General features: G+C 36.2%; 1 protein-coding gene and 1 long non-coding RNA gene across 6 annotated transcripts; one reads left to right on the forward strand and one right to left on the reverse strand.

The window, feature by feature from the left end:
- Positions 1-31,794: 31,794 nt before the first annotated feature.
- On the forward strand, positions 31,795-44,409 carry LOC136226260 (cellulose synthase A catalytic subunit 3 [UDP-forming]). 5 transcript variants are annotated; one of them, XM_066014635.1, is made up of 15 exons: positions 31,795-31,906; positions 32,902-33,071; positions 33,366-33,561; positions 39,088-39,308; positions 39,398-39,512; positions 39,607-39,802; positions 40,069-40,335; positions 40,437-40,782; positions 40,866-41,003; positions 41,160-41,285; positions 41,372-41,584; positions 41,734-41,998; positions 42,341-42,543; positions 42,746-43,096; positions 43,544-44,409. In XM_066014635.1, exons 2-15 carry the CDS (start codon positions 33,048-33,050, stop codon positions 44,126-44,128), a joined length of 3,246 nt encoding a protein of 1,081 aa, XP_065870707.1. In that variant the 5' UTR covers positions 31,795-31,906; positions 32,902-33,047; the 3' UTR covers positions 44,129-44,409. The 5 variants fall into 5 exon arrangements, with proteins under 5 accessions (XP_065870707.1, XP_065870705.1, XP_065870703.1 ...); XM_066014633.1 differs by having other exon boundaries at positions 31,869-31,995; XM_066014631.1 differs by lacking the exon at positions 31,795-31,906 and adding an exon at positions 32,042-32,198.
- A 4,316-nt stretch (positions 44,410-48,725) lies between these two features.
- Positions 48,726-50,310, reverse strand: LOC136226980 (uncharacterized). The gene is made up of 2 exons (XR_010687938.1): positions 50,127-50,310; positions 48,726-49,519 (listed from the first exon to the last, which is right to left on the reverse strand). It is a non-coding gene; the product is annotated as an uncharacterized lncRNA (long non-coding RNA).
- Between the last annotated feature and the right edge of the window lie 21,779 nt (positions 50,311-72,089).

Raw genomic sequence — 72,089 nt, forward strand, 5'->3', positions numbered from 1 at the left:
AGACCTGCCCCTGAAACTAGTTTTTTTGGGCGAATTTTGGGAGGTCTCGCCGAGACCTACCCCTGAACTTTGGTTCCAGCTTGCTCTTTAGCCAATTGCAACGCTGTTTGCGAATCTATTGCAATGACTCAAATTGTCCCAGAACTGCCGTTTTGTTTTCTTTTCACGGAATGTGTCCCTATTCTTGCCCTGTAACTCACTAGGATAAATTGGCAATCTCGTGAGGGTGTGTGAGGGTGTAAAAATAAACTAAAAACTCGTTAATTAAATTAAAACTACGTGATAGTGTGTGGAATTGTGAATTGAACTGAATTTTAACAAAATTAATATTAAAGTAATAAAAGGACACACAAATGGACGAAATTATGACTCAATTTTACTATGAAAATGGACGGCAATAGGATCTTAGTTTGCAAACTTTTCGACATATGGGGGATAGACTTTATAGGACCATTCCCTAAGTCGCATAACAACTCCTTCATTTTAGTAGCCGTTGACTATGTCTCCAAATGGGTAGAAGCCGTCGCTCTACCCTCAAATGACTTGAAGGTGGTATGGAAGTTCATTAAAAAGAACATTTTCACTCGGTTTGGGACCTCTAGAACTATAATTAGCGATGGAGGTTCCCATTTTTGCAACCGACAATTTGATCAATTATTGCATAAATACAGGGTTGCACATCGAGTCTCTACACCCTACCACCCGTAAACTAGTGGGCAGGTGGAAGTGTCAAATCGTGAGCTAAAACGGATTCTTGAGAAAACGGTTAACATTTCTAGGAAAGATTGGAGCCTTAAGTTTGACGATGCTCTTTGGGCCTACCAAACGACGTTCAAAACGCCTATCGGAATGTCGCCTTACCGTTTGGTTTTTGGTAAATCATGTCATCTACCGGTTGAACTTGAGCATAAGGCATATTGGGCTTTTAAATTTTTAAACTTTGATATACAGGCCACAGACGAACATCACCTCCTCCAACTCAATACCCTCGACGAGCTTCGTTTGGGGTTATACGAAAATGAAAAATTATACAAGGAGCGCACGAAGAAATGGCACGACAAGCACGTGCAAATTCGGGAGTTTCACGAAGGGGATCAAGTCCTTTTGTATAATTCCCGACTGCAGTTGTTCCCCGGGGAACTTAAAAGTCGATGGTCCAGGCCGTATATGGTAATTAACATCTTTCCATCTGGGCGGTGGAAATCCAAGGGCCCGACAATTCCATCCAAAAATTAAATGGTCACCGGTTGAAGATTTATCTAAGAGGACCTCTTCCCACACATATCGAGTCCGTCCACCTACGGGCTCCATGACACCACCTCGTCACGCGAAAGTCGAGCTACTCCGACTATAAACATAGCACCGGTCTGCATTTCTCAAACCATTGTCTATATGTATCATATACGTTTTTGGTTTTATTTATCTTTATTTTCTGTTTTTTAGTTCTGATTTTTATTCTCCTTCGCTTTTCATTTTTATTTTTTTTAGCCTTTACCTTCGTCGCCAAATAACGAGCAAAAATTGCACAAAACAAAGAAAAATAAAATCCCAAGGAAATCCAAATGTCATATATGCAATCTTGGGCCTTTGTTTTGATGGTTCACACAGAGCTTGACATAAGCCACGCTCCGCGTGAACCAGTCTCTGGTTCTGGAGCCTCTAGTTAATTCGTTTCATGTGGAGCTTGACTTAAGCCACGTTACGCGTAAACGACTCCCAAAATAAAAAAAAAACGAAAAATTTAAAGAATTATTGGCTGCCGCGGAGCGTGGCCTTCCCCAAGCTCCACGTGACCCCTGGGAGTTGCGAATTGCAACTCCCCATGACAGCCTTCACCCTTCCCAACTTTCTCTCTCCTTTCCCATCAACCACTACCTTTCCACTTGTCCAACCACTCACCTCTCCATCTTTCCCATACCACCTTTCCCACTTCGCCACTTCTCTCACTTCCCCAAACTATTAACTACCAATTAATCACTCATTAACCCCCATTAATTTACCTTTCAATAAATAATAATCAATAAATTGCCATTTAATTAATTCCCCCACATTTAATACAAAATAAATCACAAAAATACAAAAATAAAAAAATCCCAAAAGACATAAACATTCAAAAATTTAGAAAAAAACTTTAGATCTAATCTGTAACTGTCTCAGGGCACACGGAGCGTGACTTAAGTCAAGCTCTGTGTGCCAACGCCCCAAATCCGTAAATTGGGGCAGAGACACAGTCAGCAGAGCATGACGTTGGTCAAGCTCCACGCGACAACACCCTAATTCGTAAATTGGGGCAAAGATAGTGTCACGCGGAGCGTGGCCCACGCCAAGCTCCGCGTGACCTCACTGATCAGCGGACTTCTAGTCCTTCTCCAACACTCGCCCCTATATATTTCCCACTATTCACCTTCTTCCTCACCTCTATTCTCTCACTGCTTCCATACTCTTCTTCAGTTTTTTTCTTGATTGTTTGAACTCCCGTTAGCATGAGTGACAATCGAAAGCGCACTAAAAGAACCACCAGCGACACGACAATAGGCCAACTCCAATCCCAATGCCGTCAAAGTGGCTACAATCCACCACCACCACCACAATCACAAAACCCAAATCCCGACGACACCCGACCTCTATCTATCCATTACAAAGCTCCCTTCCACATTTATAATAAGGAAGAGGGCAAACGCTTCCAATTCATCACCGCCACCAACATCCTACCACTCCAACACTTTGACCTCTCCACGCTCGATCAGCTCGATCTTGGTGATGCATTCGAAGCGTGCTGAGATTGGGTTGGGCCACTTGGTCACTATCTACGCCACCTCCGTCATATCAACCTTTGTTCTTGACACCCTCCCCCAAATCGTCTCGCGGCCCAATGACAAATCATCCTTCAAATGTCTTAACCAATATGGCGGGTGCTTTGCAACCCACTTCGGGTCCGGGACAAAGTTCGGGTGGAGGCACCCAAGCTGCGGGAGAATGGGATGATGATTTCGACATTGACGACGTTGGGATATCCCTCGAGAGCCATCTTTCAACACCAACCCCGACTTTATGCAACTCAATGCACGGTTGGACATTCTTGAAGGAAACCAACGACGGGATAGGGCGGCGATGGATGCTCAATTTGACAGACTTGAGGAGCACCGGCTTCAGGATCGGGCCAATTTTGACTCCTTTACCAATGCATTTTGCTCCCATTTTCATATTAATTGGCCCCCACATCCACCTCCACAATAACGGGGATTGTTTTATGTTGTTTCAGTGTTTTCGTGTTTTTGTGTTTTCTTTTTTTGTGTGTTTCAGTTTTCAGACGTTTTTGGAACTAACGTCTATTTTTGTCGTGTAGAGGGGACGTGCAACCCTCGCACTTTTAGTTCGGTGTCGCACTTTATTTTCATGTTATTGTTACTCATTTCGTATTCTCGCCTCTTTTTCTTATTTTTTTCGTTTTGCTCATTATCAATAAGGTCTGGTCCATACGGAACGTGACTTAATACAAGCTCCGCGTGAACCAGGTGATGATCATATTATTTGATTTCAGTCAGAATCAGGCGGAGCGCCCCGAGTTCCAAGCTCCGCGTGATATAACTCAAAAAGAAAAAATATATATTATAATATATATATTAACAAATAAAACAAAAATGAAAATAAATTAAACTAAACAATTAGCTCAAAAAGGAATAAAAAACATCACCCCCCGGTTAAATTTGAAGTTCCGTTATTTGTCTTTAAAGTAAAAACGCTCAAATACAAAGGATCGACCCAATTGAAAAATTTTGAATTTTGATTCTGAAACTAGGAAATTTATGAGTAGGCCAAGTTTGCACCTAACAAAAGTAATGATTCCGAACTCATGAGTTATTCCTATAATAAACTTTAAAAAGGCAATAGAGACAGAATTTTAGGAGAATTTAAAAAGCGCATAATGAACCCAAAATCATCGTGAGGTATTTTGAGCCTAAAAGAGTTCACACAAGAACTCTATTTTCTTCACAATTTTGAGGGACTTTTGCTTTACTCAATTTATAGAATTTGCACTAAATACCGAGTTAAGTACACTCGTTATGGTAAAAGAATAGTAGATGATAAAATGGACTCACTTAGGCTAATTCTTTCTTGTTAATTTTTCTCGTTTTCACAACCCTTAGGAAGCCACTCGAGCCTACTAACCAATTTCTTTGTTAAACCCCGTTAATGTTTAACCCCATTTTCCCTCTCGTTTGGACACCAAGTAAAATCAATGGGTGCATCAATTATCGAGAAAAACAAAAAGTCCTGCAAGAAAGTACGAGCAACGTATTGAAATCATTTTTCTGCCACTCTCAAAAAGAAAATAGAAAAAATAAATAAAGAATAAAAATAGAGTTTTTGGCATTCTCAAGCTCCACCGAGCAATTTCAAGACCATTTCCATCCTAGCTTGCTAAACGAACCAACAAAAGCATGATGCAAACACAAAACTCGGTGCTCAAACTTGAGTTCCCAAAAATTAACTTTTTAACCACTAAAAAGCCTCAACCTCATTACAACCCCAATCCGAGGTCATTTTTAATGTTGTTTAACCATGACAATGATAGAATAACTCGGATGAACGTGAAAATTCAAGTATGATATTGAGTAAGTATAAAGAAGAGAGTTCAAACACCTAATCACCCGAAATTTGTGTGATTGAGTGAAATACTTTGGTGAGGTGCAATTAAGTTCTCCGGGAATAAATCAAACAAAGTTGTGGTAATTCGTCTGTCCATGTAAGTGCTCACCAAAAACTCCTCATAAAAGCTTTGTTTCGGAATCATATACTCAGTTAAACCAAGCAACGGTTTGTTTCTCAATTGTCTCAATCCCTCGTCTTTCGACTTCCTTTACATGAGGACAAGTAAAACTTTAAAGTCCGAGGAGGTTGATATGGACGTTTGGTCCCTATCTTTTTAGGGTGATTTACGGTTTATTTTGAGCTAATAATTAAGTTTAATTCCAAAAATAAGTGTGTTTTGATTAAATAATAAAATGATGATAAAATATGTTCTTTTGATAATTTTTCGTTCCATTTAATAATATTTCAGTAAAATAAAGAATCAAGTAATCTCGGTTTCCATAGTTGTGTTTTGCAGGTTCGGGAAGCACACACGAGATGCAAAAGATGATGAAAAATGGACTTATTTCACAGGCACGCGGAGCTTGCCACCATCCACACGGAGCATGACAGATGCCCACTGAATTACAGCAGTCAACGAAGTCAACCTTATCTTTGTCCCCCAGTCAACAACATTCCACACGAAGCTTGATATGTTCCACGCTTCACGTGGAACCTTGATAAACAATGATGAAAACCCAGAAGCTCACGCGGAGCTTGGCCAGAATCAACACGCGGAGCGTGGACCAAGTCAACAATTTGAGGATTTGATCTTTCAGTGTGTGAAATCTGCAACGCATGAGGAAATACATTCCACGCGGAGCGTGACAAGCCCCATGCGGAGCGTAGCCTATGATTTCAATATCAAATGTGAACTATCCCAAAGACCTCTGTAATTACGATTATGCCTCGAGCTTGATTTGTGTATAAATAGGAGTGCTTGGCACTCATTTAGGCATCTAGTTTTTGTGTAATAAAACTATATCACCTTGAGAGCTTGTTTAATCCTTCCGTTACTCTGTCGAAGTTTCGTTCCATCCATATTCCCCAAGCTCGAGAGTTCCACCTCCAAGTCCTAAGCGACAGCCTTGAGTCCGGTTAGCTAGTTTAAGGGCCAATTCTTCTTCCTTTTTTACTTGTTAATTAGCTTGTACTCTTCCTATGTGCTAGACTTGGTTGTATTCTGCCTTTACATTTCCACAGTAATCATATATGATTCACCGTTTTCAGTTTCTCTATACGTGTTGATGTTTATTACTTGCTTTGATACTTATAATTGATTATTGTGTAGGTCACTTACGAACTCCGAAATCCATTAGGATTTACATAGGTGTTGCCTTACCGGAAGTGACAAAACAGAAACCGTAGGAATTGACAAGCCACAGAACTTATGGACCATATTTTCTGAACCTAAGAATTAGAGTTGCCTTAAGAGGGAATGACGATCTAAGAACCTCACGGAGTTGTTCGGCTTATCAATAATCATCTTTGTAAGAGTAAATTGTTACTCGTATATGTTCTGAAATATTGTTTATTGTATGTTGTAACTTACCGCCACTCATATCACTTCATCGGAGTTTGAACTATACAAAACTGTTTCACCCATAGTTTAGGAGTAGTTTATAGTGTCACCAACTCAAATCTAAAGTATTCACCGCCTAGATAACGTATAAAACCAAGTAGTTTAATACTTGTGGGTATAAATCCGGTGGATTCGATACCTGGACTTAACCAGATTTATTACTTGATACGACGGGGTACACTTATCCCTTAGTTGCCGAGATCCACTAGTTGGGTCCCACATCACATTCCCTTTTGGCTTCTTGCTTTTATTGACTTGGGTTTAATGCATTTGTTCTTCTTGGAATCTTTAGAATTGGAAAACTTCCCTTTTTTCTTGTGAGATCCCTCAATAATAAGTGCTAACATGACTTTCTTAAGATTAGGCTCAACTGACTTGAGCATATTTAAGAGCTCTTCTATAGAGGTGTCTGAGTTATTCATCTAACAATTCATGATAAACTTATGAATAAATCTCCAGCTGGGATTGTAGAACTAAGTCGACACTTAATTCATTATCTATCACAAATCCAATATTAGAAAGCTTTGGTGATGTAGCCAATCGTCTTGACACAAAGTGCTACAACAGAAGAACTTTCTTGTATCTTGGAGCGAAACAAAAACTTTGCTATCTCATAACATTCGCATCGAGTCTGTTTCTCAAACAGCTCCTTCAAGTGAAGAACCATGGAATACACATCCATGTTCTTATGTTTCCTTTGTAGCTCAAAAGTCATTACTGCAAGTATGATGCATCCTGCATGTTTGTCATCTTATTAATGCTTCCGGTAAACATCAATCTCTTTGACATGAGCATCATCAATAAGAACATTGGGTATCGGTGTATCTTAATACATGCCCAATCTTTTCGAACTTCAAAACAATTTTGACGGTGGGTATCAGTGTATCTAATACATACCCAATCTTTTCGAAACTTCAAAACAATTTTAAGGTTGCAAAACCAGTCGGTGAAATTTGAACTATTCAATTTGTTATCGGTTAAAAATATTTGCGTAGATCCATTTTAGACATGATGATTTAGAGTATTTACTTTAACTTGAGAGTGAGATAGAGTGACGGATGTTATTCATTTGTTTTAAGTATACAATTTAGACATATGACTTTAGTTGTGAAATTGCTCCCAGTATTTTACCAAATTGATCACCCTCTATATTAATTTAAAGAATATTTATAAAATCTTTAGTGAGCTAGGATCATATCTCGTGAAGCTTACCTTGAATGACTCAAACAAGTTCACTCCCTTGAATAGGTAGATTCATGTAATCAATCACATCATCTATGTGATTCCTAGGTTATTGGGTTACTAACAACATTAGTAACTAATACATTTTAACATTAATCCCAACCATATTGCCCAATAGCTTTAAATAATCCAGACGACTCGCCCAATTACTCTCAGTTATTTTAAGCCATTAACCTTATATATTCGTGAACACATTTTTCACTAATTCAGGTGTTATCCATAAGGCCCCGAGCCCTGAGACTCTCAGTCACCCAAAGCCCCCAGATACTGTCGGCTGAATTATAATATTAGAGGGGCAACCGATTTTATAACTTGCTTATTGACTTAACTTTTGTTTAGTGATGGATTTTTTTAAGTATCATAATCTAACCTAGTCTTGATTTGCTTTAGCATACATCAGATCATACATTCAACATTGGCGGTTATGGACATATTATCTAAATTTATTCGTTGAGCCAGAAACGGAATAAAAAGTCAGCCCTAGGATAAATACTAACTATTACATATTTATCCTTCAGGTCCTCCGTCTTTCTCTTGGCACCTTGGAATTACAACAATATTAATTTCTATACTACTTAGAATAACTTCAACTAATTTGAAGGGATTTAGGTAAGAAGAGAAATACAATAGAGAGTAGATAAGGAATGACTATACAACCATTAAATTAATTTCCCAAAATTACATTTAATCTTTGTATAACGGAATGAGTGCGAGGACTGTGATAGGCAGAACCATAAACATTCCCACAGAGTTATAAGAATACAGATTGATACCGTCGTTGACCTTTCCATATTAGTTACAGTATAATTCGATCCTTTATCAACTACATCCTTGAATAGAATCTTACGACTATGGATTATGTCATGTCACATATAGCGAGACGTTCGTTTTACTTGTATAGGTCGAGTTAACTCCGAATAGATAGGTTAAGTGAAATCTCTATTTCAAGTCTTAAGATATCACCTTACAAGGATTTAGAGTCAAGTCTTCCACAAGCGATCCTTGGACGTATCTCCCATTTATCAGGAGTGACAAATGCTCAATCCAATGTTAACTATCCTGCAATTACTTCATGTGATACCCAACGCCTGCCCGCACACACCCCAGAGTCATCTCTATTGTGGATCGTGTTTGAATAGAGTCAAAGCATCACATTCCATAATCCAGAATCACTAATTAACATTCATTTGAGTCTGAGGATTACTTATACCTATTAATACCAATGTGATGAATAGGTGACAAGGATAAATCCATCCATCTTGTTATCTCAAGTCGGGTCCCCAATCCTAATGAACTCCTTCACTGGATTCATGTAACTGTCCAGATATCTGCATATCTGAAGCTTGTGAGATCATCTCTCTGTCTCGACAGAAAACATTGTTACATGCAAGTCTCTACAGTATTATGTCATATTACTTGACTTGGGGTGGTTTTAAGTTTATTAGTTTATTATAATGTTTTGTCTCACTTCATGCTCGTATGAACACTTTATAATCACTTTAAATAAATTTGGGGATTTCCTTTTATTAGACTTATTTAGTTCTTAAAAGTAATTGCCTTTATACAGTTTGAAAACCATATCTTATTAAAACAAATGATATAAAGAACAATTCATTTACCTCTGGTTTATATCCTAGAACAATTGACTATAGGACACTAAACCCCAACATACTCCCACTTGGACTAAAGCCAATTGTTTCTACAACTTATCCCAGTAGAACTGAGATGAAGATCATGTACTTTCTAGGTTAAGTGTTTTGTCAACGGATCTGCTACGTTGTCCTCTGTAGGTACTCTTTCTATCCTCACATCTCCTCTTGCAACAATCTCTCTTACAAGGGGGTATCGCTTAAGGTAATGCTTGGATGCATTATGAGACCGTGGTTCCTTTGTCGCCTTTATTGCTAAAGGGTGTCTTTGTCATTTTTCCTTCTAAACACGCTTCGCACATTTCTATTGATTCACAATCAATTGAATCTATAAGCCAATCTTGATGTAGTTTAAGCATGCGTCTTTTGTTTATATGGCCTAAACGACAATACCACAAGTAAGTTGAATTATCTAGCTTATGTCTTTTGGTATCAATTGTGAATACAGAAATCTTATCATCTAAAACATAAATCCTATTTAATGATATTCTTGAAAAATAGAAAATCCCATTTCTATACAACTCACAAACTTTATTCTTTATTGAAATGTTAAAGCCATCATCAACAAGACAGCTAATAGAAATAATGTTTCTAGACATCTCTGGAACATACAAACAGTTCCTTAATTCTATTACAAGCACAGAGGGAAAATTTAAAACATAATCTCCAATTGCGAGCGTTGCAACTCTTGCTCCATTCTCAACTCGCAAGTTTATGTCTCCTTTCTTCAATTCCCTAGTCTGCCTTAGTTCCTGCATATTTGTACAAATATAAGATCCACATCCGGTATCCAATACCCCAGATTCAGACTGTGAAATTGTATTTATTTCAATATAGAACATACCAGATGTAGAAGCACTGTCTTTTCCCTTCTTGAAGGAGGCTAGGTACTCCTTGCAGTTCCTTCTCCAATGCCCGTCTTTACCACAGAAGTGGCATTCTCCTTTGGGCTTCTTCACTTGCTTCCCCTTAGCTTTAGTTGGCATGGCCCTCTTGCCCTTCTTGGGATGTCTAGGATTGGGAGGGTTTCCTTTCCTCTTCTTTGATCCTTCAATGACAAGAGCCGGTATTGCCTTGTCTTTCTTCATATTGGGCTCAACCGTCTTGAGCATGTTTGCAAGCTCTTCAAGAGAGGTTTACAAGTCATTCATTTGGTAGTTCATGATGAATTGTGAATAACTCTCTGGGAGGGATTGAAGAAGTAAGTCCACACTTCGTTCATGATCCATCGTAAATCCAATATTAAAAAGCTTGGTAATATAGCCAATCATCTTGACACAATGTGTCATCACAGATGTGCCCTCTTGCATCCTACAGCGATACAACAGCTTCGATTTCTCGTAGCGTTCGCACCGAGTTTGTTTCCCAAACAACTCTTTCAGGTGTGCGACAATGGACATATTATCTAAATTATTCCGTTGAGCCAGAAACGGAATAACAGATCAAACCTAAGGAAATACTAACTATTACATATTTCTCTTTAGGTCCTCCATCTTCTCCATGGCGCCTTAAAATTACATCAACATAAATTTCTATACTACTAAAGAAAACTTCGACTAATTTGAAGGGAATTAGATGAGATGAGAAATTACAATAGATAATAGATAGGCAGGACACGCATGCCCTATTTTCCAAAAATATCAAAAGACTAAATAGAAGGTCCAAATATGTCCATAACTCCAAACATGCATAGACTCAATTAAATAAATTTAATTGGTTGATTACATAAATTATTTATGTAATATTTAGGTTAATCACATTAACTTGTCAAATTAACTTTCATCCAATTTTAATTCCATTAATTTTGTATCTCTTATATCTAATCTAATCAAACTGTAACAATTACATATTAGATTAATATACTATACAAAAAATCATATTATGCATATCCCAATTAATTTGTATAATTCATTTAACAATTTGATTTACATATATCAAATATTAAGTAAAACAAACCTTTAAATAAATTCATTTTGTTTGATAATCAAAAACATAAAACTATTTATTTCTGAAACGTATATATATAAATAATTTTAAATTCTTTTATTTTAAAAATGGTTTTTAAAATATACACCGTCGGGTCGGGCCCATAAAGGGCCCGACCCTAATTAGCTGCTGTCGTTCGGCAGCAGCATTGCGGCTGGCCCGCCACTGCCTTGCGGCAGCGTCGGCCAGTCCCCCTGGTTGCTGCCGCGAGGCAGCAACCGTCAAACAGCAGTTCGGGTTGCTGCCTCGCGGTGCAACCCGAGCTGCTGTTCCCTTTTTTTATTATTATTTATATATATATATATATATATATATATATATATATATATATGATTTAAAACGATTTCAAAACAATTTTCAGGACATCAGAAAACTTTAAAAGATTTTCTGTTTTATCTTTTAGATTCAATAAAACAAACTTTTATTAATCTAACCATAAAACTATTAGTTTTTGTTATAATGATTATCAACCAAATTAATCAGGAACTTATCCATAATCGGTTTTAATTATCAGGTAATCAAAACTCTTTTATCTTTAGATTAATTAATCAAAACAATTTTATTAATTAACCTAACAATAAATATTTATTCAATCTGATTGAAAAACCTTTTATTTTCATATATGAAATAACGGATTTAACACAGGTTCTGATACCAATAAAGGGAAATAGGCAAACGTTTGGCAGCGAAAATATAAAAATTTTAACCTATTTCCTTAAACCAAGATCCGTTAATCGTTATTTCATACAAGGAAGGATAGACGGAAATACCTTTTAGAAGAACTATCTACTGTTGCTAGCGAAGTGCCCTCAACTCTAGTTCCGAGTTCACGAGCACAAACCAAAACATAAGATCAAACAAGTTAGAATCTCACCAATGAATAGAATCAAAATAGATTGCCTCTAACAAATCAACACAAGATCAAGGATAACGAGAAAGAGATAAAATCAATTGAATGGAAGCAAACGGTGGAAATATCGTCCTCTACGATAGGGGTCGAATTTCTCTCTCCTCGGGATGGACTAGGGTTGATCGAAATATGTAGGGGGGGTATTTATAACCTCTTGTATCTAAAACCTATTTAGATAGAATTAGGTTACTAATTAAGAGTTGTATCCAGAATAAAACTCTTATTTATTATTATCTATAATTATATCCAAATATTAATTATAAGATAATATTAACTTATTTAATAGGATAATAATTAGAAGTAATTTTATCACAATAAACCTTCTAACTAAATTATCCTATAATTAATTTAATCCACAATTATAATCTAATTAAAATTGTCAAAATTAAATTAATTCCCACATGTGTCTAATGACACTAAATTTGCCCCCCCCTCCCCCTTTCCATTATTTGGGCCTTAGTGAATTTAGTTGGGCTTCCATCAATTAATTAATATTAATTCCTCATTTTGGTTCCAAGTCTTATGTGTGACCCATTAGGTTCTTATCACTACTAGTCGTATACAACCATTAAATTAATTTCCCAAAATTACATTTAATCTTTGTATAACGGAATGAGTGTGAGGACTGTGATAGGCAGAACTGTAAACATTCCCCTAGAGTTATAAGAAGACAGGTTAATTCCGTCATTGACCTTTCTGTATTAGTTATAGTATAATTCGATCCTTCATCAACTACATCCTTGAACAGAATCTTATGACTATGGATTATGTCAAGTCACATATAGTGAGACGTTCGTTTTACTTGTATAGGCTGAGTTAACTCCGAATAGATAGGTTAAGTGAAATCTCTATTTCAAGTCCTAAGTTATCACCTTGCAAGGATTTAGAGTCAAGTCTTCCACAAGTGATCCTTGGACGTATCTCCCATTTATCAGGAGTGACAAATGCTCAATCCAATGTTAACTATCCTGTAATTACTTCCTGTGATACCCAACGCCTGCTTGCACACACCCTAGAGTCATATCTTTTATGGATCGTGTTTGAACAGAGTCAAAGCATTGCATTCCATAATCCAGAATCACTAATTAACATTCCTTTGAGTCTGAGGATTAATTATACCTATTAATACCAATGTGATGAACAGGTGACAAGGATAAATCCATCCATCCTGTTATCTCAAGTTGGGTCCCCAATCCTAATGAACTCCTTCAACTGGATTCATGTAACTGTCCAGATATCTGCATATCTGAAGCTTGTGAGATCATCTCTCTGTCTCGACAGAAAACATTGTTACATGCAAGTCTCTACAGTATTATGTCATATTACTTGACTTGGGGTGGTTTTAAGTTTATTAGTTTATTATAATGTTTTGTCTCACTTCATGCTTGTATGAACACTTTATAATCACTTTAAATAAACTTGAGGATTTCCTTTTATTAGACTTATTTAGTTCTTAAAAGTAATTGCCTTTATACAGTTTGAAAACCATATCTTATTAAAACAAATGATATAAAGAACAATTCATTTACAGCTGGTTTATATCCTAGAACAATTGACTATAGGACACTAAACCCCAACATTTATCAACGTACGTAGACTGGAATGGGTCAAGTAGTCTTCTCAATCAATCTCCATAGATCTTAATACTTAAGATGTAAGCTTCTTCTCCTAAGTCTATTATGGAGAATTTTATCTGATAACCGAAATTTTCACTGATTGTAGCATAGCTACGTCATTTCCATTAGTAGAATATCATCAACATATAATATTAAGTAAACGATTGAGCTCCCGCTAGTTTACATGTAAATGCTTACATGAGCTCACACTAGTTTACATGTACAAGGTTACAAGAGCCTCCTCATAAGTCGTAGGTTCATTGTCTAACACGGGAACCTCTTTGTCGTCTCCCACTAGAAATTCAAATCTCTTTGGGATTTCATCGTCTCCCACTAGAAATCCAAATTTCCTTGGGATTTGATGAAATCGAATAGACCTATGAGTCAAAAATGTCACCAATGTCTCATCATGTGAGACAGATTCGGGTTCTACCATCGCTTCCGCTATTTCAGCCAATCCCTCTTCTTGAACTTCATCAAGTTTAATCACGCTTTCTACTTGTGTTTCTTGATGAAACTCTTTCTCTAGAAGTACAGTGTCTTTGGATACTATTACTTTTGATCATCCGGATGATAGAAGTAATATCCTACTTTTCTTTCGGATATCCAATGAAGAAGTATTTATCAGATTTAGGATTTAACTATCAGATGTTATGTGTTTAACATATGTTGAACATCGCTAAATTCTCATGAAAGAGAAACATGGTTTCTTTCTTTTTTTTGGTAAAGGAAATTAAACAACACAAAACGAACGAGCGAAAGCACAACAAAAACGAAACTAAAACCACACGGCCACACTAGGTGGCGATCAAACGGGGAAAAGTTACTCCCAAATAATCTTCTCTCAGAAGTTGGTCGATATCCCTCGGGCTTGGTGAATAATTTTGAGGCCGATGGGGTAATCAAAAGCCTTGTTCGCCATGAAGTCCGCGCATCGGTTCCTCTCTCTATAGATGTGAGAGACTGAAAATTGCTCGAATCATACCAGCAATGCTTGGATGTTACGAATTAACGCTCTAGCAGGATGGTGAGGGGGGCAATGGCTCTGGATCAACGAAACAATCTCAGCACAGTCAGATTCCATTTCCAACCGTTTCAGATTCGGCCTCAAGGCTACTTCCAACCCCGAAAAGACCCCCCAGAGCTCCGCCTCAAAGGAATTACCTCTACCAATGTTATGCACGAAACCCAGAATCCAGTCCCCATCCTCATTGCGAATAACTCCCCCGGCTGCTATCCGACCTGTATCTCTCTTGTGCGACCCATCAGAATTTAGCTTCCACATTCCCGCATGCGGCTTAATCCAACCAATCTGCTTCTCCATTTTCTCAGTTTGTCTCTGCATTTCGATGATGGATTTCCAACAGTTTTCATTTTCATGCAACCGTTGACGAATAACTTCGCCTTTCCTCTTTGGGAGCACTAAGTCTGGTTGGAATATCATTTTATTCCTCCATTCCCACACCTGAGCTCCCAATAAACGTACGCTACCAATCAGATATCCCAAATGAGGCCACTGGTTTTCGCAGGCAATTTTGAAACCATCTTGCCCCATATTAAAGAACTGGTCCCAATACCTCATTGGAATGACCTCTCTCCAGACCTCCGAGCTCAGCTGACAATCTCTAAGGGCGTGCACCAGTGACTCTGGGTTGAGGTGACACCGGGCACAAGTTCCATCCTCCACCAAATGTCTCCTTCTTCTCTCTTCGTTAGTAAGGATCTGCCCATGCAAACATAACCAAGGGAAGGCTTTGTTCCTTTGGGGAATTTTTAAGCTCCACACCTTTTTGAAGTCTGGGTTAGCATCTCCATTTCTGTCTTGAGAGGAAATCCAATCGTAGGCTGCCTTACAGGAGAAAACCCCATTAGACGCATTCCCCCACATAGGAATATCCCCAAACTCTACATCTTTCTTAATCATAGTGCTATGTAGCCTCAACAACACACTCTCATCAAAGTAGCTTTGCAGAATATCCAACTTCCAGCCATTATTCTCATCAATCATATCAGCAACCTTCCAATTTTGAGTCAGTTTCTTTCTAATGAACAATTCAAATGGAGTAGAACTGGTGGATTTTATGGATACTCAGTTCAAGGTAAATAAGGCAGTTTCTAGGGCTTAGCCTTAGAACATCTTTAGAAGAGAGGTTGTACTCATCATAGGTCGTACCATATCTAATAGAGTATGATTTCTCCTTTTAGATACACCATTGTGAGCGAATCCCATATTCATTTAGATAATTCAGGAAATCATCTAAAAGATATTCTCCGCCTCCATCCGGTCGAAGTACTTTAATAGTCTTTCCTGTTTGATTTTCTACTTCATTCTTGAAGCATTTGAACTTTCTTAAAAGCTTCTAACTTATGATTCATCAAGCAAATGAATCAATATCTTGTATGATCATCTTATGAAGCTAATGAAGTAATTGAACCTTTCTCTTACTTGCATTGGCATATGACTATATACATCTGAAGGTATTAGTCCTAGAGTGTCCAATACACGTTCTCCTTTATTGCTAAAGGGCGTCTTTGTCATATTTCCTTTAAACAAGACTTACATGTGCCCATTGATTCAAAATAAACCAAGTCTATAAGCCCATCTTGATGCAGCTTAGACATGTGTTTCTTGCTTATATGGCCTAGGTGACTTTTCACAAATAAGTTGAATTATCTATCCTTTAGTTCCAAATGTAAAAAAGACTATCCTGACCCTTCTTCTTCTTGAGACAGTCTAAGTACTTCTTACAGTTCCTCTTCCAATTCCCTTCCTTACCATATTGGTGGCATTCCCTTTCAGCTTCTTGCTTTTATTGACTTGGGTTTAATGCATTTGTTTTTCTTGGAATCTTTAGAATTCGTAAACTTCCCCCATTCTCTCATGAGATCCCTCGATAACACGTGCTGACATCACTTTCTCTTTCTTAAGATTGGGCTCAACTGACTTGAGCATATTCAAGAGCTCCTCTATAGAGGTCTCTGAGTTATTCATCTGAAAGTTCATGAAGAACTTATGAATAAATCTCCAGGAGGGATCATAGAACTAACTCGGCACTTAATTAATTATCCATCACAAATCCAATACTAGAAAGCTTTGATGATGTAGCCAATCGTCTTGACATAAAGTGCCACAATAGAAGAACCTTCTTGCATCTTGGAGCGAAACAACAACTTCGCTATCTTGGAATCTTTACCTCCTGGATGCAACAGAAAAGAGAAGCTCAATGATTGGCTGAGTGTACTGATTGCTGAGGATGAAATCGATAGAAAAGAGCCTTTCCCTCTAGCGGTTATTTTGAAATTCGAAATGACCTGCCTCAAAGTCGCTATAAAAGCCCCATCATTTGCACATTTTGGACTAGATCATCAACACTGAAATCTAGAGAGAATCATCTTTGAAGTTCCAAAATGCAAAGCAAAAGCTCATACACATTTATTGTTTTCATTCGTGTAATAGCTTTTAGTTTTTCACTCTGATCTGAGTAAGAACAAACTTATCAATAGCTTAAAAAGATCAAAAGCTCTTCTGTTCACTTCGGTTATAAGTGAATAGCAAGAGAGGTAGATAGATAGCTGAGTGTTGAGTGTAAAGGATGGTATTTTACCGAGCCTATGTATCTATTGTAAGGGTTTGTGCTCTACCAATTGGAAAGAGTTCACTAGTGGATTAAAACCTTGAAGAAGGTATTCTAGGGACTAGATGTAGGCAAGAGGCCGAACCAGTATAAATCGATGCGTGACTATTTCTCTAACCCTTTCCTTCTGACATATTTATACTGCTTGCTTTTATGTTTAAATCTGTAACTTGTGCTTCTGACTATTGTACTCAATAACGTGTTTAACTAAGTTACACAGAGGCCCTTCTAGTTAAGTGGCCTAGTGTTTAAAACATTCAAAAGCAGAATCAAGCTTTGTCCCTGCCTAACACAGCAAACAAAGTTTGCCTTTGATTCTGAGCTTGCCTTCTGCTATTGAACTAAATTTTATGAGAAATTTATTAAAGGATTAAATTTATCCAATAGTTCCATTCACCCCCTTGGAACTAGATTCTATCTCACATGGGACCAATAAGAGTTTCTAGAAGAAACACGAACAGGAAGCATGATTGAGCTTGAAGAAGTTCAAGAAGAAGCGACAACTGAAACTGTGGAAGCGATGGCGGAAGCCGAACCAATCCCATTAGATGAGACTCTAATGGCATTACCACATCGTAGGTCTAAAAGGGTTCGTCAACTCCTAGAGAGATTTGGATTTCTAGTGGGAGACAATAAAGAGGTTCACGTGTTAGATGACGAACCTAAAACCTAAGAAGAGGTTATTGTCAGTCCAGATTTCAAAGCATGGCTTGAAGCCGTGAATTTTGAAATGGACTCCATGTATACTAACCAAGTGTGGGCTTTGGTTGATCCTCCCAAAGGGATAAAACCCATTGGGTGCAGGTGGATCTTGAAGAAGAAGACATGCGTGGATGGAAATGTTAGTACCTACAAAACTAGGTTAGTAGCGAAAGGCTATCGTCAAAGGTAATGAGTTGACTATGATGAGGCTTTCTCTCCAGTAGCCATGTTCAAGTCCATCAAAATTTTGCTTGCAATTGCCGCTCATTTCGATTATGAGATATGGCAAATGGATGGGAAAACAACTGTCCTAAATGGAAACCTACTTGAGGATGTATACATGATGCAACCTAAAGGTTTCACATTGAAAGATGCAACTAAAGTTTGCAAACTTCAAAGATCCATTTATGGACTCAAGAAAGCATCTAGGAGCTGAATAAATGTTTTGATGAAAGCATAAAATAATTTGGTTTTGAGCAAAACTACAAAGAGGCTTGTGTTTACAAGAAGGTAAGTGGGAGCTCGGTCGTTTTCCTTGTATTATATATCGATGATATATTACTGATGGGAAATGATGTAGCTATGCTGCAATCGATGAAAATCTGGTTATCTGGTGATTTCTCCATGAAAGACTTGGGAGAAGCAGCTTATATCTTAGGGGTTAAGTATAAAGATAGATCAAAAAGATTGTTTGGGCTTTCCTAGTCTACATACCTGTAATGCTAGATATGTTATTCTATATTTCGTTACTTTCAAAGATGACTATAGCTGATACATGTATGTGTATGTGATGAAGCATAAGTCTGAAACTCTTCTAAGATTTAAAGACTTTAAGGACAAAGCAGAAAAACAACTTGGCAAGAAAGTAAAAGCACTCCGGCCTGATAAAGGGGGCGAATACTTGAGCCAAGATTTTGTCTCATTCTTGAGAGAGTGTGGGATTGTATCCTAACTCACTCCTCCCACCCCAATTGAATAAAGTGTCAAAAAGGAGGAATATGACCATGCTTGATATGGCCCGCTCAATGATGAGTCAAGCTTCTCTACCTATCTCCTTTTGGGGATTTGCTTTGAAATGTCAAGAAATTGATAAGTAGCAAACTGGAGTCCAGATCTATCAAATGCCAGTTCGTGGATTACCCTAAGGAAACAAAAGGTTATTACTTCTACAACCCAACCGAGAATAAAACATTTATGGATAGTTATGCAGTCTTTTTGGAAAATAACTTCCTTTCCAAAAGTAGACAGTGGGAGCAATATTGATCTCGCTGAAATCCAAGACTCACTGACTCTTGTAGCAGATGCTAAGGATGCTCTGGTAACTAACTTAGGTCCTCAAGAAATTGAGGAGGCTGAACCGACTACACAGTATTGGGGTTTAGTGTCTTATAGATAATTGTTGTAGGATATAAACTATTTATAAATGAATTGTTCATTATCCTTTGTTTTATAAGATATAGTAAGTTTAAACTATATAAAAGCATTGATCTTTTATCAGAACTAATTAAGTTAAATAAAAGAAATCCCAAGTTTATTTAAGTGAGCATAAAGTGTAACATCTCAATTTTGTGCATTCATGACATTTAGACACATGCATTACACGATATTAATTAGCGAATTTAGAAATAATTTTACATCTTACATGGCATTCACCCCATGATAGATTCAAATAGAGAGTAAAATCGGGATAACGTGTAAATGTAGAAAATAAAGGTAAATGTGTATTCAAAGCACATAAACTAGATGAGTAGTTAATAAATACACAATTAGAATGATAATTGATTAATTATAGTATTAGTTAACACTAATAAGAAGTGTAACAATGAAAGGGGATGCAGTTGGAAATACGAAAATTGGTTTGGACAAATTCGTAAAAATGGTAACCCTAGATGGATAAACATAATGATTTAACAAATATAATCAAAAAAAGGGGAAAAGGGTTCAAATTTCTCCAGAACCCTTTTGGTTAAGAACTCCTAGCAAAAAACAAAAAGAGAAAAGGGAAGAGAAGAAGAAGGATAAGAAGAAGAGGTAGAAGAAGAAGAATGTATGTTGTTCAATTGTTTGTACAATCAATTTCGTGTCTTTAGAGTCTGATTTTGAGAAGCTTAAAGAAGAGAAAGTTGTAAGTTTATGTCTTAGTTAAATTCCAAAATTCGTTTCATGCTATTTGGGTAAGTATACTAGGAGATATGATAGTATCAATCAGACTAGGTCTAATCTGAACTCTGTACTTAATTTGTTTCTTTTTATATAGTTTGGGACATCTTAGGTTCCGAATTTGAGAAAGGTAAAATGAAAATTGATCCTTTATATGTTGAGTAAGCCCCTGTAAAGTTTGGTTAGTATTGGATAAGTAAGTAGTGAGAAACTCACTAAGGAAGTGTAGATGTGTTGTGTTGCATAGGTGCTGAAACAGGGTCCAGTTGTAAATTTTACTGGCAATAATTTAGAGCTACTAAAACTCTGATATTTGGATATGTTATACCTCTATATGTCTAGTTTGCTTACCAAAAAGAATCAGAAGTTATACGTTTTAAGTTATGAGTAAATTAGCAAAACTGGTACATGCGAGTTGATGCTGAGATAGGACTTCAAAAGAAATTATGCCATAAATCGGGTGGTTCTGGAAAAATTATAAAATTTTAATATGATCTTCATATATGAGTCAGGAGTATAAAAAAACAAGAATTAGGTCAGTTAGTTTAGTATAGAGAGAGTTACAAGGTTTTTGGTATTGACGGGTTATTGAGAAATATTATGTGGTCTTGAAGTTTACGGAATCAAAGGAGAAAAAGAAAATGAAATTTGGTAAATAAAGAATAATGTCTTTTTAATCATATGTTAAATTATACTTATAGGTACGCAAAACTTTGAAGCTATTCCGGAGGAAGGTACAAGTCGTCGTCAAGGAAGTTAGCGGCTTAATTGTGAGTATAAACATGTTATGAATATTTTGGCTTCTGAAGTTGTGATTGAAATGTTGATATGAATGGATACTTTGTGATATTGTGAATTGTTTTGCCATGTTTGATGGGAATTGATACTTGATTGAATTACTTGTGAGGGAATGACTTAAATGCAAAGTATGTGTACATGTTGCATAAAACGTAAATGACATTGTGGCATACCAGTCTAGGCACTTATGACTACTTGATTATATGGACTATTTGGACCTGTATGGTCAAATATATGGACTACTTGGGCCTATATGGTCATATACATGGACTACTTGATTAGATGGGCCGAAAGGTCGAATTATGAAATTACAAGGCTGTACAACAATACATGTGTTACTGTTTACCTGTTACTTGATCCCGGAAAGTGTCTAGCTGGGGATGTCACAACAAAATTAATAAAAGACTTATCATTTGCATATGCATGAATTTGTACGTGCGTATGTGTATGTGATTTGTAATTCATTGAGTGTTTATCTTCACTGAGTGGCGACTCATATAAATCGCTAAATTTTTCAGTTGGTTGATGAAGTAGATGAACAAGAGTTTCTAAAAGGTTCAGATATTGTAGATAGCATGGATGAAAGTTGGTTGGCTGTGTTCCGTCTCGCTCTCTCTCTCTCTCCTCTCATTCCCAACATGTAGAATATTTGAAATTTGAGTGAAATATAAACATAGTCTGTAATATATGTAATCATAAATAAAGTATGTACCATAAACTATGACTATGAGATCTTGTGACAAAGAACTTATATTACTTATACGGTTAAGGTGTTACATAAAGTGTTCATACAAGCATGAAGTGAGACTGAACTTTATAAGAAACCAATAAACTTAAAACAACTCAAGTCAAGTAATATGTTTATGGGATTAACATAGTGCTGTTGAGACTTGCACGTAATAATGTCTTCTATTATGAACAAAGAGCTGATCTCACAAGCTTTAGATATAAAGATGTCTAGACAGTTACATGGATCTGGTGAAGGAGTTCATTAGGATTGGGGACCCGACTTGAGATAACAGGATGGATGGATTTATCCGAATGTCATCTGTTTCATCTCAAATGGTATTAGTAGGTATAAGTAATCCTCATACTCAAATAAACATTAGTTAGTGATTCTGGATTATGGAGTGTGGTGCTTTGACTCTGTTCAAACACGATCCACTACAGAGGGGACTGTGGGGTGTATGAGGCAGGCGTTAGGTATCACGTAAAGTAATTGTAGGATAGTTAATGTTAGATTGAGTATTCGTCTCTCCTGATAGATAGGGGATATATCTATGGCCTCTTGTGGAGAATTAACTACAAATCCTTGCAAGGTGATAGGGTTAAGAGTAGAAATGGAGATTTCACTTAACCCTCTATTCAGAGTTAATTCTACCTGGACAAGTAATCCAAACGTCTCATTATATGTAACTTGACATATTCCATAGTTACAGATTCCTCTAAGGATATAGCTGATGAAGGATCGAATCACTAATTGGGTCGCACATGGGACTTGAAATCGGAGGACGAAATTGTAATTAAGGGATATGAAGTATATGTGCCGATTTTTGTATATATATTAACGATAGAGTAATTTAATTAATAATTATAATTGGATTATGGTTATAATTAAATTATATGATTATGTGATAATATTAATTAGAAGGTTTAATGTGATTATATCTCTAAGTAATTAAATCCCTAACATAAATAAATATTTAATTATGATTATGATTATTATCTATTTATATTAGGATATAAATAAAGATAACGATACATATTTATTTATTTATTTAATTAGTAATCCTATTCTGAAAAGGATTCTAATTGATTAGTTAAATCAAATACAACTAGGGTTAGGAATTGAGAAGACTATAAATAGTCCCTCCTCCCTATGTATTTCGGCCAAGCAAGCTCAAGTAGCTAGGGATTTCGTCCGACTTCATCTCGTCTTAATTACTCTTCTGTTTACTCTCTCTTTGATCTCGTACCTATTCCATTAGAGGTAATCAATTTAGATTGTTATTCATTGGTTTATGACTAGCCGTTTTCTTTTCTATTGATTTTATTGTTTGTGAAATACGATTGAGAAGTTGTGGGCACTTCGTTTGCAACAGTAGATAGATCATTAGAAAAGGTACACTTGTTTAATCCTCTTTATATGAAATAACAATTAACGGATCTTGGGAAAAGGGAAATAGATAAAATAGATAAAATTTTATATTTCCGCTACGCCTAGGCTTGTCTATTTTCCTTCACACAAGAACCTAGAAGGTATGATACGACACGTCATCGGTCCAAGAGGTACAGCTTCATCATGACTAATGATGGGAACATAATGGTCGATGACCAGGATGAACCCAAGACTTATCAGGAGCATATTAAAAGCCTACATTCAGATCAATGGCATAAAGCCATGGAGCTTAGATGTAGTCTATGCGTGATAACCAAGTGTAGAACTTGGTGGATCCACCTCCGAGTGTTAAAACGAAAGGCTGCAAGTGGTGTTTCAAGTAGATTCATACAGAATCCTAATAAACTTTGTATGTATATAAAATTCAGTGGGAGCATATCTGATTTCCTAATATTATATATCGATGACATAGTGCTCAATGGAGGCGATATACCAACACTACAAGACTTAAACCAGTGGTTGAGTAATGCTTCGCAATGAAAGACTTAGGAGAAGCCGAAACGATCTTAGGGATCAGGATCTACAAAGATAGATCCAATCGATTTCTAGACTTGAGTCAGGCATCGTACATAGACAATGATCTATTATGTATTCCATGTTATGTACAAGGCCAGATGTTGCGTGTTACACCAAACATGACTAGTCGGTACTAGTCAGATCCCGACAATGAACACTAGAAGACAATCAAAGCAATCTTTAAGTACATTAACTGTAACACGGATGTTTTTCTCAGTATTTGATGGGCAAGAGGAATGGCGATATTAGGTTACACTAACCGGGGTTTTGAGGATGTTAACCAGTTGTATTCTATTTATGGATTTCTCCTGAATGGCGTTGCCATTAGTTGGAGGTCCTCAATGCAGCCAACCATTATCGATTCTACGACAGAAGCTGAGTACATCGCTGCATGCGATGCTGTGAAGGAAGCAGTTTGGATCAAGAAGTACATAACTAATTTAGGATCAGGTAAAACTATCCTAAGATTAGTTGATGTTTTCTGTGATAATAAGGAGGCCACAACACAAGCAATGGAGCCCTAGTCACATAAGAGATCCAACACACGTACGTAGAAAGTTTCATGTTACTCTGAAAATCCAAAGCAGAGTTGACATTACATTATAGAGGGTTGACACCGAAAACAATGTCGCTGATCAGTTTACTAAGGCACTTGCACAACGCCTACATGATGGTCATGCTAGATCTATAATGACTAGGGAAATGCCCGTTTGGAACTAGTTTAAGTGGGAGACTATTGGTGTCCCTAGTTCATAGGCATTGGTTCTTGTAAAAATGTATTTGTGTCACATTAATAAAAGCATTAATCTAGATTCATTTATATGTTTCTACTCCATACGCTGTATGGATTGGCAACACGTCGTGTGGAGCTTTACGAAAAGCTTCTGCCCGTGCCCCAAGTTAGCAGACGTCGTGTGGCTACCAAAGCTTTGGCCACACGCCCGTGTGGGGCAATGCCACACTCCATGTGGCATGCCTAAAAATGCATTCCAGTCATTTTTTGTTTTGCTGCCATTTCTGATATCACTGTTTTTCCACTCTGATTTTTACTATTTTGCCATGTGGGTTTAATTACCAAAATGCCACTTATCCTTCTCTTTCCTTTTCCCACCCATATCTTTAATTAATTAATTAATTGTAACCCTAGTAGGGATATTTATGTCTTTTACTTTCTTTAGGGTGAGGTATTTAAGCCTCTCTTTTTGTAAGAGAACACAACTTTTATGAATTTGAATCAAATAACCTTCATTGTTGAGAGCTTTGTTATTCCATTTTGGGATTAACTCCTTCAAGCAAAGGCTTGAGAAGAAACTTCTTTGTGAATTTAAGATTAAAATCCTCATCTCGATTTCAATCCGTATCATTAGAACCACAAACTTGTATATTCGATGACGGGGTAAATTTCATCAATGGTGTACAACCTTTGCTCTATTTCACACTTTGGTGTACAACCTTCAATTTGTCTCACTAATATGTACAAACTTATAGGTGACCTCCCATTTTAGTGTATAGCAGGTAAAGATGACCGATCAACACAAAGTCAACATGCCATGTCAGCAGTTTGATCGGTCAAAAAGTCAAAATTCGACCACCTAACATAAAATTACTTCTATACCCTCCTCTTTCTTCTTCCCCTTGCCTTTCTCTCTCCAACTCCTCTTTCTATTTCTCTTATCTCTCTCTAAAGTTGGGTTATTCTTCTCAAAAGTTGCTTTTTTTTAAATTTGTTTCCCCTTCTATTGAAATCTCCAGCATCCTGATTCTGAGAGGCCACGATCATCTTCTCAAAATTGCAGTACTTCAAAGAGGGCTGTCATGTCTAGCAGCAGGCCAAGTTACAATCTGATGAACTAAACGAGAATCAGATTGAAGCGAGAATCACAAAAACAGAACAAAGTAAAAGCTCACAACACATTGCTGCGAAAACGGTAATATCCATATATATAATAATTCAAGGCACAGTTCACAAGAAGCATAACGTTTTACCACCGATTCAACATCAAAATTCAAAAGATCAAATAGTAGAGATATAGAGAAAGAAGGAAGTGGATCTCTTTCTCGATGAGCTTGGTGAAGAAGTGCTCAACCTGAACAGTAGAAATGTCACCGCGATAATCACGCCAAATCATAACACGAACCTTTGATATCCAGAAGAATGAACGTCGAGGCTGCACCTGCCATCTATCGGTGTTGCAGGTGGAATTTTTAACTATATGTTTGAGATGAAAACTGAAATAATATGACTAGAACAGAAGAACGAAACCTCAATTCAACGAATGATTTATTGACCTAAGCTGTGAGATTGATTTGGAATCTCAAAACAATTACGGGATAGATAAGAGAGAGAAAGAGAGAAATTAGAGAGAGAAAGGCAAAGGGGAAGAAGGAAGATGAGGGTATAGAAGTAATTTTATGTTAGGTGGTCAAATTTTGACTTTTTGACCGGTCAAACTGCTGACGTGACATGTTGACTTCGTGTTGACCGATCATTTTTACATGTTATACACCAAAGTGGGAGGTCACCTATAAGTTCGTATATATTAGTGAGACAAATTAAAGGTTGTACACCAAAATGTAAAATAGAGCAAAGGTTGTACACCATTGATGAAATTTACCCATTCGATGATTGTATAGTAGTAAATAATACTAACCATAGTACTTGTTAAGCCAGTTGCGAATATGAGTGCATGTTGTATACATGTGACTGGATCAATCTGCCCGAGAAAACTATATCGTGCTCGTGTCATAAGTTTTCTTAAGTAGGTCTCTAACTTTCTTCAGACCAGATTTCATTATAATATCAATGTAGGATCCGGTTCACTTTGACATATGCCTAATAGGACTATAACAGGATGCCAAATACGGGTATGATTGGGTGAGCAGGTGTTCATATTGGCATTGATAGTGAAGTGATGGAATTACCACTCATATAATAGTGGGATGATATCACAAGCCACTTGATAAGTAAGATAGATAAGTGTGTGGCCACATCCTAATAAGTAGTTTACTTATCTGATTCATTAATCTACTTAAGATCAAGAAATATCATAAACAACAGAGAGGATGACAGTCGCCATGCCTCCAGTTTATAATATCAATATTAAATGGTAAAAGAAGTTAAGATATAACTATAGGGTCTCTGCATCTTTAGACTGCTGAAACAGTGTTATTAGTTAGGGGCATAGAACCCACTTACTGTTTGTGGGTTGTTAGCCCACTACTAGCTAAGGACAGTCTCATAAGGATCGTGCACATTGAACATCTGAGTTAGAACTAATAGAACGATACGTTGGAGAGATGAAATTAATTAATTGATTGATAGTAAAATGTCAAGGTAATTAATTGGTGGTTTATTAATTGATTAATTGATACTTGGGAAAAGTAAAAAAATAAACCTTTTGGTTTGGGTCATTTTCAAACATAGACTATGTGGTTTAAAAGTTGGCAAACAGGTACCTTGAGGTTCATTCGGTTATCAAACACATACCAAATTGACTAATGGTGTTAAAAAAAAGTCAAAAATCAAAGGGAAAAGAGTTAATTTTGTCCTTATATTTATTGATTTTATAAATTAACCCCATTATTATCTAATTATCACAAACAAACCCCAAAATAAAAAATAAAAATCAAATACACCATCTTTGGACATCTGTCATTTTTGGACTAATTTGATTAAAAATACCAAAGTCATGGACTTAATTGATACAAAATTCATTCTGTGCAAAATTGGGTTTAAAAACAAGTATTAAAATGAGTAAAAATGGTACTTGTGTAGCAGTTTGGACATGTGAGGGTTTCACAAGACATTATAGAGTGAACTATGGAAGTATATCAGATAATTTACCTTCCCCAAGAAGTGTGGTGACACTTCTAAAAGCTGCAAAGATTAAAAACTCAAGAATATACGATGCTGATCATAGTGTCATCACAGCTTTCAAAGACTCTGGCGTTCAAATCATCATTGGATTAGGCAATGAGTTCTTAAAAGAAATCAGCATAGGCGAGGACCGAGCCATGAATTAGATCAAAGAAAACGTCCAGCAATTCCTCCCCGGAACTAAAATTATTGGAATTGCAGTAGGAAATGAGATATTAGGAGGCGGTGATCATGAACTTTGGGAAGTCCTTCTGCCTTCCGTAAAAAACGTCCATTCTGCACTTAAAAGGCTTGGTGGTTTAGAAAAAACTGTCGAGGTCTTAAGCCCTCACTCGTAGGCAGTTTTCGCCAGTTCCTACCCGCATTCTGCTTGTATTTTCAGGGAAGATATTGTTATATACATGACCCCATATCTTTAATCAGATAGGTTCGCCTTTTTACATTAACGGTTATCCCTTTCTGGCATACAAGAATGATCCAAAACATATTGATGTAAACTATGCATATCAAAGAGAGAGAAATTAAGTAAGAGAAAAGTTAACAAAAAGGGGGAGAGAAGAGAGGGAAGAGAAAGAAAAAAAGAGGAAAAATAAGAAATTAAAGAGAGATGGAAAAACAAAAAGGGGGAGAGAAGAGAGCGAAGAGAGAGAAAGAAGAAGAAAAATAAGAAATTAAAGAGAGACGGAGAAGATGGTGTATTTGATTTTTATTTTTTATTTTGGGGTTTGTTTGTGATAGTTAGATAATAAGGGGGATTAATTTATACAATAAATAAATATAAGGATAAAATTAACTCTTTTCCCTTTGAATATTGACTTTATTTAACACCGTTAGTCAATTTGGTATGTGTTTACTAATAGAATGAACCTCAAGGTACCTGTTTGCCAACTTTTAAACCACATAATCTATGTTTGAAAATGATCCAAACCACAAGGTTTATTTTTGTACTTTTCTCTTGATACTTTGTTTTAATGGATTTAGGTGTTGAATATTTAATTGGTTAATTAGCTTACGAGATGTAATTAATTAATTTGTAAATTAAGAAAATTGTATTCGGTGAATAATTAATTAAACTGATACGTCAATTTATTAATTAGTGTTATTTTTTTAATTGGGGTAATTAAGTTTAATCTAATTATAATTAATTGCATAAAATAAATACTATTGATATTTATTTATATAATTATATTAGGATTGGATTAGTTTTGTAATTAACCTATTAACCATAAACTAATAAAGTTTAGGAATACATTATTTATATATATATATATAACCTAAATCTAATTTGTGTACCAACTTCATATATTTCGACCATCACTCTTTTTTGATACAAAAAGAGAATTTGGCCAATTATACAATCTCTCTCATTCTCATCGGTTCTAGGTTGATAGTTGTTTGTGCACCTGACTTTGGAGATCGACTACTTTGTGGATTCTTCAGCAGTCTCTAGAAGAGACAGAACAGGTAAGTTTTTATCCATCGGTGGATCAAAACGGTTTTATTAAATCAATGGTTAATGACAAAGATCAAACAATGAGAGATTAGAAATAAATTTTAAATCGCAATTCCGCTGCGCTATAGTTGATTAACTGGCCATAATCCCTAACACATTGAATATCTGAGTTAGAATTTATAGAACGGTACATTGTAGAGATGAAATTGATTAATTGATTAATAGTAAAATTTCAAGGTAATTAATATGTGGTTAATTAATTGATACGTTGCATCAAGGTAATTAATTAATGGATTTAGGTGTTGAGTAATTAATTAATTAATTAGTTTGCGGGATGTAATTAATTAATTTATAAATTAATAAAATTGTAGTCAGTAAATAATTAATTAAAATAATACATCAATTTATTAATTAATGTTATTTATTTAATTAGAGTAATTGAATTTAATCTAATCATAATTCTTTGCACAGAATAAATACTATTGATATTTATTTATTTAAATAGATTAGGATTGGATTAGTTTTGTAATTAATCAATTAGCCCTAAACTAACTAGGTTTAGGAATACTATATATGTAAATTAAAACTCATTAAACCCTAAGCCAAGACATTAAATTTCGACCGGCTATGCTTAGTAAGCATTAATTCGGCCAACATCTATTAGATACATTTCACTGTTTTGTTTCGTTTCATCATTGTTTCGTTTTTCGGCTATCACCGGTTCTAGCTCGATAAATGTTCGAACATCTGACTTTGGAGATCGACTACTTTGTGGATTATTCAGCATTCTCTAGAAGAGATAGAAAATTCAATAGATAAATAAAAACTTTAAAAAGAAGAGGTTCATGGGTTCAAAACCCATGATCTCTCTCAACTATCTTAAAATATTATAATAATACTATAAATACATCAATATGAACTAAAATTAAAGGGGGCTGCCAACTACCGAAGCACTACGACCCAAGGGTAGGGATATAAACGGGGCGGGGATTTGATTTCCCATCCCCGTCCCCGCCTAAATGGGGAATCCCCGTCCTCGTCACCTAAACGGGGACAAAAATTGTCTCTATCCCCGCCCCATGGGGAAACTGCGGGTACGGGGAATCCCCGTTTACCCAGTTAATACAAATTATCAATTATAATTTACAGTAAATTCTAAATCAGTAAACATTCATCGGTTATTTACTATGCAAAAGAACATTACTTAATTATTAGTGAAAGTGGGTAAAACTAAATGAAAGCATTGTAATGAATACAAAGATTAATCATAAGGCAGACCAAATTAAATTTCCAAGGTAGAAGATAAAATTCTGCATTTCATAATGTATCACTCAAGAAAAAAAAACATTTTCTTCAAGAATGTTATGCATTCTATAACTGAAGGCAAACTACAGTCAACAAAACCTCCTCAACTACAGTCAACAAAACCTCCTGAACTACAGTCAACAAGCTTCCCGTCCAAGCAGTATTGCTGTCATTAGAATGAAGATGCAAGAAACCCAACAAGCACAATAGTGGCTCAACAAGTTTGTCTACAAAATCACGAAATCCATTCTCGAGGACCAAGCAAGAGAACCTCAGAGCAAAAGTACCAGCATTTCCACTCTCAAGCTTCTCATCAAAAAATTTGGTTACAAGCTTAAGAGTTGCACTGACTGTCGAAATCCACAAGTCCAAATTTTCATTTGAGAAGCCACCATGAGATAAGAATACAAAAGAAACATAATCCATGACAACACTATACAATTTAAACTCATTATCAATAAAAGCAAAATATTTGGAATTCGAAGATGTCTCTATGAGTAAGAACAATGCATTGCTAGCAATAAAACCAAAGGCTCGCAAAAGGTCCTTCAGAGTTTAGAAAACTTACCCAAGTAGGAGAAGCGAAGAGGTGGAGGCGGCGGTGGAGGAGGTCGAGATCGAGAGGTGGAGGAGGTGGAGGCAGACGTGGAGTGGAGACAGCGAGTAGGAGAAGCGAAGCCGCTCCCTGTTTCCGGCATCGTGTGCGAGGTGGAGATGGCGGTGTGCGAGGTGGTGGTGCGAGGTGGAGGATAGGCGGTGTGTGACGACATGGTGGCGGCGATAGAGTTGAGTGTGGAGAGATAGAACCCTAGAATAGAAAGGAAGCGAAGCAGAGAAGAATGGAGTGGACTCCCACTTGTGTCTGTGAATCTTATTTTATAAAAAATTCTAATATTTCAACATTATAATATATTTTACATAATTAGTGAATGATTATCATAAAGTGAAATGTGTCTGAATGGTAAAGATGTTTGACAATGGTTTACTTGATTAGAGGTTCGATCCCCCATATCTACATTTTAAATAAATATTTTTGCTAAACGGGGATTAATTGGTGATCCCCGCGGGGCAGGGAGAGCATACGTTGTTTGTCTATTTGTTTTATCAACAGGTCTCTAATTATGCAGGAAAACAATCAAATTTGGAGAAAAAAATCAGGCATATGGCCATCAATAAATTCTATCCTATTTATTAGTATCATTGTAATTTTCTATATCTATTATTATTAGGTAAAATTACATCAATCCATGTATAATACAAAATAATAATCATTTCAGAGAAAAGGTTACTCTTTTTTCTTTTTTGATACACTCTTATTGTTGAAATGTATAGTTGTAGAAATACATTATAATTTGTTTATAAAATATAAAATTTATTTTAACCTGAGAATGTGAGAAAATTGATTATTTTAATTTCAAAACAATATTTGAGACAAGAAGACAGACATATTGTAACAAATAACCGTGGGTAAAGTAGATCATGTGAGTTGGTGGGTTCATTCAATATTTTAATGATATTGAAGTTTATTCATTCATTTCTGAATAAATCATATCAAATAGCAAATTTTGAAGAGAATTGCTTTATACTTCATTTTTTTTATAATGTATAGCAACAAAGAATAAGAAGAAGAAGAAGAAATGATTGGATATGTTATTTCATCCTCTGTGAGTGAAATGAAATCCCATCATTTTCTTTGTTTCTCTCTCTACTGTCGGTGGACTTCTCTCTCTATTCTCTGTCGCTTTCTCCTTGTGTAATCTATTTTTCTTTCTATTATACATTCATTAACAGCTATGCTAAACCTGTCTCTCTTTTTATATTATTTATATCTTATACAAATGAGAGAGAGAGAGAGAGAGAGAGATTGTTTACTGGACTGGTGCTAGTCAATTGGATTAATCTCTCTTTGTATTCTTCATTTTCTTATCTGTTTTGTCGACATCTGCTTTGGGCTCTGTGAGTTTCTGTCTTTGTCTTCGTTTTCAGGTTTTCTATCTCTCTTTATTTTGTAGTCTCTATTGCGAGATCTGATGGAATCTTGGCAAAGTATGCTTCTTTTGTAGGGATCGGGGGAATGTGTGTTGTTATGTTTCAGATTCGTCTAATTGGTTATGTTTTTTACTTTTTCTTTTTGTTTCTTCTCGCTGTGGAATGGTTTTTTTCTTTTTTCTGTTTAATAGCTCAGAAAGTTGAATTAGGTAGCTGGATTACTAGGAACTGATGGAATTACTCATTCTATGCTGATACTCCCGCAAAAGTTTCCTTTTCTTTTTCTTTCTTTTCTTCCAGTCATTTGGTGAAAATTTTACTAGTTTCTGTTTGGTAGTCTAGAAAATTTGAGACAGGGTAAAGAATTTTAATTTCAAGTGTTACATCTTTGAGTTGTGTTTCTTTGTTGTTTGTTTGCTAATGCTGAGGTTTAGGTTTAATCTTTTTCATGTTTTGGGCCGACTTAACTAGGTTTTTTCATTTAGTTACCGAGAAAATCGAGGATACGTTAATTTAATTAACACAATTCAGTGATTACTTTTTTGGTTTTAATTTCTTTTCATGTAAAAAGAAAAAATATAGCACATTTTGTCACTTGATCACTCTATTTCTTTTCTCTCTCACTCAAGACAACTTTGTGGAAGAAGCTGATTTTCGCTTTGTTTTGCAGAAAGTTCATTTGATGTGAAAGAAGAGTGTGTCTGGAGTTCATTTTTGTAGCTTTTTGCACGTCAAGGCATGCATTAATCTTGTTGAGGCTGAAGAATTGCTATCCATTATTTACATCTGGCTAAATTGTAGCAGGTGTCAGTGTCAATGGAATCAGAAGGTGAAACTGGGGTGAGTTTTAAGTTGAAAATGGCGGAAAAAGTAGAATTCATTATGAATCGATTTTATGGTATGGCTTCACAGGAGGCTTTACATTTAGTTTCCTGCACAGAAATTATGAAATGATGTTAAGATTTGGTTTCCTTTTTTTTTTCTTTTTTTTTTGGTGTAGTCCCTACACCCAATTGAGGCTTTATATTATTTACAAATGTTCTGTTTCAGATAGATTAGCTGGTGGCATAAGTTGTAATACTAATGACTCCCTGTTTGAGTGTCTGATTATGTTTATTTTGATGGATTGGTCAGGCAAGGCCCGTGAAGAATGTAGGCGGACAGGTCTGCCAGATATGTGGTGATAATGTTGGTAAAACTGTGGGTGGTGATCCTTTTATTGCCTGCGAAGTTTGTGCATTTCCAGTTTGCAGGCCTTGCTATGAATATGAGAGGAAGGACGGCAATCAATCTTGCCCTCAATGCAAAACTAGTTATAGGAGGCTGAAAGGTTTGTCATATGTTATTTTAACTCTGGGTGTTCATCATATTTCTGTTAGTGTCAAATCTTAGCTTTTCTGATGGTAATACAAATAGAAATAGAATTTAGAAGAGAGAATAAGAGAAGAGGGATAAGAGAGAAGATAGATAAAAGAAGGAATTTGTAATTGATATTCTCATTGATGCCTTGGCTAAGCAAAAGCATGACCTTAAATATAGCTACAATAGCTGAGGTCAGCAAGGTACATCAAGGTACATGATAGCTGCAGAATGCTGAACAGAAATAAAAGATGATTGTGACAGAATTACAGAATTACTAATATAAAATAGGAAATTATCATTATCAGTCTCTGAACTTTCTTTCTGCGTGAATACGTGACAATACCGCCCCCATTAGAACATTCTGACGGCTGAATGTCACTTCCTCCTCCCAAGTGGCATCTACAGCAGAAAGGCCTTTCCATTGAATGAGCAGTTGACGAGCAGCAGCATCACCAATAACTGTAGTTCTCGTATTAATGACCTTATTGGGTTGTATGACCCATTCATCATCTAGAACTGGAGGTAGAGTGGTTAAAACAGGAATAGAGGGTTGTAATTTCTTCTTAAGGAGAGAAATATGAAAAACATGGCGAATTCGACAAGCTGATGGTAGTGAAAGCTTGTAGGCCACCTTGCCAACAATAGAGAAGGGTCCATAATACTTTGCTGCAAGCTTTAAGGACTTCCGTATGGCAACTGTAGTCTGTCTGTAGGGTTGCAACTTTAGATACACCCATTCACCAACTGTGAATTCCCTATCTGTTCTTTTCCTATCCGCAAATTGTTTCATCCAATTCTGAGATTTAGAAAGGCATTCTTTAAGATAAGTACTCATGTGAGTCCTGTCCTGTAGCAAGCTACTGAACTTGTGCTAACAGGTAAGATTGGAAGCTGTGGAGTTACCCCATAAAGAGCCTGATATGGACTCATTTTAATTGAGCTATGATAGCTAGTATTGTACAAATACTCGGTTAAACTTACCCAGGATGCCCACTTCTTTGATGTAAGAAAACACATGCTCCGTAAGTAGCCCTCCAAGCACTGATTAAGCCTCTCAGATTGTCCATTTGATTGTGGATGATAAGCACTGCTGTAGTGCAATTTGGTACCTAAGAGTTTCATGAACTCTTTCCAAAATGTGCCGGTAAAAATTCGATCTCTATCTGACACAATTGAACGAGGCATACCATGTAGTTTAAAAATGTTGTCTAAGAAAACTTTAGCAACATCTGCAGCAGAGAAAGGGTGAGATAACGGAATAAAGTGTCCCCCTTTTGAAAATCTGTCAACCACCACTAGAATTGTGTCATAACCATTAGATCGAGGAAGCTTTTCTATGAAATCCATGGCTATATCTTGTCATGCCCCTTGAGGAATGGGGAGAGGTTGAAGTAAACCTGGATATGCAACATGATCTGCCTTCCACCTCTGACATGTGTCACAGGCTGCCACCCACTTCATCACTGCTTGTTGCATTTTTGGCCAATAAAAAGCATGTTGGAGCCTAGTAAGGGTCCTTTTAATTCCTGAATGGCCCCCCATAGAATAGTCATGGCACTCTTTAAGTATCTTTATCTCTCAAACCTGCAGAGGAACCAATATACAACCTCTGTTTAAACTTTAAAAGGTCATTTTGTAGAGAATACCTCTCATCACTGTGTTGTGCCAATATGAGTTGCTGAATTAACTTAGTAGCCTCTTCATCCCCTTCATAAGAAGCTTGCACATCCTCCAGCCATGTAGGAATGATCATGGATATGGCCAACAGGTGACTAGAATCTTCATTTTTCCTAGATAAGGCATCAACAACCTTGTTTTCACACCCCTTGTGTTGTAGATAGGTATGCAACTTCTGCTCAAGCAAGTGCTTGATGCTTTCATGATCTGTTTTGATTATGAAAGTAGGGTTCTCTAGATAATGTCTCCATGTGGTGCAAACATGCAGAATTGCCAACAATTCTCTCTCATTAGCTGAAAGTTGCTGGTTCCTGGAGCTAAGGGTCTTAGATAGGTAACATATGGGTTTCCCTTGCTGTATAAGCACAGCTCCAATACTAGAACCGGTGGCATCACATTCTAAGGTGAAGGTTAAGGTAAAATCTGGTAGCGATAGGACAAGGGCTTGTGTCATGATTTGTTTTAACTGGTTGAAGGCATTAGTAGCAATTGGGGTCCAATGGAAGTGATCCTTCTTAAGTAAGTCTGTGGACTTACTTATCTCTCCATACCCTTTTATGAAACGTCTGTAGTACCCTGTCCCTTTAGTGAAGTTGGTAATGTCCATTCTAACATAGCATTGATTTTGGCTGGATCAGTAGCAACCCCTTCAGAAGAGATAATATGTGGCCTAGGTAAGTAAGCTACAGCTGGTGCAACAAAGTCACATTTGGAGGCTTTTGCGTAAAGTTGATGTTTGTCTAACAATTGGAAAAAAAATTCCAAATGCTGTGGGTGTAATTGAGGAGTAGGACTGTAAATAAGGATGTCATTAAAAAAGACAAGTACAAATTTTCGTAGGTAGGGCTCAAAAATGGAATTCATGACGGATTGGAAGGTGGCAGGGGCATTGGTAAGGCCAAATGGCATTACTAAGAACTCAAAATGGCCAGTATGGGTTCTGAAAGCTGTTTTTTGAATGTCTTCAGGTTTCATACGAATCTGGTGGTATCCAGATCGTAGGTCTATCTTACTAAACACCTTAGCACCATTTCGTTCATCAATAAGTTCTTGTATCACAGGAATTGAGAACTTATTTTTCACCGTTGCTTGTTTAGTTCTCTAAAATCCACACAGAAACGCCAAGTTCCCTCTTTCTTTTTAACCAACAACACAGGTGAAGCATATGGACTATGACTCACTTGAATGACTCCTGGATAGCATTTCAGCTATAAGTTTTTCAATTTCATTTTTCTGATGATGGGAATAGCGGTAAGGTCGAATGTTCACAGGGTCCGAATTAGTTTTTTAGGGTATGGCATGGTCATGGGACGATACTGGTGGTAATGTAGTAGGGGTATTGAATATGTGGTGGTATTTGTTCAAAAGAGGTTGGAATAGGGCTGGTACTTTAGGTGCAGGTGATATGGGTTCAATTGTCTCCCCAGGGTCTCCCATAGACATAATAAACAGGGAGGAGGTTACACCTGTCCATCCCTTAGCAGCTACTAGCTAGTTTATTAAGAGACTTAAGAGTCATGAGTTTCAGGGTTACCTTCTCAGTAATGCCCTACAGTCATTTGCTTCTGGTCCTGGTGAATGACCAACCTGTTCTTCTCAAAGTCAAAAGTCACAGGAGTATGCCTACGTATCCAATCTGCTCCCAAAATAACGTCGTAGTCTCCTAGGTCCAATATTCTCAATGTGAAAGAATATTTGTGATTGTTCATGGACCAATTGCAATCAGGAGACTTGGCTGCAACAGTGAGCTACCTTCCATCAGCTACAGTGACAGCAGTAGGTTTGACCTATATTTGTGGCAATTTGGCCTCCTTGACCACCCTCTGATCAATGAAACTGTGGGTACTCCCACTGTCTATGAGGATCATGATGGGTTTCTTCTGCAGAATACCTTTCAGTTTGAAGGTATTGTCTCTCATTCCACCATCCAATGCATTAATGGACAAGGACATTTGCTCTGTGTCTGGAACATCTTCCTCTTTAACATCCTCACTCATTTCTACTTCCTGTTCCCCATCTCCTCTTCCACAATCTCATCTATACTGAGAACATTCAACTTCTTGGTTGTACATTGATGACCAGAGAAGTATTTTTCCCCACACCTCCAACAAGGCCCTGGAGTCCTCTTGATAGTGTTGTTTGGGTTTGGAATTTTTGGGTCAGGTGGTTTGGCTGCATTAGATACCGTTGTGTTTGTGTTAGGGTATTTGAGGGTAGTATTAGGGTTTGGGGTCCAAGTTTTGGTAGGAATGGGTGAACGAAAAGTTGTTTTAGGTTTAATGTCATCCATAACATCCTTGCGATGTGATTCTTGGTATTTAGCTTGTCTAATGGCTGAATATAGATCCGTTGGTTGAAAGGACTGGACTGCAGATCTAATTTCTGGCTTAAGTCCAGTGTTAAAGCTAGATACATAGTAAGATTCAGGAATAGCAGGATATACCTTTCCCATTCGCAACTTCATAGCTTCAAATTTGTCCTGGTATGCTGCTACCGTAGATTCATGCTTGAGCTGCTCAATCAGCTGCACCACATCCTCCACTTCAGTTTCACGAAATCTCTTCTCTACTTCATCCACAAATTCTTCCCAAGTAACTTGAGGATTAATGGGAATCCAGTTTCTAAACCATTTTTATGCTCTTCCATGTAGATACAAACCCACTAGGTGAATCTTCCTTTCCTACTCAACTTCGAAAAGTTGGAAATATTTGTTACATTTGCAGATCCACTGCTCAACATCTGTTCCATCGAAAGATGGTAGATCACACTTAGGAAGAAGCTTATTAAATGGCAGGTTCTTAGTGAAAGAACCTTCAGTGGTTTGAGATCCAGGGCCACTGCCCAGAATTCCTTTTCCAGGAATAGAGTGTGAGTTAGGTGTTTGTTGAAAGGATCGGGGGTGTATATTCATGTTTGGGTTTGAAGTAGATGCATCTTGGGTGTGGTTGATAAGTTTGGCTAGGGTAGTGATGGTGTTTTGTAGAGTTTCTTCAAGGTGTTTGTGGGAAGTTTGTTGCTCCTTCCTGAGCTGGTTTTGTTCTAGCAAGAGAGACTCAATATGTTGCTGCTGAGCAGCTTGAGTATCACTAAAATGGATCTTTATCTCTTCCATCTGCTGGTTAAGTTTTTGTGCTAAGGCTGTGAGTTGGTTCTCAAAACCTTCCATAATATCTTGATTCTTTTTGGCTGCTCGTGTAACTACTGCGGAGTTATTGATCATAACGAGTTGTAATGGCCAGAGAAAGGTTGTCTCTGATACCAATGTCAAATCTTAGCTTTTTTGATGGTAATACAAATAGAAATAGAATTTAGAAGAGAGAATAAGAGAAGAGGGATAAGAGAGAAGATAGATAAAAGAAGGAATTTGTAATTGATATTCTCATTGATGCCTTGGCTAAGCAAAAGCATGACCTTAAATACAGCTAGAATAGCTGAGGTCAGCAAGGTACATCAAGGTACATGATAGCTGTAGAATGACAGCTGGTATAACAACCTTTGCTACAAGCCAAATATGAGCTAGACCTCCTAGAATGCTGATAACAGAAATAAAAGATGAGTGTGACAGAATCATTTAACGGACAGAATTACTAATATGAAATAGGAAAATTATCAGGCCCTAAACTTTCTTTCTGCGCGAATACGTGACAGTTAGAAACTGAACACATTGCGACTCTGGCCCCTTAAGCAACTTTTAGTTTGTGAATGTTTGTAAAACTTATCTTGCTTCACATTCATGTTGGATTTCCTATTTCATTCAATAATATTAATAGTGTTTCTGTGTTTGAATGTGTCATAACTGATTTTTGGATAACTTCAGGTAGCCCTGCCATTCTTGGTGATAGAGAAGAAGATGGCGATGCCGATGATGCTGTCAGGGATTTCAGTTATTCTTCAGAAATGCGAAATCAGAAGGAGAGGATTGCAGAACGCATGTTGAGCTGGCAGATGACATATGGGCGAGCTGAAGACGTTGGGGCTCCTACTTATGATAAAGAAGTTTCTCATAATCATATTCCTCTGCTCACCGATGGAAATGAGGTTGCTTAATAAACTCCTGGATTTTGTCTTTAATATGTGTAGTATAACATTGAAGTCAAATTAATCTTCAAGTACTTGCTAATTTTTAGGTTTCTGGAGAGCTTTCAGCTGCTTCACCTGAGCACATTTCAATGGCATCTCCTGGAGTTGGTGCTGGAAAGCGCATTCATCCCCTACCCTACGCAGCTGATGTCAATCAATCACGTAAGCTCTTTTCTTTCACATGAAATAAGTATTGGTTGTGTTTGTAGTGGTATGAGATGTTGATTCTAGGTTTTGATGACGTTTATTTTTGCAGCTAACATGAGGGGTGTGGATCCAAGGGATTTTGGTTCTCCTGGATTGGGCAATGTTGCCTGGAAAGAGAGGGTTGATGGCTGGAAGATGAAGCAGGATAAGAATGTTGTTCCTATGAGCGCAGGTCAAGCTCCATCTGAAAGGGGTGTTGGAGATATCGATGCCAGCACTGACATTCTTGCAGACGATTCTCTGTTGTAAGTTCGAACCTTGTTATATTCTACAGATACTTCGACATACTTATTCTGAAACAAGCAGTAAAATTAGAGTAGCCATGCGTTCAACTGCATCCTTTATTGCATGGATTAACATTTGGTAGTTATAAATGTCTTATGATGATTCTGAATGTAGGCTGTGTTCCAATATTAGACTTCTCCGAATGGCAATATTCATACTGATTCTTCATTCCATTACATGATTCTGCTGCAATATTGGTTCACTTGTGTTTCTTTTGGTTTTGCAGGAATGATGAAGCTCGGCAGCCCCTTTCTAGGAAGGTTTCCATTCCATCATCAAGGATTAATCCATACAGGATGGTCATTGTTTTGCGGCTGGTTATCCTGTGCATTTTCTTGCACTACCGAATAACAAATCCTGTGCGCAATGCATATGCTTTGTGGTTAATATCTGTAATATGCGAGATTTGGTTTGCTATATCCTGGATACTCGACCAGTTCCCCAAGTGGCTTCCTGTGAACCGAGAAACATATCTTGACAGGCTTGCATTAAGGTATTATGCTTTCTCAATACTGGGTACCGTACATATGATGAAAAGTTCAGTAACTTGGTTTTTGAGTTTCTGTTACTAATAGCTTTTCCATGTTATAACAGATATGACCGCGAGGGAGAACCATCACAATTAGCTGCAGTTGATATTTTTGTCAGTACTGTTGACCCTCTAAAGGAGCCTCCTCTTGTGACAGCAAATACAGTGCTATCTATTCTTGCAGTTGACTATCCCGTTGACAAGGTATCTTGCTATGTCTCCGATGATGGTGCTGCAATGTTGACATTTGAAGCTTTGGCTGAGACTTCAGAGTTTGCAAGGAAATGGGTTCCTTTCTCCAAGAGATATAATATTGAGCCAAGGGCTCCAGAATGGTATTTTGCGCAGAAGATTGACTACTTAAAGGATAAAGTGCAAACATCATTTGTAAAAGAACGTAGAGCCATGAAGGTATTTATGATGAATGTCTGTTTTTCTGCTCTCGATTTTTGACATTATAAAACTTTTCTTAATTTAATTATCCTGTAATTCAGAGAGAGTACGAAGAATTTAAAATTCGCATTAATGCGCTTGTTGCGAAGGCAACAAAAGTTCCTGAAGAAGGATGGATAATGCAAGATGGTACCCCGTGGCCAGGGAATAACACCAGAGATCATCCAGGAATGATACAGGCAAGAAATGTTCTGGGCTTTGGGTGGGATACTGTGCTTATACTGCATCTTTTCCACCTTAGCTAGTCTTTGTCATTTTCACTGCTATACCAACTGTTTCCAGTTTTCACATCTAACACCTTCGGATTGAGAAGTCTATTTTCATTTTTGATATAGGTTTTCTTGGGCCAAAATGGAGGCCTAGATGCTGAGGGTAATGAGTTGCCACGCCTAGTTTATGTTTCTCGTGAAAAGCGTCCTGGTTTCCAACACCATAAAAAAGCTGGTGCTATGAATGCACTTGTGAGTAGTTAGCTACTATAAGTTGAGAGTACTCTGTGGCTGGATCATCTGACCTCATTCTTCGGTTTCTCATGCAATGCTTGCAGGTCAGAGTATCAGCTGTCCTTACTAATGGACCTTTCCTGTTGAATCTTGATTGTGATCATTACATAAACAACAGCAAGGCTTTGAGGGAAGCTATGTGTTTCTTAATGGACCCCAACCTTGGGAAACAAGTCTGTTATGTTCAGTTTCCTCAGAGATTTGATGGTATTGATAGGAATGATCGATATGCCAATAGGAATACTGTTTTCTTTGATGTAAGTTCTTGATCCCCATTTGAAGTAATGGAATGTTTTTTTTCTGTACACATTGCTCAATGTTTTATTAACACAGACTGATATTTGAAAAATGTTTCCTAGAATTATAATTACTTTAATCTATTACCATTTCTTTTATTACATTTCAGATAAACTTGAGAGGTTTGGATGGAGTTCAAGGCCCTGTTTATGTGGGTACAGGATGCGTCTTTAATAGAACAGCTTTGTATGGTTATGAACCTCCTCTCAAACCCAAGCACAAGAAACCTGGGTTTCTATCGTCTCTCTGTGGTGGATCAAGAAAGAAGAGTTCAAATTCAAGTGGAAAGGGTTCAGACAAAAAGAAATCTGGAAAGCATGTTGATCCTACTGTGCCCATTTTCAGTTTGGAAGATATAGAAGAGGGAGTTGAAGGTACATACTGTTTGTTCCTTGTTTTTCTGTTACATTGGTCAAATATTCTGTTCAGTTCAAGTTTCCCCATTTTTTCTATAGCCTGTAAGAATGATCGACAAGTATGTTTAATGTCATTTTCTTTTGCAGCCCATCTTGTTATACTTATCATTTAAAGCCAATCTTTTCTTGAATTTTCGGTGCAACTGTGAACTGTTACATAAATCATTATTGTTTTCAGCAATGAATCATGATCATCCCTAGGTAGCATGAATTGATTGATGAAACTTGCTGTGGGTTCTTGAATTACTGAATCTTTTTTACATGTGACTTAGATATTCCTGTTTTGCACCTGTAATTCAGGTGCTGGATTTGATGATGAGAAGTCACTTCTGATGTCACAAATGAGCCTGGAGAAAAGGTTTGGGCAGTCTGCTGTTTTTGTTGCCTCAACACTTATGGAGAATGGTGGCGTTCCCCAGTCTGCAACTCCAGAAACTCTCCTTAAAGAGGCCATTCATGTTATTAGTTGTGGGTACGAGGACAAAACAGACTGGGGAAGCGAGGTGTGTTTATTTCTTTCATTCATATGCTTTCCTTTCTACTTGAGTAATTGCTGGATTTTAAAGCTCATACAGTTAGCTTAGTTTATTGCAGTTGAGGGTTCATGTATTTAAACTTAAAGTCAGGCTTAAGTTTTTTTCATCATCTTTTTCTTAGCTAACCCTCTTTTGTTTCTTATATGTTCTGGGTTCATAAAATCTGCAGATTGGGTGGATCTATGGTTCAGTTACAGAAGATATTCTTACTGGATTCAAAATGCATGCCCGTGGTTGGCGGTCAATTTACTGCATGCCCAAGCGTCCTGCCTTTAAAGGGTCTGCCCCTATTAATCTTTCAGATCGTCTGAATCAAGTGCTTAGATGGGCTTTAGGGTCAGTGGAAATTCTGCTAAGTCGGCATTGTCCAATTTGGTATGGTTATAGTGGTAGACTGAAATGGCTTGAGAGGTTTGCATATGTGAATACTACCATTTATCCAATCACATCCATTCCTCTTCTCATGTACTGCACACTTCCAGCAGTGTGTTTACTTACAAACAAGTTCATTATTCCACAGGTTAGTCCTAACTATCTATTAAATACAGCTTCAATGTGATGCTGATGATTGGGTTACTGTTAAAGATTGAAGCGCATAGGCCCATCTGGATCAATGAACAATTGAACATTTATTTTTCCTAGCATTTGACACCCATTTAACGGCTCCATTGTGTATCTTCCATGTTTTGTTAATATATGATTGTGAGGTGTGGATAGCTATCATGCCAAACACATTTTACTGAAGTCTCGAAATACGTTTTAACCGACTTGGAAGATATGCATGACTGAGCTAATAGAGGGATGTCAAATTTCACTAAAAATGAAAGTTGAAGGGTGAAAACTGAAAAGTCACAAAATCTAAGTAGAAGAGCTTAACAGAGCCCATTTCTTGTTTTTTTTTTTTTTTTTTTTTTTTTTTTTTTTTTTTTAATGTGGTTTGACAACTTTGAAATTTTTCTTGTTGCAGATTAGCAACATTGCAAGCATATGGTTTATATCTCTCTTTGTCTCAATCTTTGCAACTGGTATTCTGGAGATGAGATGGAGTGGAGTTGGAATAGATGAATGGTGGAGAAACGAACAGTTCTGGGTCATCGGAGGTGTTTCAGCTCATCTTTTTGCTGTTGTTCAAGGTCTACTCAAAGTACTTGCAGGCATAGACACCAACTTCACTGTTACCTCAAAAGCATCAGATGAAGATGGAGACTTTGCAGAACTTTACTTGTTCAAATGGACAACTCTTCTAATTCCACCAACAACTCTCCTCATTATTAACTTGGTGGGTGTTGTTGCCGGAATTTCCTATGCCATCAACAGTGGTTATCAGTCGTGGGGTCCTCTTTTTGGAAAGCTTTTCTTCGCTTTCTGGGTGATCATCCATCTCTATCCCTTCCTCAAAGGTTTAATGGGTCGGCAGAACCGAACACCCACCATTGTCATTGTCTGGTCGATTCTCCTTGCTTCTATTTTTTCTCTGCTGTGGGTTCGGGTTGATCCTTTCACTACAAGAGTTACAGGTCCAAATGTTGAGGAATGTGGAATCAACTGTTGAATAGTGAAGACTTGGAATCTGTTTCGCAGGCCATCCTCGTTAATTGAGGTGAAGTTGTGCAACTCAACTCTTCCATAATTTTTGGGCTTGTTTTGTATCATGTGCAGTTTATATATAGGTGATGTTATGTCATGTAATTGGTCAGAAGCAAAGAATTAAAAATGTACGATGTGATCAGACTGTAATATTGTAAAAAATTATAATTTTTGGACTACTCTAGGGGAACAAAGGTTCCATTTCACTTTTAAGTTCAGATAGAAAAAAACAAGAATTTATAACCATCAGTCTATCCTTGTTCTATATTGATACCAAATAAATCGTGGCAAAATGTATGCTTGCACATCCGATATCTAGTTTTAAGTACAACCTAAACTCCTTTGCTGCAATTATCTTGTGGATCAGACCTGTTGCCATAGAAACCCCAAACTTTCTCGAGAAGAAATGATGAGTAAGTTACACTAATGGTATCTGAATTTTATCATAGTTCATATTTGGGTAAATTCCAAAAAAAACCCTTGTGGTTTGTTATTACAAAAAAAAAAAAAAGACTGTGGTTTGCGCCGTTACCCGAAAAACGGAAATTGACTTAACACCGTTAAAGTGATGACGTGGCACAGGGGTAAAACGGGAAAATCGATTTTTTTTTTATTTTTTTCCCTTTTCTCTCTCCTCCTTCATCTTCTTCCTCCTCTTCTCCTCCTCCTCCTTCTTCTTCCTTCTACTCCCCTCCTCCATTCTTCTTCTTCTTCATCCTCTTCTTCTTCCTTCTTTTTTTTTTTAAGTTTCGGAATCCAGATTTCTTCGGAAATCTGGAAATTTCCAGAAATCTGGAAATTTTCCAGATTTTCGAGATAAAGAAAAAGAAAAGGGTCATAGCGGCGCGCCCCTTCACCACGGCACGGAATCGATGTCTAAATTTGTAGGCCACCGCCTACAACTGCAGCAATCAATTAGCTTACCACTTCTTTACTCATCGATCTCCAACTTCCATCATAATCACCATTTGCGTCTACGTCATTTTCACCATCATCCTCCTCATCGTCTTTTGCGCCGGCAACCACACCCCCTGCCTCCTCGCCGCCTTCATCCGACGACAGCGGCACAAGCCAACAAGTCCCGAACAAATGCCCATTCAAACACACAAAATATTCCAATCCACCCTCGCGTGACCCTAACCGTCTTGACGTGCTCTTCGGGATAAGCCCTGCTGAATTCATACTCCACACGCGGAATCCACAATAAGGACACCTTACTCTTTTCTCAAGCTCTGCCCGCCGTCGAATCAGAAAAGCTCTCGTTCTTGATTTCATAAATCCTTTAAATACTCCTCTATAAATCCCCAAATCGTCCTCGTTATCTCTGGAATGATGCTCACACGGATCGCTCACATACAACAGATCTGCCTGACATGTTAGAGAAGGAAGAAGGAAGAAGGAGGAGGAGAGAAGGAAGAAGAAGGGAGAAGGAAGAAGATGAAGGAGGAGAGAGAAGAAGGAGGAGAGAGAAAAGGGAAAAAAATAAAAAAAATAAAAAAAAAATCGATTTTCCAATTTTACCCCTTGCCACGTCAGCACTTTTAACGGTGTTAAGCCATTTTCCGTTTTTCGGGTAACGGCGTATAACACAGTCCTTTTTTTTTTGTAAAAACAAACCATTGTTTTTGGAATTTACCCTTCACATTTTGGTATTTAAATTACATTTTATCATAAAAAATATATATGAAGTAATGATGATCGGACAATTTAGTATATTTTATCAGGTAATGGTCGGTCAATGCGAGTTTCACAATACCGGTCAATGCGAGTTTCACAAGTAAATTACATTGATGGTTCTGAATTTTATCTTAAATCACACTTTGGTACTTAGATTTCATTTTATTCAAAAAATATACCTCAAGTAAAGTTAACATTTTAGCACATTTGACCGATCAGTGATCTGTCAACACGAGTTTGACCATTTTAAATTAATAATTGAGACTCATCAAATAATCTATTAACATAAAATTACAATACTACCACTTAGCGCTCTCTCTCTCTCTCTCTCTCTATATATATATATATATATATATATATATATAAAATGATATGATTGTAATTTTATGTTAATTGAGTGTATAATGAGTCCAATGTTTAGTTTAAAATGGTCAAACTCACGTTACCCGGTCACTAACCGATTAAATGAACTAAATTTTTTAGTCACCTTTACTTGAGTTATGTTTTTAGGATAAAATAAAATTCAGGTGTCAAAGTGTGAATGATACTAAAGTTCAGATATCATTGATGTAATTAACTCATGAAACTCGTATTGGCTGATCATTAGCCGGTAAAATATACTAAATGGTCTGATCATCGTTATTCCTGATATATTTTTAGGACAAAATATAAACTAAGTATCAAAGTGTGAACTAGGTTAAAAATTTGTAGGATTCAATTAATGTTTTAATATTAAATTTTATTAGATTAATTAATTAATCAATTATATAAAAAATTAAAAATAAAGTTCAATAAAACTAAGATAAAATTCATCTTTCAAAATTTATATAAGAAAATACTACATCAATTTTATCACTTTCTTATTTTTCATGACCGTGTCAAATATCTTTTGGGGAGTGTTTGGTTTGATAAATTTATGGTATAGAATGAGAATGAAAAGAATTCGTTACTTTTCTTAATATTTAGTTTTATCAATTTAATTTAGCAATGAAAATCACATTCCCTCGTCTCTAGAATTATTGATTTCATCATCCCTTCCCATTAATCAACTTGTATTCACATTCCATTTGAGAATTAAGAAACTCACGTTTTTTTGTGCATTTTTTTTAAGAAACCACGTTTTATATACATTATAATAAAACCATATCAATTGCTTCCACTAAAAAAAACTACCATATATGCTTTTATAGATAAAATAATAGAGCTATGTGTATATTAATTCATATTAATTCTTCTACATGTGATTCTTTTTAAGATATATTAAATTTATTAATTCATATATTAATGTAATATTTTATTGTATTATTTAATGAATTTTTTTATTAGTTTGAAATAAATAAATTTTAATTTTGTTTCACTTTGATTTTGATTCCAATTCCGAAATTTGAACCAAACAACATTAAATGTAATTAGATTTCGATTCCGGATTAAAAACCAAACAAAACAAATAAATAGTTATTTCGATTCTGATTCCGAAGCTTGAACCAAACGCTCTTAAATCGGTTTGTAATTGTTGATTCATTGACCTATTACGAATTTGTACATGATTTTGAGCATACTCTTCGTAAGCATACAGTCCGAGTTTGAGAAATTTTAGGCAATGTTTTTTTATTATATAATGTACTTTTTTTAAAAAGAAAACCATATATTAATCGGAATCAAAATACAAAGTTAGAACAATAAAATCTGGAGGTCTAGAAGACCACTGCATAAGTCTTGATCTAGTTTGAACGACTTTATCTGCAGAATGATTAACATAATTGATATAAACATCATTAAAAGAACCTACCAACCTCCTACAATCATCTAACACCATACCATAAGGAGATCGAAAAAAAGGTTGAGCAAGATCGGTCACCAACTTTAACATCTATTTCGACAATACACCCATCAACTCCCTTGCTCTTTAATCAACTAATTGCTTTCCGAATCCCTAGAGCTTCTCCAACACAAGGAAAATAATTTCCTTTCACAGGCTTATTAACCCGGACAAGATCCAATAGAATACGAACTGACTGTGGGTTACCCAACCTGCAGGTGATGATAGATGGGCCTATCCAGCAGAGCATGCTTTTGACCTGTTTTTTGAGCCCACTTCCATTTCTTTTTTAATTTTCGAAAATGTCCACTCCTTGAATGATTCCTCTATTCTTCTACATTTTTAGTCCAATGTGACCACCTGCTCATTTAAAACAATATTAAATGTCTTAATGTTTTCAATATTCCTTTCATTTATTTCGTGAATTACCATTTGAGTAACCCTGACTCTTCTCCTTGATTCAAGGTAACATCTCCACGTAGGGACGAATCCAAATTTTTTAAATAGTGGGGGCAAACTATATCTTTAAACTTGAAGAATATTGTCCTTATCTTGCATTAACATTATTTCTAATTGCTTGTTGTTCATTGATCGACTCTTTTCTAGCGAAGTATTTTTTTTTTCATAATATGCATTAGAGAATAAATTAGTTAAGTTTATAAGTTTAGTTAAACTTAAACATATAATAAGTTAAACTGTATATACGTTTATGAATTTAAGTTAAAATTGACACAAAATAAAGTTTAAATGTCATATAATATCTTAGTGCTATAATTGGTTTATCTGTTATACATTTCTTTTTCTTTTTTGAAACGATCTGTTATACATTTCTTAAAAATTCAATGGTCAATTATAATTGGCAGAGAGTTCAAGAGCATAATTGAAAAACTAATTCTTCACGATGAAGAACATAATTAACACAATTTACTATATCCTTAAACTTGAAAAACTAATTGAAGAATATAATTAACACAATTTACTATGTCTACAATATTGTTGCGGAATTCAGAATTACATAATAACTTACTAATCACCAATAAAATATCAAAATAAAACTCAAATCAACTAACATAACAACCTCAAAAGAAGGTTCTAATTTTTAAACATTCTACCATAAACAAATACATATATGTCTGGAAAAAGCTATATAGACTAATTAACACAAGCAGCAAAAATCAATTGTCCATCCAATTAATTAACAGCAGATTAACAGCCAATTGTCCAGCCGATTAATTAACACCAGACTAACAACCAATTGTCCAACCACTAACAACAAAAATCAATTAACAACAGATTAATTAACATAATTGAAGATAATAGCAACAAAATTCCATTCAACCTTCTTCTTCGGCGTATTCTTGAATAGCAGCATACAAGATGGGGCTTCAATTCAATCCTTCAAGTTGAAGGAGGCAGAGACGGAACGAACGAATGAGGAGAGGGGATGATGGCCGGACGTTGGATGGAAAGAGAAGATCAGCAAGCACATGTAGTAATGGAACTAAGATCGACGGATTAGGGTGAGATAAATGGAATTGGGGATTTTGGCGAGATACAGAATTGCCAAGAGAAGAGGACTCAAATGTCCTATTTTTTTTCTTTCAATTAGACAAAACGACGTCGTTCCAACAACGTCGTTTTGTCTAATTGAAAGCTAAAAAACAGGACATTTGAGTCCTCATCTCCTGCCTATCGCAAAACAAGACCTTCAACAAGCATCAATGACAGATTTGAGGGGGGCAGAATTCAAGGATTCAAAATCAAATTACCTAGTGTATTATTTTTTCCCAGATCTCAGTAGGGGCAAGTGCCCCCATTGCTCCCACTACAGATCAGTCCCTGTCTCCACGAATCATGCCACTACAAAATTGAGAGTTATGATTCAACCTTATTGAACCGTTAATCAACATTGACTGAAATCCACTACCGGTCCTTGCACCATCGTCACTCACCAGCCACCTTGCACCCTTAGGTGTCTACTTTCGACCAACCTTTGCTATCATTCTAATCCCATATGACTTAGTAACTTCCCCATTTTCTGATTCATAGACTTTAGAACAAGTGATTTTTGTATGATCAAACAACCCACAAATAAAATAGAAGCATTTAATTCTCTTATATTTGAAATCGATCCAAATTTTTTTATCTAGTTTGTATTTTTAACTCCATTCTTCTCTCCAGCAGCCTCCTAACATCCGATGAAATTCTAATGCACATGAACTCTCTCCAAATCTCTTAGAAATTATTAGGGCCAAAGATAATAAACTTCCCAATATGATTACCAATAGCCATAAGTAATTTTTCAGACATGAATCCACTAGGCAGAATGCAAGCATGTATCCAGATATCAATGTGAAATAAGAGTACTTCATCCTGAAGGGTTTTAATCATAGAAAACTAGGTGGAAACATTTTATAAACACACAAGAACACATATATATTAAAGAACGTATTAAAAGAATTATTACCAAACACCATAGAACAAGAGTCGATCCATTTGATGCGAGTTTGAGGAGTCGAAAAGCGAACTTCCTCTACAATTTCACACACAGAAACAACAACTGAATCTCTGATGTGCTAGCAATGATCACCATGATCTTTGGATTGATTTGTGCAAAAAAGCTCCAAGCTTTTAAACTTTCTGTAGCTTTTTCTTCTTTATAAACAAAATCACACATTTGAGAGAGAGAGAGGGGCCAATGTTTACATATAGGGAAGAGAGAGTGGGTATTTATTTTTCAAATATTAACTACCCATTATCTTTCTTGTATTCTAATTAATTAATTTTGTAAATTCTAATATAAATTAATCTAATTCATTTATATTCACAATACAAAATTAAATTAACATAACCAAAATTTAGTCTTACATATATAACTATATGCTAAAATTAATATCTTATTAATTTACATTAATTATGTGGCCTTTCGCAGATTGCAGAAGCAGTCGGCCTATACGAAGCACTCAGCTGGGCACATGGGCAGGATATGCAAATCACCACTATTGAACTGGACGCGAAGAATGTCGTGGACGCGTTCTATAACACCTCTCGTAACAACTCAGAGCTCGCGAGTATTATTCTAAGGTGTCGTGCTGTCGCGGAGCTATGCCACAACCCCACTGTTGCATATGTTCAACGCCAAGCAAATGCTGTTGCGGATAGACTCGTGAAAGATTCTTTTAACTGGCCTAGTCCACGTTTTTGGGATTCAGCCCCTCAGTTTGTGAGATTCATGGCTGTATCTGATGTAACGAATTCTTGAGTTTAATGACAAGCAATTTTGATTAAAAAAAAAAAAACTGGAACGGGTTTAGCCTGACTTTAATCTGATTATATATATATATATATATATATATATATATATATATATATATATATATATATATATATATATATATAGGGTTGTCTTCAATGGTGAGCACTAAATTATCTCCATACATAGTGAGTGTTTAATATCCATTGGATCAAGATCTAATGGTCCATAATTTAAGTTGACATTTAATATTAAAAAGGCTTTTACCTGCTGACATGTAGGTTGTAATTTAAAACCTTGTGCATTTTAAAAAACGAATTCTCTTTCATCAATTAATATCATATTCTCTTTCTCTTTTCAAATTAATGCATAACGTTGAATTGTGCAACCAAAGGAATACGGTTTCTCTCTCATGGCAGCCATTGATGACGCTAAATCAACCTCAGGCAGACTTTTTTCGACCGGAATCAATCTCAGGCAGTCTCAAAGTGATCAGAATTAATCTCAGGCAGCCTATATTCGACCAGAATTAATCTTAGTATTAGATTAATCGTTTACCACTCTATTTTAATCCTCATTGATAAATAAATGGATTGAAAATGCAATGTAAAAAATATTGTTTCGATATCATATAAGAGAATATACATAAGAGGTTGTCTTATTATCAATAAAATATGAAGCATAGCCAAAATTCCAGTCATCTGTGTCATTTCGATATGAGTAAATATTTGTGATAAGTAAACAATATAAAACAAAAAAAATGATGTATTATAATTTGGTGTTACCTTTAAGCGTATAGAATACATTCTCAAAAGAAGATGTCTTCTTATGTGTTAATTACTACATATGATTTATTCTCCACATTCATTATCTTAAAATAGAATGTAAAGAAGATGTCTTCTATGGAATAATTCATATATACAAACTGTTATAAACTTGTGTTTAACACAGCTTGTCGAAATTGAAACAACCAAATGATAATTAAACAAACATAAATTTGCAACACAGACTAATCGCCGAAACAATTGTTTCCACACAGTTTGTCAAAAATATCTATTTACTGTTTGTCAAAATATATATTTACATTTTTTTAAAGTAATTTTTTACACCAAATGTACCTACAATTCACAAAATTTACTTAGAAAATATACAAACAGTATCACCAAACGACTTGGAAAACAATCATCTTCCATATGCCATAGCATAATCTATAGCTTGCTGCAGTTTAGCCATTCGCCGATCATCCTCTCGAATGGGATCTTGACCGATTCGTTCCCTCTGGATGAATTCTGCAACGTTATGTGCGCTTGATAGTCTTTCCAAATAGTTTACAAAACCTCCATTTGGGTCTGCAAATTGCATTATTTTAGTTAGATGAACATTTTGGTAAATAAAGTACATAGATATTGACACGAAGCTTTACCTAGATATTTGTCCCATCTGTTCCTTGAATCAAATGTTGTGGGGAAGATGAAATTGTTTGGCTACAAAATCCAACAAATGAAATTATAATGCATCATAATATAGGGTAATTATAATAAAGATGGTACACTTACAGAATTTAGTAGTGACTTGTATGGTGAATCATCTATCAACACAGTATTTGAAGCATTGAATTGTGGATAGCTATCCCAAACATGCTTCAAATCTTTAAACATTATAAATTTTTTATCACGGGGGCCAAATGTGACATTTGTTACAACACAATGCTCTTGACCCTGAAAATCAAACAGTGTAGTAAACTATAATATAAGAAAACTGAATATTTCAATAATTGATTATGGAACGGAAAAGAATCCTAAAAGTTGGAAACAATTGTCTAACCCAAACAAACAACATTTGAACTTCATCAGCCAATGATCTTCTAATATTTGGAAGAATCTTGTCAATGTTTTTCCTGGAAAACAAATAAGAAGACACTAAAATTATAAAAAATTCAATGAACTTAAGAAGAATGTAATCAAATGTTTAGAATTCAATGAACCTTAGAAGAATGTGAAAAATACCTCATCTTTGATGACCAAATTGCAATCATAAAATTATCAAAACAGAATTTCATGAATGGAGTGATATGTGGGCGACAGAGACCGGTTCGCGAGCATATAAGTACCTCATTCAAGTCTAAAATCAGAAGCTTCTTCATTGGACAAGAGGGTGTCGGTAGTTCAGCTCCAACGTAAACTACCAATGCCCGAACATTGCTGTCACCATCAACTTCTTCCTCCATTGTTTTCTCCTTTTCTGGCTGCTCCACCTTCCGAAAAACAATCTCATACTTATCCTCCTCTTCTTTGTCAGACTCTTCGGGTCTTGGCTCATCAGCCTCTACCTCAACCTCTGCACCCTCCATCTCCACACCACCCATCCCAACATCTTCATCTTCAAAATCAAAACAATCCATCCCAACATCTAGACTTTCTATGTCATCACCTTCCAGCTCAACCTCAACATCCTCTCCGTCATTCCCCAAGTTCCTTAAATATGTTTTTTTTTATCAAAAACAATTTCATCTTCAGCTCTGACAAATTTGGAAAGGATCCAGCCTCTATTACTCGTCATAATTGCCATACTTAACAAGTATAGAGCATCCATGACATTTGTATTGACTGACCGGTTATCCCTCCCAGTCACAGGAACATTGTAATGTTCAAAGACTACCATCAAAAGATTACCATAAGGTAGATGGATTTTCCTTTGACGGTCTTTCTTAACCGCTCTGAACCTGTTCAGGATGTGATAGATAATCTGTTGAGCAAAATTCATTTGTTTCCCCTTTAACAAATGCCACAAAATAATCCTTTTGGCTAATGAGCATTTTTCCCTGCTACCATACTTAGGTAGCATTGTCTTTATAACCACTTGATGTAAAAATCGGGCATGAGCCGTCATGTTTGTCGTGGCAAGGGGTAAACCAGACTTGTGTAGGACTTCATTTTTGAAATGAGTATCATTATACCCCTCCCATTCTATTTTTTTATCAGCTGGGTTTTTAATGCAAAACCCATCCTCAACAGAAGGCATATCAAAAAGTTGATTTAACAAAGCACTGTCCATTTTGATCTTAACATTTTTGACACTAGAAGATATCTCTGTGCCCTTAGTATTCCTATGAAGGTTTCTATAGAATTCCTTAACTAATTCATCGTATGTGTTGACTTTAAGAGTCAACCGTTTGCTCAATTTTAAATCCTCAATGTAAGGAGACACATCAAAATCGATGTTTTTCAAGGATTCGATATCAACGGCCATACCTTTGAGCATATGCATACTATCCAGCTTCGCCACTTTATCCCTGGTACTAGAGGTTCCGGCATTGCAAGTGCTAAGCCTTTTTACAGCCTTGTTCTTCCTCTTAGGTTGCAATGTCTGCTTCGCCTTGCTTCGTGAATCAGTTGTACTCTGTCTTGTTTTAGCCATTAGAGCTTGAAATTTGAAGCTTTCGAAAGTAAGGATGAAAAAAAATATGTATAGTGGAAAGGAACAATCGACGCGAGTCGCCGGTAAAAGTTAGGTTTCAATCGTGGAAAATTTCTCTAGAAATTCAATCGGAAAGTATGGCGTTCGATTTGCAAAGACGATCATTTCAATCTGACTTTGGGAACACGTGTTATCATTTAATTCGAATAGCATATCACTAAAATGGTCTACAGTAATGGTCAGTGTGGTGCTCTAAACGAGCCAACCCGTGTCCGACCCCAACACTGCTCTCTTTTTCGTAATAGTCTCATATTTTTTGCAGTTTATTCTATAAACACGATAAATCATATTAATTATCAACTACATCAGTAATTGTTTGTAGATCAACTGGTTAGCAACTATCGTAAAAGTCATATGGTCTTGTGTTCGAAACCGGGCAGTGGTATTTTTTTATTGGTTTTAAAAATTATTTTAAATGTATTTTTTTAATAGGACATAACGTTATATTTAATGCCTTCAAATTATTCCGGGTTTAGCATTTGATATTAAAAAATAACAATTCAAATAAAATTGAAAAAAATATAAAATTGAGACAAAAAATGGTTAATTATCTTGTTATAATTAGCATTTGCTAATGTAATATGTTAATCGTATGCCAATTAGAAGACGTCTTCTTATGTGTTTAATTATCACTTTATTATGTAATCGAAATATATACTGAATTTTTTTAATGCACGAAGCATATTCATTTTTTTTTCGATTTCAATTTATTTTGAAGTGCATTCATTTAGAATGCATCCAAATTAGCTACTACTTGAAAATTATCACTTTTAATCGTTCAAATTGGGTATTTATATTCAAATTATTTTGTTAATTAATTAAACATCTTGTTTATATGTAGTTTATTTTAATGCATTAATTTATAATTCATTCAACTCAGGTATTACTTGCAAATTATAATTTGATATTAAATGTATTTATTTTTTTATGAATTAATATTCGGTATTACATGGACATTATTATTTTTTGTACATAAACTTAAAAATTTATAAATGTTTGAGAACATGAATGGTTAAATTTTTTTTTCAAAAAAATCAGCAATTGGTTTCATTTCAATACAAAATGAAATATCTGTAACTTAAAGACAAACATTGGTTAAGAAAATATTCATATTTTTTTGCAGTTTATTCTATAAGCACGATAAAAGAATATTAATTATCAACTACATCAGTAATTGTTCGTAAATCAACTCGTTAGCAACTACCGTAAAAGTCATATGGTCCTGTGTTTGAAACCGGGCAGTGGTATTTTTTTATTGGTTTTAAAAATTATTTTAAATGCATTTTTTTAATAGGACATAACGTTATATTTAATGTCTTCAAATTACATATTATTTCGGGATTAGCATTTGATATTAAAAAATAACAATTCAAATAAAATTGAAAAAAATATAAAATTGAGACAAAAAATGGTTAATTATCTTGTTATAATTAGCTTTTGCTAATTTAATATGTTAATCGTATGCCAATTAGAAGACGTCTTCTTATGTGTTTAGTTATCACTTTATTACGTAATCGAAATATATACTGAATTTTTTTTAATGCACGAAGCATATTCATTTATTTTTTTCGATTTCAATTTATTTTGAAGTGCATTCATTTAGAATGCATCCAAATTAGCCACTACTTGAAAATTATCACTTTTAATCGTTCAAATTGGGTATTTATATTCAAATTATTTTGTTAATTAATTAAACATCTTGTTTATATGTAGTTTATTTTAATGCATTAATTTATAATTCATTCAACTCAGGTATTACTTGCAAATTATAATTTGATATTAAATGTATTTATTTTTTTATGAATTAATCTTCGGTATTACACGAATGGTTAATTTTTTGTAAAAATTAGTAATTGTTATCATTTCAATACAAATTGAAATATATGTAACTTAGGTATTACTTGAAAATTAAGTTATCATCTAATAATGAAACTAACAAATAAAATATTGAAAATCACTGTTGCATATATATTATTGAAATTGAATGTCTTACACTAAGAAAAGACACACATAATTGAGAATATGAAACTTATTAAATCATTTTTCACAATCAAATGCTTTTCTGGATCTACATCTCCTTCTTGTCTTTCCCTTTATTCAGCTTATCATCATTAGTTTCCATCTCCTCAGAATCCGACTCCAAACAAAGACGCATTGAATCATGCAAAATATTTAAGGATAAATCACTGCGTAACAATTTCTCTAACCCTTTCCTTTTGATATAATTGTATTGCTTGCTTTTGTGCTTAAAATCATATAACTTGTGCTTTTGACTATTGTACTCAATAGCATATTTAATCTAGTCACACAAAGGGTGCCTCCAACTGTGCGGCCTAAGTGTTTAACATTCACAAGCAAAATCAAGTTTGATTAATATTGAAAACAACAAACAAATTTTGCCTCTGATTCTGAGCTACCTTGTGCTATTAAATTAATTGTGAGAAATTTTTATAAAGCCTTAAATTTATTAATAGTTCCATTCACCCCCTTTTGGAACTAGACTCTATCTCACAAGGGACCAACAAGTGGTATCATGCAAAAAGTTCTGTTAATTAAGATATAACTATCTTGAGCCAGATCCCTAATGGCATCCAATAGCACACGTTTCCTTCTAGGAAATGAGACTACTCAAATCCTCCCAGAAGGATTGTCAATAACTAGACCCTCATTTGTTCTTTGGATCAAACTATATGTTCTAAAAAAATAGAATGAAAAACTTTATCCAAGCTCAGAACATGAGTGTTTGGCTGTCAATAGTGAAAGGCCCCTTTGAACCCTATGAAACAATTGAAGGAGTTAATACTCTTAAAACTGAAGATAAGTGGTCAAAGGATGACTTGAAGAAGCTTCAGAATAACGCTTGGGCTATCAATATGCTTCATTGTGCTCTAGATGCTGTAGAGTTCAATACAATCTTAGGATGCGAGTCGGCAAAAGAGATTTGGGATAAGTTGGAAGTCACCTACGAAGGTACCAACAAGGTCAATTAGTCCAAAGTCAATCAGAATATGAGAGTTTATGAACTCTTTGAGATGAAGGAAAGTGAAGGCATATCTGACATGAATGCTAGATTCACCAACATCATCAATAAACTCAAAAGACTTGGAAAGATCTTCTTAGAGGAGGAATAAGTCAAAAAGATTCCTCAGAAGCCTTCTGAAGGGTTGGCAGGCAAAGAAGATAGCCATTGAAGAAGCTCAAGACTTAACAAAGTAAAAGTATGATGAGCTAATTGGATCCCTTCTGACTCACGAAATCTCGATGAATTTTTTTAAAGCCAAAGAGAAGTCAGAAGATAAAAAGCAGAAGTCAATAGTGCTTAAGACTGATTCATCAGAGGACAACACTACTGATGACGAAGAGATGTCAATGTTCACTCGGAAGATGAAACAGATGTTTCAGAAGAGTGATCAATACAAAAAGCCATACAGAATGTTTGAGAGACCGAGAAGAGAACATGGTGAAAGCAAAACTCGGAAGGACTATTCCAAACCAATCACCTATTTTGAGTGCCATCAACCTGGACACATCAAGTCAAATCATCTAGTGCTGAAAAAGGATAAGAAGTCTCAAAAGAAGGCTATGGTAGCTATATGGAGCGATAATGATGAGTCTTCCTCTTCAAAAGCAGAGGCTGCTGAGACAGCACATGTGTGCTTCATGGCAAATGAGATAGAAGAGAAGAGTGCAGATGAAGCAAAACCATCAATTGCCTCCAAGAATGAAACTCAGAACCTTAAGGTAACAACTCTTCCTGTCTTTAGAAAGAAAATGATTAATGCCCTTTGTGATGTCTATACACTTGTTAAAAACTGTAATAAGAAAATCAAGGCACTCAATAGAAGATGTGATGAGATTCAGGAAGTCAAACTTTCTGACATCTAACATCTCCTTCAAGAAAACACTAGGCAAAATGAGAATTTTAAAATCATGCATAAGTTTGTCTTTGAAGTTCAGAAGGAGTCAAAAAGCCTTCGGAATGATATCACATCGATTCAAAGTCATCTAACTCCGAATCAGTATAGCCACCATCGTCAGTACTATGGAAGCAACTCTTTCAATAAGAAAGGATGGAAACCACAAAATAATGTCCAATGTGTCTTCTGTTGGAAATATGGCCACACCACTAAGGATTATTACCATAGGAATGGCTATACCAAACATGAAAACATCAAACCTGTGAAAACTAACCCCGGAAGACCCATAAAGACTCGGGTACCTAAACAACTTGATATTGATACAGGTTGGCTTGAGATGTGCACAACAGTTGAAAATGTGGTATATTGACAACACATGCTCAAGGTATATGACTGGTGGTGAAACTCAATTCATCACACTTGAGCATAAAAAAGGTGGTACTGTAAGTTTTGGAGATGATAAGAAAGGAAGGATAGTAGGATATAGATCTATCGGAACCAATCCTGCTATTGATGAAGTCTCCCTAGTTAGAGGCCTGAAGTTCAACCTACTGAGCGTGGCTCAGCTTTGTGACAAAGACAGAAGGGTTATCTTCGATACCTCTGGATGTCAAATTATAAACAGTAAGAGAAACTCTTTAATCCTCACTGCTCCTAGGATAGATAATGTTTTTATGTTAAACTTAGAGTACAAGTTTTCAAAAGAAATCTGTATTGTCTAAAAGGAAGAAAATTCTCGGCTATGGCACAAAAGACTTGGTCATGTGAGCATGGACCTTCTAGCCAAATTAGCAAGAAAGCAATTAGTTGAATGACTGCCGGGTCTAAAATTTAAAAATAATCAATTGTGCAATGCTTATCAAGCTGGAAAGCAAACTAGGAAATCTTTCAAAAATAAAAACCTAGTATCAACCAAACGTCCTCTAGAACTACTGCACTTAGATCTTTTTGGGCATGTACAACCTTTGAGCGTAGGTAGAAGAAGATTTACACTTGTAATAGTAGATGATTGTTCTCGGTATACATGAGTCATCTTGCTCAGTAGTAATGATGAAACATTCGAGACATTTTCAACCCTCTGTAAAAGGATTGAAAATGAAAAGGACTTGAAAATTACGCATATTAGAAATGATAATAATGGTGGGGAATTCAAAAACCAAATGTTTGATGAATTTTGTGATACCAGAGGCATTAACCATAACTTTTCTGCTCCTAGAACTCCTCAATAGAATGTGGTCGTTGAAAGGAAGAACAAAACCTTAGTTGAAATGGCAAGGACAATGCTGAGCGAAAATAAACTCCCGAAGTATTTTTGGGGAGAAGCTGTTAACACTACGTGTTACATTCTCAATATGGTTTTAGTTAGACCTAGACTGAAGAAAACTCCATGTGAACTATGGAAAGGGCAAAAGCCTAAGATAGGATACTTCCGAGCTTTTGGTTGTAAATGCTTTATTTTAAATACTAAGGGCAATCTTGCAAAGTTTGATTCAAAGGCTGATGAAGCCATTTTTCTTGGCTGCTCAACAAACATCAAAAGCTATAGAATTTTCAATAAGAGAACCTATGTACTTGAGGAATCAGTACATGTGGAATTCGATGAGACCGATCCTGCAGGTAAACTCAGCAGCAAAGAAGATGAAGACCTAGTCTCAGTACCTACTGAGAACATTCAAGCTACTGAGCCTCTTTCCATTGAAATGTCAGAAGGTAAACTTGACTCTGAGATTATTTTTACTAATGAAATTACTCCTGCATGGATTGTTGAATCACCCACAACTAAAGACAACCCTCTGCCTAGAGAAGTAAGAGTTCCCAAAGGACACTCTGTGGAAAACATCTTGGACACTGTTCAAAATGGAGTGAGAACCAGAAACCAACTTAGGCTACTGAACAACATGACCTTTGTATCAAATATAGAACTAAAGAACTTCCCAGAAGATGAAGGAGATGAATACTAGATGATTGCTATGCAAGAAAAGTAAGACCGGTTCAGAAGGAATGATGTGTGGGACTTAGTCCCTCTGCCAAAGAACAAGAAAACGGCCGGAAGCAGATGGGTCATCCGAAACAAGTTAGATGAAGAAGGAAATGTGATAAGGAACAAGGCCATACTAGTTGCATAAGGATACAGTCAGCAGAAAGGTATTGACTATGGAGAAACGTTTGCTCCAGTAGGAAGGTTAGAAGCTATTCATATCTTATGTGCTTATGCAAGTTTTATGAACTTATTATTTCGAATGGATGTCAAAAGTGCATTCCTTAATGGGATTATAAATGAAGAGGTATATGTAAATCAACCTCCTGGTTTTGAAGTCCCCAAACTTCCAAACCATGTTTATAAAATAAAAAAGGCTCTGTATGGATTGAAACAAGCACCACATGCTTGGTATGAACGCTTAACCAGCTTCCTTCTGACTAGAAACTATGTTAGAAGCAAATCTGATCCAACCTTATTCATTAAGAGGAAGGGTAAAGATACCCTTTTAGCACAAATATATGTTGATGATATAATTTTTGGTGCTACTGATGAGACACTCTGTAAAGAATTTAGCAAGAAAATGCAAACAGAATTGGAAATGTCCATGATTTCGAGAACTTATCTTCTTTCTTGGACTTCAAATTAAACAAGGCAAGAACGGAATCTACATTAGCCAAACCAAATATGCCAAGGATATATTGAAGAAATATGACATGGAGAATTGCAAAGCAATCTCAACACCTATGAGTACTAACACCGTACTTTCAATAGATTAGTCAGGTAAGTCAGCAGACAACAAATTATATAGAGCTATGATTGGCTCCTTACTCTATCTAATTACTAGTAAGCTAGATATACAATTCTCAGTATGCTATTGTGCTAGATTTCCACACTAATTTTGATTATGATAAAAATATTAAAAGAAATTAACACTCCTATAATTAATAACACATTAAAATTCAATGTTGATTTATTTAAGACTAATGTGTTTGATAAATTAAATGAAAGTGTAAAAGAAATAAACAAAAACATTAAAGATGGATCAAAGGCCCATGAATCAACTTCATTCCAACAGTAAGAAGTATCTAGAACCTCAAAGTCATGCCTAAGGAGAAGACTGATTCAGAAGACAGAAGATCAAGGCACAAGAGACAAGATTAGATGTTGACTTTGTGCAATCGACAATGCATAACTAAATAAGGAAAGAAGCAGAAGCTCCAGACGGCTTGTCCCCTAGTCAACCTGGAATCTCTGCCTTATTTGCTTAGACAATTGTCTGCCTCTGTCCAAGAAGGTACTTTACAAAGACTGTATATCTATTGTAAGGGGTTGTGCTCTACCTGTTGGAAAGAGTTCACTAGTGGATTAAAACTCAGAGGAATGTACCCTAGGGACTGGATGTAGGCAAGACGCCGAACCAATATAAATCACTGCGTAACAATTTCTCTAACCATTTCCTTCTGATATAATTGTATTGCTTGCTTTTGTGCTTAAAATCATATAACTTGTGTTTTTGACTATTGTACTTAATAGAATATTTAATCAAGTCACACAAAGACTGTCTCCAGCTGTGCGGCCTAAGTGTTTAACATTCTGAAGCAGAATCAAGCTTGGTTTCTGTTGAAAACAGCAAACAAATTTTGCCTCTGATTCTAAGTTGCCTTATGCTATTAAATTAATTGTGAGAAAATTTTATAACGCCTTAAATTTATTAATAGTTCCATTCACCCCTCCTTTCGGAACTAGACTCTATCTCACAAGCGACCAACATTAGTGAGATGATTTGTTCAAATGAGTGATAACTCTTATCACCTCATTTGGATGTGGCCGTGCACTTCTCAGTCTTACTATTCAAGTGGCCGGTGATATCTGTTCTCCGTTAAAGAGAGTAGTAATTCCCTCACTTTACCTATGACCCCTAGCATGATTCAGAGCATACTCAACCGTACCCATACTTGGTACCATGTTATATGCCCGCTAGCATACATGAAAGTATATTGTGTCTCATCTAGGAGCCATAGAAATTTTGGGTTTAATGATTCACATATAAGAATTGCATAAGCTACACTTATGACCCACAACCATGTAACGTTCTTATTAGTGGATCGATCCAATACTCCATAACCTTTATGAGTACCTATGCCCTTAATTGACATTCCATGTCCACGATCATTAAAAGACCATCATCACCCAAGGCACATACTAGTCTTTAGTTCATCATTGCTCCCACGATGATAATAGACTAGTGATATTCAAAATGGTGTTTATATATACTCAAGGTTTTACTGCCCAAATCACGTATCTGACAAACATGAGAAAGCACCTTTTCTTGGATACTCTATTAAGTTGAATTTTGCACAAACAAATAACAAAAAAAGATTACTGCATTTTATTAATGGATAAAAAAATTCAAGTATAACGTCTCTGGACTAGGGCATACATTTGTTGGTGTATGCCCTAGTCTCGAGACGTTGTTTCTAACATTTTATCAATAATAAAAGGCAATAGTCTAGTCTGTTGTTTACTTGTGCAAATCAACTTAATAAAGTGTCCAAGAATAGACATTTGCTCATGTTTGTCAGATGCATGATCTGGGTAGTAAAACTTTGAGCGTATAAAAAACTATTATGAATACCCATAGTTTGTTATCATTTGGGAACAATGATAAACTAAAAACTAGTATGAGCATTGGGTCATGATGGTGTTTTACCGACCATGAAATGTGATGTTAAGAAAGGGCATATGTACTCATAAAGGTAATGGAGTACTAGATCGATCCAGTAATGAGAACATGACATTGTCATGGGTTATAAGTGTGGAAATCTAGCACAGTAGCATACTGAGAATTGTATATCTAGCTTACTAGTAGTTAGATAGAGTAAGGAGCCAATCATAGCTCTGTATAATTTGTTGTATGCTGACTTACCTGACTCATCTACTGAAAGTACGGTGTCAGTACTCATAGGTGTTGAGATTGCTTTGCAATTCTCCATGTCATATTTCTTCAATATACTCTGGTGTACGCCTAACAAGCCTATAAAAGGGTGCAAAATATGGGTACGATTGGGTATGCTCTGAATCATAGTGAGGACTATAGATAAAGTGAGGGAATTTCTACTCTCCTTAAGGGAGAACATATGTCACCGATCATTTGATTAGCGAGACTGAAAAGTGTGTGGCGACACCGAATTGAGGTAGTAAGGAACGTCTGAGCACATAATGAGGGTGACAGTACCATGCCTCGTGCTAGACCATATATCACGAAGAAAAGGATCATATTCTTGGAGTATGCCCTAGTCTCGAGACATTATATATAGATAAGTGTCATTAATTGGAAGGAAAATAATCTATTCTTTTAATTCACTTTTGCAAACTAACTTAATAGAGTACTCATGATTAGTGATCTTCTCACGTTTAATAGGTTGAGGACCCGGGCAAGTGGAACTATAAGGCAGTAAGATACTAATATATATATCATTGGACTCTTGTTATCATGGGAATAATAATAAATTAAATAATAGTATATGCTTTGGTTGTGATGGTGTTTCACCGATACAAAATTGGATGTCAAACCAAGGACATAAGAGTTTATAAGCCAGTAAACTTTGGATGATCCACTATAAGAACACCATATGGTATCAATGCCATAGGTGGTTCTCATGTAATGCTTATAGTTTGAGTCTTTAGACCTAAAGTCACTATGGAACCCAAGTGAGACACAATATTCTTTTGTTATCGCCTATCAGGCCAGTAAATTGGTGCCAAGTATGTGTTATCCAGGTATCTTCTGAATCGTGTGGAAGGATGATGAGTGAAATGCAGGGATTGACACTCTCCCAGAAGAGAGCAAATATCACTGACCACTTGATTGGTGAAGCTGAGAAGCATGTGGCCACACCTGAATGAAGCAATTGGTATTGCTTATTCTAACTATCAGTTCACTAAAAGATCAAGTGATATCTCGTTGATTTTCCTTCACCGGATTATGTCCCTGTGAGGCGCCGTTGGGATCGGTCGGGGGCACTCTGATGCCTAAGTCAGTAATATTATAGAGAGAATAATCTGTAATCACAAAGTAGTGTTAGAATAATGTGTACCTGAGACATCTCACAAAGGGGTATTTATATACAGTTCTGTAACAATTGCATTAATCCCCTTTATTGTCCTTGAATGGAGTTTTGATGTTACATTAGTTATACTCGATGGTTTCAGCATTAATGGAACTGTTAGCATCATCAATGTCGGAGGTTTCTCCTTGATTACGGTTTAGAGGCCTCTGGATGGATCCGCCCCAAGAATACTCCTTATGTTTACCTGACGGATACTGATCTCCCTATTGAGGCGGGTCCCTGCCACTGGGCCTCCATGGCGTATGTCTTAGCTCCGCTGACGGATTCCTCTCAACGAAATCTCCTTATTTGATCCTTTCCTCTAGGGATGTTTACTAATTTACGTAGTTTTTTTTTCCGGATGTTATCAGAAGCCCCCCCCCCCCTTTGAGGGTAATTTGGCCCTTTAGGGCCTGTTTAGCTTCTTCCATTATTGCGTCGTGACCCTACCACCTGTTACGTGTCTTTTCCTATGCCACTGCTATACTGCCACGTTTAAACCCCATGCCTTATTTTTTGTGCTTTTTTATTCATAAGGGCCTCCTTCCCCTTCTTCCTTCTTCTTCTACTTCTTTTCTTTTACGAACAGAACTCTGCTCACTCTTTTGTTTTCTGCTCCAAGCCTTTTCTGGGTCCTAAAGGTGTTTTTCGTCACATTCACCTCTCGCAAAAACTCAGTTTATTTTGTTTTTTAACTAGGATTTGCGAGAAATTTCTTTGATTGGCTTTGATTTTTCCTTAAAAATGAGTACTGAACGAACTAGCAAACTAGAACCCACTTCCCTTTGTTCTTCCTCCACTGAATCTGGCAATCCTCTTTTTGTAATAGAAAATTACACCTATCATGCCTAGAAATTTACCCATTTTTAGGGAAGGGGAAGGGTCCAGTTCCTCAATCCGTAGAGACCTAGGCAAAAGTTCCCAGAATAGAAAGAACTTACTCCACAGTCACTCAGGCCATGGTGGATGTTTTAAAAGAAACCCACTCATGGCTGAGGAAATTAGAATGTTTGAGTCCGCTACCCGCACAACGTGCCTCACGTCCACCTAGGGGCTACTTCACCACATACATCAGCCATATAGACCTAGGTTTTAAATATCTAGTTCTAGACGTAGTTGGGGATATGCTTAGGTCCTTCAATATCCCTATCAGTCAATTGCACCCTAATGGGTGGATGGATGTGTTGTGTGATGTGTACCTTGCATATAACCTCGGCGCATCAATCACTCATCGGGTGTTTTGTGCCCTTCATTCTTTAACCATCCGCAAGTCTGAGGATTGCGTGACCTTCACGTTAAAGTCGGGATCCAGATACGCCCTTTTCCAGTCCAAAATTTCCAATTTCCATGACTGGAACATCGCCTTCTTCTTCATCAAAGAGCGGGAAGGCATACCCCTTGGGTTCGTTAATTCCTAGAATTACAACCCTAAACCCAAGGGTCGTGGCCTGAAATATAACTTGAATGCCCCAGAGCAAAATCTCGTAAACCTTATGTGTTCTGTTCCCAATGGGTCCTGGGCGTATATCGAGGCCCTTGACTTTATTACGGAGGAGGTTCCGTTAGTCGTAAGGGAAGGAGATGATTCGTTGCATCAATTTTCAACAACTTGGGGAAGGTAATCCTACTCTCTTCCACTATTAACATGCTCTATGTTCTTTTTGCAAGGGGAAGTCTAACGCCTCAAATGTATATGCAGAGAGGCGGAACCAGATGAAGCTAGTAAAGCTTAAGGAAAAGCGACTAGTGACAAATGAGGCAGCCACCATCAACCTAGAGGATGAGATGCCCCTTTCCAAACGCCAAAAATCCAGCACTCTAGTCATCCATTAGGGTGGTTCTGGCGGCTCCTAGAACACTCATTGTGGCGTATGGAAAGCGCCAATTATTCAGCCCTTTCGTGTAAGTTTTCAGCACCTTACCTTCCCTTTTTATTCCACACTAACTTCCTTTGTTTATTTTCCAGACTGAGAAGCCTCGCTTGGGGCGGTACTGGGTCGGGGCATATGGTCCAGACGTCACCCTATTGAACAACAGGGTGATGGATGATGTCCATGAGGCTCTGAGAGAGCTTCCTAGGGTGGCGAAAGACTCGATCAAATACTCACCCATGACCCAACTCAACATGGCCATGAAGAAGTCCTTTGCGGTACTTGTCTTTTCCTCTAGTTTTTAGCATGTTTTACTTGGTTTTGACAACTTTGGCTTTTGATGTAGACTTACAACCACCTAAGAGATGTGAAGGATGCCATGCTCGAAGCTGCCACCTATGCTGCAGACATTGTCAAGTTGAGGGGTGAATTTGCGGTAGAACAAGCGAGTCACCAAGCTACTACCGTCCTTGTCCAAGCTCAAACGGATAAAAACAAGGCTTTAACTGGCGAGAAGGCCAGGTTAGAAGCTGAGAAGGCTGACTTCGTCAAGAAGCTGGCGGACCAGGAGGTACTTCTTGGCCTCAGGGCGGCTTACTTTGCTGAGAGGATGAGCGCTGCCTACAGGCGGGATAATCTAGGACTGAACCTGGTGGAACTCGAAGTAGCGATTCCCTTTGAGGAAGAGGCTCGGTGATGTGACGCCTTGGAGGACCCAGTGGGTGCTATCGAGGTGGAAATGTTTAGTGCTCCTCCATCAACTGTTCAATCGAAGGATGTGTCTAAGGAATGGGAGGAGATTCTCCCCTCAAATGTTACGCCCGAGGCTGGTGTTCAAACTCCTGGGCCAGTCTCCAACGTTTTCCTCAACCTTCCTGAAGAATAGGAGTTGTATAATTTTTCTTTTTTGCTTTTGAGGCTTTTGATGCCTGCTGTATCAAGTACAATTTTTTATATTATCAAAAGCTTATATCTTTACATATGAATCCTTTCTTCCAGCCGAATTGTTAGGGTAGGTGGCCATCCATCCCCTAAACGCTTGTGATAAGCTTATAGATTTCTTTCACTGGGAAAGAGGAATCCGCCCTTGGCAGGACTTTAGGATTTCTTCTCTAGGAAGAGAATCCATCCTTGATGGGACTTTTAATAGGATCCGCCTTTGATGGGACTTTTGTTAGGATTTCTTCTCTGAGAAGAGAATCCGCCCTTGATGGGACTTTGTTTTAGGGCTCCTTCTCTGGGAAAAGAATCCACTGTTGGTGGGTGTTGAGCGATTTCCGCAAGTGCACGGTTTCGCTTGTAGTAATAAAAAGATATCGATCCCATAGGGAAAGTTTTTTCATAAAAACTTATTTTAATACAGTTTAAAGTACGTCTTTAGGTTTATATTATAGAAAATTGTTTAATTGAATTGGATTAAATTGAATTGAATTAATTAGAATCAGATGAGTACTTTATTATAGAAATTTAGAAAAAAAATTTGTCTCGAGATTGGATTACAAGACAGAAACTTTAACGTTTAAAGTAAGAAAAGCGTTAAACTCATTTGCATTAAGCAAAGATAACAACTTAAACTTTGAAAAGATTATAAGCATGTAATAAATCATAAATTCCTTCAATTATTAGGATTTGAACCATAGAAATCTCTTTGGTTCGGAGAAGATTTCTACCTTAATCAAATTGGTATTTATTTCCGATAAGCCGACCTAATGATCATATCTTCCGTAAACACTAATTCTTTCAAGTGTTCAACTAAGTTTCCTTGTAACTATGTTAAATTAAATACGTTTTAATGGAAACACCAGAATCTTACTTCGAAAGTAACATCAAAGTAACTACAGAAATATATATTGAATTGTGTAAACTTTTTATTATAGAATTTGTGAATCATAACAAGTTAACAGAGAAAAGAAAACATGGAGAGCATTCTAACTAATTTGAGTTCCGGGTTGTCAATCTTTTCCTCAAACTTCGTTGGAGTTTGTCGAACTCTAGTGTCGCTTTTGCTGTCAGTTCTTCTCGTTGAATCTTCAGAATAGAGATGGTTTGTCTTATACCAGAATGAAAACTCGTCTTCGAATCAATTCTTAATCTAAACTTAATCGCTACTGTGTTTGTAATAAATCTAAGAACAATTTGTGTACATCACTAATCCACTTGCTTGAGGTATTTTGGGATAAAAAGCATCTTGGTTTGTCAAAGCATGCCAAATGGTATGTGTATCAATAACTTTTGGCTTTTGAACAAAATTACTAGTAGGAAAACCAAACACCTCACTTATGAATATCGGTCGTGATAGGAGCATTTCAGGGGGATAAATTTCTCCTGAAATTTATTCCTTCGCTGTTCGTGTAGAGATTTCTGAAATCTCTATCGAGATTCTTGACCTAGTGGCTGAAAAACGCGTAATTTAACTCCAAATTATCTTATTCTTCTTGCAATTACGTCCTATTAATGAATGTATTAATACCTGTAACTTAAAAACACAATTAAAACATTAAATGAAAGGAAAACCAAAGGTTTAACCTTAATAAATATTGTATTAATGAACCAATTAATGCCTTAAGATGAATTAATTGAATCATGAATGATTAATACCTTAAGTGAATTGAATTTAAAACATGAATGTTCATTAATCATAAATGTTTAAAATTAATACTCTAATTAATATTCATAAACAGATATATATATATAGAAACATTAAGAAACATATAAATATGAATTCAACATATATTTATTCAATAAAATAAATTGAAACATGAAAATTGATTAAAGAAAAACATATTTACATGAATAATAATGAAAGAAAACATATACACATGAAATTATAAACAAACCTATATACAACAATTACAAACAAACAAAACAAAACAAAATCAAATCAAATGGTATCCCGTTGAATTGGAATACGCATTGCACGAGCCTGATTGATCTTTGCTTGTACGAAGATCTGTCTTTCTTCAGGAGAAAGAAATCGTGGGCTGACTCTAAACACTCGTTTGACAAGTCCCTCACTTTCCAGGAATTCATAGTCAAGGATAGGGAATGGTTCTTTATCAGTCTAGGGAACTGAAACACATCCTTTGGTTCCAAGGATAATTCCACAAATAATGTTCCCGTACCCAACCTTTCTTTCCTTCGAACGTGATGCGGCAACTAACCCCTCCATTAAGATCTTTGATGAATTAACGGTGTTGCCTTAGAAAATGTCTCCCAACACATATAAGTCTGTGTCTTAGACGACACTGCTACCAGTTCGTCCAAATAAACTGTGGCAAAGGAATTTGTGTAAGTACATCATGGAGTTGGAGTTGATAGACTTATTGTAGGCGAGTTTCAGATTGAATCACCAAAAACTAGTTAGCATTATGCAAATATCCTGAGATGTCATATCTCTTTCAGGATGGTATTGTGCAGTATCCCTTGGTGGGAAACCAAACCAGGCATGAAGTTCTGGGTATCCGAATGTGTATGCTTCGCCATCTCGACGATAACTTAGATGAACACGTCGCTTATTAACAAATCCAACATTATAGAGGAACTCTAACACCCAGTCTCCTATAATGGGAAACTTCATGAAAGCGAATTTAGACCATCCTAAATTCCTTAGATAGCGATCCATATCCTCGCTTATCCTGAGTTCATCATTTAAGAACTCGTCCATATACATCATCCCGATGAACATTGTGTATCGGAATCGATAGTAGCGTCTGTCTTCATCAGTGTTATAAATTAAGAATGGTGCTCCGTAGCGTGCTGATATGTAAATACGTTTGGTGCGTGCAGAGGAATTTTTCTTTGAAATTTTGAGAGAGGAAGTCATGTTTGGAGAAGATATGTTCTGTAACCTTTAAAAGTTTGTGAAGAATACCAGAATTCTGAAAGAGATGAAATGAAAGTAAAAAGAATTCTGATCCTTTCTGAAATATATAGTTGAACAGAATGAAAAATTATGTCTGTTAAGAATGAAATGGTGCCAATTGGTGCCTTTTGGGTGAAAAACTGGCAAAAATTTCGAAATTCAGCAAAGAGTTTAAGGGAAATGAAGAAAATAAAGGTGACAGGTCGTCACAGTGCCCGTGTCGCGACCGAGATTCTGGAATCTCGGTCGCAACACGCTTTATCCCTCCTGGGTAAAGGCACGTCGAAATCTATCCTCTCGTCACGACTGAGATTTTAATAATCTCGATACGAGCAGGACCTTCCTAATCTACACCTGAAATCTATACTTGGAATCTCTACTGAGATTCCTGAAATTTCACTAAACACATAAGAATTTTCTGAAAAACATTTAAAAACATGACTTTAACGAATTTATATTGAATAAAACTTAGTTGTACACAAATCTAAAAAATAAAAATCAAATTATAAAAATAAACAAAAGTAAAATAAACAAAAAAACTAGTGAAAATTAAAAACAATGAACAAAATTTAAGAAAAACAAAATTAAAGATATGAAAACTAATTAATTTAATTTTCATAGAAAAAGTCCACCGATTCAATTGCTTGAATCGGAGCGCCTTCATAATAGATTTTACATCGATTACCGTTAACCTTAAATCGACCGCCTTTTGAATTTTCTAACTCTAAAGATCCATAATCGAAAGTTTTAACGACTAGGAACGGTCCAGTCCATCTAGACCTAAGCTTACCTGGGAATAACCTTAATCGAGACTTAAAAAGTAACACTTTATCCCCCAACATTAAAGCTTTTAACCTTAATTTTGGCATCATTCCATTTTTTCACTTTTTCCTTATATATCCTTGCATTTTTGTAGGATAAATGGCGTAATTCATCCAACTTGTTTAAGTCGAACAAATGCTTCTTTCCTTCTTTTTGCAAATCATAATTAAGGGTTTTTATAGCCCAATATTCTTTATGTTCTAACTCTACTGGTAAATGACAAGCTTTTCCATACACAAGTCAGTAAGGTGTCATTCTTATAGGTGTTTTAAATGCAGTACGGTATGCCCATAACGCATTGTTAAGTTTGTGTGCCCAGTCTCTTCTCCAAGATGAAACTGTTTTCTCTAATATCCATTTGAGTTCTCTATTCGATACCTCCGCTTGACCATTCGTTTGAGGATGGTATGGCGTAGATACGCGGTGGTGTACTCCGTACTCTCTCATTTGCATTAAGCAAAGATAACAACTTAAACTTTGAAAAGATTATAAGCATGTAATAAATCGTAAATTCCTTCAATTAATAGGCTTTGAACCGTAGAAATCTCTCTGGTTCGGAGAAGATTTCTACCTTAATCAAATTGGTATTTATTTCCGATAAGCCGACCTAACGATCATATATTCCATAAACACTAATTCTTTCAAGTGTTCAACTAAGTTTCCTTGTAACTATGTTAAATTAAATACGTTTTAATGGAAACACCAGAATCTTACTTCGAAAGTAACATCAAAGTAACTACAGAATATATATTGAATTGTGTAAACTTTTTATTATAGAATTTGTGAATCATAACAAGTTAACTAAGAAAAGAAAACATGGAGAGCATTCTAACTAATTTGAGTTCCGGGTTGTCAATCCTTTCCTCAAACTTCGTTGGAGTTTGTCGGACTCTAGTGTCGCTTCCGCTGTCAGTTCTTCTCGTTGAATCTTCAGAATAGAGATGGTTTGTGTTCTACCAGAATGAAAACTCGTCTTCGAATCAATTCTTAATCTAAACTTAATCGCTACTGTGTTTGTAATAAATCTAAGAACAATTTGTGTACATCAAGATTGCTTTTACAGAATCGAAATCTAACTCTGAATCTTTTCTGACTCAGAATTTCTACATAAATTATGCTCTCTAACTTAATTAATCTA

Source organism: Euphorbia lathyris, chromosome 4 (assembly GCF_963576675.1).
Source record: "Euphorbia lathyris chromosome 4, ddEupLath1.1, whole genome shotgun sequence".
NCBI lineage: Eukaryota > Viridiplantae > Streptophyta > Magnoliopsida > Malpighiales > Euphorbiaceae > Euphorbia > Euphorbia lathyris.

Excerpts from the sequence above, each read along its gene's own strand:
- LOC136226260 (XM_066014635.1), top strand. The coding sequence starts at position 33,048 with ATGGAATCAGAAGGTGAAACTGGG. Across the intron at positions 33,072-33,365 it reads AATCAGAAGGTGAAACTGGG|GCAAGGCCCGTGAAGAATGT; the intron begins GTGAGTTTTAAG and ends TGGATTGGTCAG. Across the intron at positions 39,513-39,606 it reads AGCTGATGTCAATCAATCAC|CTAACATGAGGGGTGTGGAT; the intron begins GTAAGCTCTTTT and ends TTATTTTTGCAG.